This window comes from Eleutherodactylus coqui, chromosome 8 (assembly GCF_035609145.1).
Source record: "Eleutherodactylus coqui strain aEleCoq1 chromosome 8, aEleCoq1.hap1, whole genome shotgun sequence".
Classification (NCBI taxonomy): Eukaryota; Metazoa; Chordata; class Amphibia; order Anura; family Eleutherodactylidae; genus Eleutherodactylus; species Eleutherodactylus coqui.
The window spans coordinates 174,068,597-174,140,685 of record NC_089844.1 but is presented as its reverse complement, the minus strand read 5'-3'; the positions used below and the strand labels follow the sequence as shown (position 1 = coordinate 174,140,685).

Genomic DNA, 72,089 nt, shown 5'->3' with positions numbered 1-72,089 from the left:
GATCACGTGACCAGCAGGTGCCTCCTGTCCCATTAGAGCTGCAGGGTCCTAGTAGACCCTGATCAGCTCTGCCAGTGACTATTGTCACTACAGGGAGATGTTTCTCCCTGTAACTGGAGCTCCTACGGATACCCCAGCTACAGGGGAAAGTGTGAAATAGAAAAAAAAAAAGAAAAGACCATGTGAATGACCTTCAGAGGTCTTATATGATGTCATGGGAGATATAAATGTTGAAAAAAATAGTTACAAAGATAAGTGGAAAAAAAAACTTACAGAATAAAATAAAAAAATACATATATAAAAAAAAGAAAACGATCCACCACTGACGCCAATCAAAACCATCGCTGTATGCGCCCTGTAATCCAAAACTGTTGAAGTTATACATCAAAACGTCTGAAACAAAATGAGGAATCCATTCCCACACTTTATTTTAGCGTAAATATACTAATTTTAAAAATAAACTATAAATTTTAAAAATCTATTTTTTTAGCTTTTCACCCCCAATAAAACTAAAAACGGGAAAAAAAAAGATAGTGAAGAAAGATATAAAAAAAAGCCATGTGTATTACGGAAAAAGCAATGTTGGTAGCTCAAGAAAAAAAATAGGGCAGTAAAACCACCACATGGTAAAATCCCTAAAAAGAGTCTGGTCCTTAAGGGGTTAATATAATTTATATATTTAGTAGTGATATAAAATAGCAATAACATTATAAACGTTAATAGCGGCGCACAATAGTACTACACAATGCTCAATGTGCCGCTCAGTAATAACTGCGCCAATTAATATGGCCATATAGGGCGGATCTACAGTACCACCCTATGGTGCCTAAATAAGGTGCACTTATTAGAACATGAAGTTTATTATCTATGCAGACATCAGTCACATGGTTGCTGAGTAAATATACATACACTCACTACATATATGTACAAGATTACAGTTACTACACTAACTTGTTAAACACAAGTTTCTCTTGCGGTTCTGCGGGTCGCCGGAGCGGATGAGCGGCGCAGAATTTGCTGTGTTTTTTGCTTGCGGAATTTGTATATGTAATTGTGTTTTTCTATGCAGATTTTCTGCTGCGGAATGTGTTCCGTTTTTGGGATATGGTGGTGGTAGCTCCAACTACTCAGATCACAAGAGTAGCCCATCGAGCGCATCTGGTTCAAAAAAGACAGGGAGCAAATTCCCCAGCATTTCTGGATCCAAAAAAAACAGTCAAAATCTGTACCATTGGTGCGAATTTTGACTCAAAATTAGCCACGTACCCACAGCTGATGTCATACTATGCGGCGCTCCCCCTCACTCCTCTGTAGGCCTTCCGCTGTCAGCGCTCCCTGGCTTCTGCTTCCCATTGGCCTGTAGTGGCCCCACAACTGACCAGGCTGCTGGGAAGTGGAAGCCGGGGAGCACTGACACCAGAAGGCCTACAGAGGAGTGAGGGGGAGCGCCGCATAGTATGACATCAGCTGCGGGTACACGACTGTTTCTTTTGGATGCAGAAATGCTGCGGAAATTTCTGCTGTGGACATTCTGCAGTATTTCTGCTATGTTTAAACATACTGTAAGTCAGTTTGATTTATGCTGCCACGTGCAGAGTGTCACCCACAGTGGTCTCAATAGTAATAGTGACCCCCACAGTGGCCTCCGTAGTAATAGTGTCCTCCATAGTGGCCCTCGATAGTAAATGTGACCCCCAGAGTGCACTCAACAGTAATAGTGACCCCCACAGTAGCCCCAGTAGTAATAATGTCCTCCACAGTGACCCTCAGTAGTAATAGCGACACCCACAGTGGCTCTCAGTAGTAATAGTGACCCCCCCCAGTGACCCTCAGTGGTAACAGTGTCCTCCACAGTTGCCCTAGTAGTAATAGTGATGCCCACAGTAACCCTCAGTAGTTATGTCCTCCACAGTAACCCTCAGTAGTAACAGTGACCCCCACAGTGGCACTCAGTAGTAATGGTGACCCTCAGTAGTAATAATGTCCTCCACAGTGACAATCAGTAGTAATAGTGACCTCACAGTGACCCTTAGTAGTAATAGTGTCCCCCACAGTGGTCCTCAGTAGTAATAGTGACCCCCCCCCCCCACTGTAGCCCCACTAGTAATAGGGACCCCCATAGTGACCGTCAGTAGTAATAGTGACCCCCCCCCCCCCCCCCCCCCAGCAATGAAACTTACCCTCTTCCTGGTCTGCAGAGTGCCATTCCTCCTCTTCTCTGCGCTGCTGCGGGAGGAAGTGTGTGTGCACCTGCAGCAGCGCCTCCTCCCTTCTCCCCTCCTCTTGCCGAACTAAAGAGATATGTCAGTGGAGGGGGGGGGGGGGGAGGGAGGAAGATTCCAGATGCACACACTGAGCGTGTGACGTCAATATGTGCAGGCGCCACAAAGTGATTACCGGCTGGGGAGCTGTGGCACCCCAGCTTGTAATCACTATGCTAACCAGACGTCCCGAAAGCGGATCAAATGGCTGTTCCGCCAGAGTCCCGATGGAAGGTGGGACTGCCCCACCTAAATTGGGAAGTCTGGTCACCTTATGTTAAATGTACAGTAGCGGCAAACTTTAACTTGAGTTGTCAATAACATTTAATGTGTAAAGTGTAAGTTAATGTTTGATATGTATAATATGCTCTCTACATACATTCACACAGACACTCACTGTATGTTATAATGCTCACTATGTACATTCATACTTACATGGACAACCTCAATATATGTATTTACACACAGACAAGGGATGATCACTACATACATTCATAATATATGTATGCTCACTACATACATTTCAGTCACCTTTATTTTGCAGCACTTTACATCAGTTTCTGCCCTCATTCAGTCTCACTATATATATATCCACCTATAGAGAAAACCCAAACTAACATGGGGAGAACATACAAACTCCATGCAGATGTTGTCCTTGGTGGGATTTGAACCCAGGACCTGCAAGGCAATAGTGCTAACCCCTGAGCTGCCATGCTTATATGGTCACACTTTTGTGTATATTCTCTACATCCATGGATACACTTACTATATATGTATACTACAGGCATGGCACATTTGGTATATCTATTGACACACATATGGATGCTTATTAAATACATTGACGCACTCACTATATATGTACGGTGCACTCACTACTACATTCACATACATTTGCAGACTCCAGTGATCATCTTGACTCCAAGTAATAAGTTTGTGCCCCCTTACTCATACATCATGTAGGGCCCGTATTGTGCTTTATATAAAATCATTGACACGCTCTATCCTCAGCTCCACAGCCCAATCCTGAGGTGGAATGGTTTCCTGTAGACTGCCAGGCTGTCTGGGACAGAAGTCAACCCGCAAGTGGGGTATATATCATCTATCCACATGGAGCGCAGCGCCCCCTACCAGTGTACTGTGACATGACGACAGAAGGGATGGTCTGGACGGTGAGTAGGATGGTGGCATTTTGGGTAAGTTTATATCATTATGGCCTAACTGGCTGTTCTCTCTGATAGGTGTTCCAGAGGCGACTGAACGGCTCCGTGCAATTCAACCAGTCCTGGCAGAATTATGTGAATGGCTTTGGGAATGCGGATGGAGAGTACTGGCTGGGTAAAGAATTAAGATTTCTCCTCATTGTCCACAGTGGGACCTCTGAACCTAGTCCTAGCTGGTGCAAAGAGTTGTATACCATAGATTGAATGTTTCCCTAGAGACAGGAAGCTGAGATATGGCCTGCTGTATGCAGTGAACCTTGTATCTGTAGAAGTTATGTGAAGGGAAACAGATAGCCACCAATGACTGGTCCAGCAAAGAGAAGGGCTCTGTCAAAAATTCTGGTTTTCATTCTTTAAAGGGCTTGGGTCTAGTTTGTCAGGTTGTGTCTGGATATCCTACCAAGCACCCTTGTGGAGAGGGGGACAGATACTGCTCAGCTTCATTCTATTTTTATTGGGGTACATCTATATAGGGCCATAGATATAGGGATGCAGAGGTAGAAGTCACTACCGGGCCCCAGAGCCTTAAGGGGCCAAAGGCCTCCTTTTTTCATCTAAGAAAACACAGTATTATGAATGGCATATGGATTGTTGGGGTGGGGTGGGGTCATGTTACAAATTCTGCATTGGGACCCCCTACATTTAGCCTCAGCCTAATCTTAAGATTCTAGCAATGCCCCACCTGCTAGTGTTGCATCAATGGGCTTCTTAAGAGACCCTCCAATGCAGGAGGAGAGATGTGGGAAGGCCCCACATTGAACTTTTTGCATCCAAGCCCATGAGCCTTTAGCTACGCCTCTGCATTTATATATCTTTGTCTCTCCCCTTGGTACCAGGGCTGCAGAACATTTACCGCCTGACAATGTGCAATGAATACGAGCTGAGAGTGGAGCTAGAAGATCTGGAGGGAAGCAGAGCCTCGGCCCAGTACATGAACTTCAGTCTATCCCGTCATGCCCTGAACCCCGACAGTGATGGTTACCGGCTAAATATTGGGTCATTTACCGACGGAGGGGCAGGTAGGGCAGAGATTTCCTGGCGATATGTGAGGGGTGAATTGATTGCAGAACTAGGCCAATGGAGTAATGTACATTTTTTGGTGGAGGAGGATGTAGGGGGGGGGGGGGGGATTAAAAGGAACCTCTACCACTTAGTTTTTGGGGAGGTGACCAATTTAAAGGGACACTTCCATCCTTTTTTTCCAAGTATTAAACAAACTATATATTTCTATATGTAATTTTTGTAATGGATAGTGGGTTTTCTGGCTACCAAGTACATCCTCACCATGTTTTACTGATGCATGAAAGTTAAGACATCTGCCATTTCTCCCATTATGTGTCTTTTGTTCGTTGTGCAGGGGACGCCTTGAGCCTCCATGCAGGACACATGTTTTCCACATATGATAATGATCAGGATGGATATGTTCAAAACTGTGCCGAATATTGGGGGGGAGGGTTCTGGTACCACTCCGAGTTCTGCGCCGGGGCCGGCCTTAATGCTCGCTACAACACAACAAGCCCCCCGAAACCTGCATTCTCTTGGACCACTTGGGTCGACTTTCCACTGACGCTTCGGGGAAGTCAGATGAAGATGAGAAGGATCCCGGTATGATTCACCCACAATGCCTTTCACTGTAAGCTGAACTGTATATGTGCAATAAAACTCATTTCTTGGCAAATAAATGTGTAAGATTCCTCCAACTGGGTCCAAAAAGGAGAAGCCACCCTGGCCCAGTACACCAAGTCAACTAGTTGGTGTTTAAAAGGCACATAACCTTATATTTTCCTTGGCTAATACCACAATTCCCTATTGGTAAGCACACCACTATCTAGGAAGGACCTATAGCTCTACTCATCCTACAGTAAACTGAAGCTACAGTAAAGACTGACACAGGCAATGCAATGAGAGGAAGCAGAGCATGGAGAGTATAACTCTATACTTGTTAGTTGGATCGCAGCCCCTTAATACCATCAGTTACCCATGAATGAGACTTCATCAATGCAAATTGCTTTCTTACTTAATCCGGTTACGTTTATTGAGATGTGTAAGGTAATTACATAGATTCCTTTCATCTGCACTTTAACTATAACTGGACATGGAATAAAGAGTACAGCCCGGCACTCGGGTGCCAACATCTTCCCGATGCCATCTAAGACATGGAACAATAGTGGTCTAACGGCTGACAATGCTGCCGTCTCTTCACGGTACGTGGTGAAGGACCTTGAGTGGCCCCCCGTTCTTCCCTGAGTCATTGAGGCAGGGGCAGAAGTAGGGGTAAATGGTCTCAGAGAAGGAAGTGACAAAGGTGTAGATGTGGGACATGTCGTCAGCATTGTAGAAGGAGAGCTGGCCGCCCTCGTAGTCGAGATAAATCCCCACCCTTTGCGGTTTGCTTCTCAGGGTGAGTGTCCGGTACGGGACATCCAGGGCTTTGAACTCATGGCCATTTCTCAGCCATAGTATCCAGAAGCCATTCTCCGGGGACAGGGTGATCCCGCCCCTCCGGTTTACAGACTCTTTGGCCACACCCAGATTCCACTTGGTCTTGTTGCCAACGTCAATTACCCAGTAATGGCGGCTGGAGGTGAAGCCCTCAGTGCCCAGGACGCAACAGCAGTAGTCGAAGCGTCGCGGGTTTTCGGGTAAAGACTGTTTGGTGTCACTGTATCGGACGCTGGTCAGGTCTTCGGAGAGAACTAGGTTGAGGTGGGCTGTGCTGGGGTCCATGATAATGTTCGGCAAGGCTGGAAAACATGAGAAGGATTAAAGCTGGTGCTAAAGGGAATATAGTGGCTTAGAGGGAAACAAATCACTAAATTGCAAGGAAAATGGTGGCCAAGACTCAACAGTGCCCAAATAGTTTGCTTGTTTTTTGGTGTTTTTTTTTGTTGCTAATATTGCAGTAGCTTAAAGGGGCCACACATGATAGACAAAGTTCTCAGCTAGTAGCGAGTGCACCCTGGTCCCCCTTATATACATTAGTGTGCATGTTCCCCCATTATATATATATAAAAAACATTTCCATTTAGGGTTCACACATAGTGGGAATGCTGCAGATTTTATCCAGCAGGGGGGGGGAGTCATTTCTGCATCAAAAACCATCAAATTGCGCATCGTTGGTGATCAAAGATCAGCTGCAGATCCGCGGCTTCTTCCAGCCTGCAGCTCCTCTCACCTCACAATCTGCAGCCCCTCACTGCAGCGCACAGAGCAGTCCTCACCCGCAGGTCAGGTGTTACACCCACTATTACATCATCTGACTGGTGGCTGCAGCGATCCGTAGCGGTTACCGGGTGAGGGCTGCTCCGTGCGCTGGAGCGAGGTACTGCCAATTGTGAGGTGAGAGGAGCAGTGGATCTGCAGCTAACTTCCAGTAAAAAAATGATAGTAACAGTGTTTAAAGCCAAAAAAACCCCTATGTCCATCCAGTTCAGCCTATTAATCCCCTAATGTTGATCCAGAGGAAGGGGAAAAAAAAAACAATGAGGAAGAAGTCAATTTTTCCCTTCCCGACTCCAATCTGGCAATCAGAATAATCCCCGGATCACCGACTCTGAGTAATCAGTGATCCAATATGTAATATTATTACACTCCAGGCCCCTGTTGTATTGTATTAGTGAGTTCCCCATCATCACATCCTCAGACAGAGAGTTCCATAGTCTCACTGCTCTTACAGTAAAGAACCCTCTTCTATGTTGTGTAGAAACGTTCCTTCCTCTAGATGTAGAGAGCGCCCCCTTGTTACTGATGTTATTTGATGTGGAAATGCTGCGATTTCCATTACATGTGAACATAACTTCAATCTCAGGATGACATACTAACGGGAGTTTTTCCCTAACAGTGGGGAATAGGCCTCTACTGACCAGTGTAGTGACCCAGTACATCATCCTGGTCCCCTCTATAAAGGTCATACATGTATATCCTATGTTGATACACTGTGCAAATCGGTCTTGTTATTTCCAGTATGTGTATTGCACAGCTGCAGCGCTTGAGAGGTTAACGTCTGTAAAATCCAAAGCCTGCATCTAAATGTATCAAGTCTGTCTTGTCATGTGGTATTAGAGAGGTTATAAAAGTGAGTGATTGAGAGCGGGAAAAGGGTCCATGTCTTCAGGAGTGTTGCTGTTCAGGAGGTCCGGGTACATGGGGACACCTTTAATCTTCATCTACTGAGCATGGAGATTTCCCGCGCCAAGTATGTTTGGATGTAAATGGAGTGAGCCCCCCAAGAGAGAGTGAGAGCATTTGTAAGCAACTACTTTTTCTCAAGGCCAGTGCAGAGGTACTATCTAAACGTCTTATTCCTACGTGGCCGTCCAGAGCCAGGATCACTACGTAGAGGTACACCCTTTAATTGTCACACCCACGCGTCCCCAATGCTGGGTGGAGGTGCTACAAGATAATAATCACTGTTCACATATGTGCATCTTTGAGCTTATGAGAGCCGTGTGGAGGTACCAAGTTCTGAAGTCAAGCCTTTTACCTGCACTGTGAAGTCTACAACTGAACTGCTTTGCAATATTTGTTGCCAAGTTTCAAGTAAAGTTTGAACCATTCCAAGAGACCCGTGGTACTAAGAAACTGTCTGAGACGGAGTTTATTATCTGCCGAGGGTCATAACAGTGTGTGAAGGAATGGTGGTGTCACCTGTGACAATTAACTCCGTGTTCCTGTTTAATGGGTATTTCCTATTCTAGGGGTGTCCCAGGTGGCCTGCAGGCATATTTGCACTAACTGCTTAGGTTAAGCAGCGCTGCTGATTAGAGCCACCTGATTGGCTCTTCGGCACCACGTGACTACACAGCGTGCACGCGCATTGCCTTCAGCAGCCGTGCACTACACACTACACTTAAGCAGCACGGGGTTAGTGTTTAGGGTTAGTGTTTAGGGTTAGTGTTTAGGGTTAGGTTTAGCTAACCCTAACCCTAAACCTAACCCCTTGTTGCTTAAGTGTAGTGTGTAGTGCACGTCTGCTTAACTGTAGTGTGTAGTGCACGGCTGCTGAAGGCAATGCGCGTGCACGCTGTGTAGTCACGTGGTGCCGAAGAGCCAATCAGGTGGCTCTAATCAGCAGCGCTGCCTAACCTAAGCAGTTAGTGCTAATATGCGGCCTGCAGTGTTACTCTGGCCTTGTCTGCGGGTGTCCCTCCAGGAAGGAGCCTGATAAGTGCCACCGTGACACGTCAGCACTTTACCCTTCCAGGCGTTCAATTATGGTGGCACATACATACATCTTATTTTATATATATAGATCAGTAAGTCATGAGCTACATCAGCACAACGTTAAATGTCATGCAATTAAGGAATCACCAGGATTAAAACATAATAACTTTCTTTTCCATTTCTTGGTTGATGTCCGTAGCGATCATATATCAGTGGACACATAGAAGCCTTTCATTAAAGCGGTTATTTTACATGTTAGGGATATCATTAGTAGGAATAATGTACCTGGGATTCTTCAGGTTACAGACAGAGATGACGTTCTGGGCAACATACGGCAGTGCTGGTAAAGTAAACGCTTCTGTGTTTTACCCCTCGTGTCTCAGCCACCTCGCAGGGACACTCCTGTGACAGGCCGCAACTCGCCTCTGGATCCAACAAGTCTTCTGGTAGCTTCGGCAGCTCTCTGTCTGCAATGCTGATAGGGATCTTTCTTCTCCCGGTAATGCTAACTCACTCTCTATACACACTAACACTATCTCTCTTTCTCTCCCTGGCCACCTGCAGACGGCCAGGTCGGATCCCGCTGTGAGAATTCTTGCAGCGGGATGCGGTGCCCCTGCAGAGGCCTGCGGCTTACCCGCTTCTGGTGTCTTCTCTCTGTACTGTGTGTCGGCTGCTAGCCAGCAGGCGCATGCGCAGAGAGGGGTCGGCCTGTCACCACTGACATCTCTGTGCGGGCCTCTGTGAGACCCGCACAAAAATAGAGCATGCCGCGGTTTGTTTTCCGTGTGTGTTTTTTTACGCGGACAATTCACATCCATCTGTCTAGGATTGCGTTATCTAATGCAATCCTATGCAGGCGGTCAAAGGCGGAAATTCCACCACGGAATTTCCACCCATGTGCAGGGGGCCTCTCTGATGGACACCCGAAGATTTTTGCTATCTAACTCTCTCACTTGTCTGACTAACTCCTATCAACAACACACACGATCACACTGACTAACTATACGGTTCACTTGTTTGACAGCCGACTTACTAACAAACTGCGCACTTTACTGTTCTGATCTGACTGAAATCTCACTGACTATCTTGTCACTATTAATACGACATGACTCCTCTCCTACCTCTTGCTCTCCTCTTCACTCTGCACAATCAACTGACTCCCAACTGTCCCTCCACTGGCTTGCAGCCAATCAGCATTCAATCTGCCGGCAACTGATCAAAATTAACTGTCCACCTGGCTGATTATTAATAGCGCTATCTTAGGGCAAATTAAGTATTAGTTAACCCCTGCTAGTTATACATGAACTGAGCACCGCCATTTAAAGGCAAGGCACTTTTGTAGGACCACTACATATAGATGATGTACTTCATTGTATAATATGAAGAGTTGCTGATGGAGAGATTGGTATATAGATGATGTACGTCATTGTATAATGTGAGGAGCTGCTGATAAAGGGATTGATATATAGATGATGTACTTCATTGTATAGTGTGAGGAGCTGCTGATGGAGGAATTGGTATATAGATGATGTACTTTATTGTATAGTGTGTGGAGCTGCTGATATAGGGATTGGTATATAGATGATGTACTTCACTGTATAGTGTGATAAGCTGCTGATAGAGGGATTGGTATATAGATGATGTACTTCATTGTATAGTGTGATAAGCTGCTGATAGAGGGATTGGTATATAGAGGATGTACTTCACTGCATAGTGTGATAAGCTGCTGATGGAGGCATTGGTATATAGAGGATGTACTTCATTGTATAGTGTGAGGAGCTGCTGATGGCAGGATTGGTATCTATGCATGAGGCGGCTGCTTAGATGCTCTGAAGCGTCTCCGCGTCGTCTGTGACAGAGCCACAATGGCCTCTCTGTGGCCCAGGTTATGAGGGTATTCTGTAGCTCTGGGGTCTGCAAATATAACTCTGCTCTGTATTTGGGGCCCTCTCCTCGTGCTAAAATAAATACTTCTGTGTTTTACCTTTTGTGTCTCAGTCACCTCGCAGGGACTTGTGACAGGCCGTAACTCGCCTCTGGATCCAACAACTCCTTCGGCAACTTCCGGCAGCTCCCTGACCACAATGCTGACTGGGATCTTTCTTCTCCCGGTAATGCTTACTCACTCTCTATACACACTAACACTATCTCTCTCTCTCTCTCTCTGATGGACACCCGAAGATTTTTACTATCTAACTCTCTCATTTGTCTAACTTCTCTCAACAACACACACGATCACACTGACTAACTATACAGTTCACTTGTTTAACAGCTGACTTACTGACAAACTCTCTGTGCACTTTACTGTTCTGATCTGACTGAAATCTCACTGACTATCTTGTCACTATTAGTACGACATGACTCCTCTCCTACCTCTCGCTCTCCTCTTCACTCCCCAGATCTGCATGATCGACTGACTCCCAACTGTCACCCTACTGGCTTGCAGCCAATCAGCGTTCAATCTGCAGGCAACCAATCAAAATTAACTGTCCACTTGGCAGATTAATAGCGCTGTCTAAGGGCAAATTAAGTATTGGTTAGCCCCTGCTAGTTATACATGAATTGACTGCTACTATTTAAAGGCAAGGCGCTTTTGAAGGACCCATTTGGGCCCCTACATATAGATGATGTACTTCACTGTATAGCGTGAGGAGCCACTGATGTAGGGATTGGTATATAGATGATGTACTTTATTGTATAGTGTGAGGAGCTGCTGATGGAGGAATTGGTATATAGAGGATGTACGTCATTGTATAGTGTGATAAGCTGCTGATAGAGGCATTGGTATACAGATGATGTACTTCATTGTATAGTGTGATAAGCCGCTGATGTAGGGATTGGTATATAGATGATGTACTTCACTGCATAGTGTGATAAGCTGCTGATGGAGGCATTGGTATATAGAGGATGTACTTCATTGTATAGTGTGAGGAGCTGCTGATGGCAGGATTGGTAGCTATTAGAGATGAGCGAGCACCAAAATGCTCGGGTGCTCGTTACTCGGGAGGAAATTTTCGCGATGCTCGAGGGTTCGTTTCGAGTAATGAACCCCATTGAAGTCAATGGGCGACCCGAGCATTTTTGTATATCGCCGATGCTCGCTAAGGTTTCCATTTGTGAAAATCGGGGCAATTCAAGAAAGTGATGGGAACGACACAGCAACGGATAGGGCAGGCGAGGGGCTACATGTTGGGCTGCATCTCAAGTTCCCAGGTCTCACTATTAAGCCACAATAGCGGCAAGAGTGCCCCCCCCCAACAACTTTTACTTCTGAAAAGCCCTCATTAGCAATGCATACCTTAGCTAAGCACCACACTACCTCCAACAAAGCACAATCACTGCCTGCATGACACTCCACTGCTACTTCTCCTGGGTTACATGCTGCCCAACCCCCCCTCCCCCGCACGACCCAGTGTCCACAGCACACACCAAAGTGTCCCTGCACAGCCTTCAGCTGCACTCATGCCACACCACCCTCATGTCTATTTATAAGTGCGTCTGCCAGAGGAACAGCAGGCACACACTGCAGAGGGTTGGCACGGCTAGGCAGCGACCCTCTTTAAAAGGGGCAGGGCGATAGCCCACAATGCTGTACAGAAGCAATGAGAAATATAATCTTGTGCCACCGCCATCAGGAGCTGCACACGTGGGCATAGCAATGGGGAACCTATGTGCCACACACTATTCATTCTGTCAAGGTGTCTGCATGCCCCAGTCAGACCGCGGTTTTTTATAAATAGTCACAGGCAGGTACAACTCCGCAATGGGAATTCCGTGTGCACCCACAGCATGGGTGGCTCCCTGGAACCCACCGGCTGTACATAAATGTATCCCATTGCAGTGCCCATCACAGCTGAGGTAATGTCCAATTAAAAACAGGTAGGCTTCGGCCCACACTGCATGCCCCAGTCAGACTGGGGTTCTTTAGAAGTGGACACATGGAGTTACAACTCCGTGTGGACCGACAGCATGGGTGGGTGCCAGGAAGCCACCGGCGGTACATAAATATATCCCATTGCATTGTCCATCACAGCTGATGTAACGTCAGCTTTAATGCTGGTGGGCAAAAAATTAATTGGATTACACTGTAGGCGAGGGCCCAAAAAAATTGGTGTACCAACAGTACTAATGTACCTCAGAAAAATTGCCCATGCCCAACCGAGAGGGCAGGTGAAACCCATTAATCGCTTTGGTTAATGTGGCTTAATTGGTAACTAGGCCTGGAGGCAGCCCAGTTAAAATAAAAATTGGTTGAGGTGAAAGTTTCAACGCTTTAATGAGCATTGAAATGTATAAAAATTGTTTACAAAAATTATATGACTGAGCCTTGTGGGCCTAAGAAAAATTGCCCGTTCGGCGTGATTATGTGAGGTTTCAGGAGGAGGAGCAGGAGGAGGAGGATGAATAGAATACACAGATTGATGAAGCAAAAATGTCCCCGTTTTTGATGGTGATAGAGAACAATGCTTCCATCCGCGGGTGCAGCCTACGTATTGCTTAGGTATTAGAGATGAGCAAACGTACTCGTCCGAGCTTGATATTCGTGCGAATATTAGGGTGCTCGGGATGCTCGTTACTCGTAACGAGCACCACGCGGTGTTCCGGTTACTTTCAGTTTCCTCTCTGAGACGTTAGCGCGCTTTTCTGGCCAATTGAAAGACAGGGAAGGCATTACAACTTCCCCCTGTGACATTCAAGCCCTATACCACCCCCCTGCTGTGAGTGGCTGGGGAGATCTGATGTCACCCGAGTATAGAAATCGGCCCCTCCCGCGGCTCGCCACACATGCCTTGTGAGTTAGCTGAGGGACAGTGGTATCGTGCTGGAGCTGCTGTAGGGAGAGCGTTAGGAGTTAGTGTAGGCTTCAAGAACCCCAACGGTCCTTCTCAGGGCCACATCTAATAGTGTGCAGTACTGTGTTAGCACTGTATTTTATTTTTTTTTTTCAAAATTGGATCTGCAGAGCATTGCGCCCTGCAATAGGGACAGAAGTGGTGGTTAGGCAGGGAGAGTGTTAACAGTGAGTGTAGGCTTCAAGAACCCCAAGGGTCCTTTCTAGGGCCACATCTATCTGTGTGCAGTACTGTCCAGGCTGCTGTTAGCAGTGTTGCATTTTTTTTTTTCCTCAAAACCGGCTGTGCAGACCATGGCACCCGGCATTAATACTACAGGGATAGAATTGTGTAGGCAGGGCCAGAAGACATACATTATTCATTGAATAGACGCAGTGTGGCTTGTCCTTTGAAAAACAAGGGAAAAAATTCTATTTCGCCTGCCTCTGACAGTCCTCAGGGCTCTGGGTACGTGTGTGCTGCGTGCAGAACGTTAAAAAAAATCAGACGCAGCCAGCTACGTTTTACTGCAGGCTTGCGCCAATTTTTTTCCTGCATGGGAAATCCCTGATCTGCTGTAGCGAATAACTTTGCATCACTGCAGTTCTCTGACACATTTGCAGGGCCACAACACAGTTATTAAACTTAGTAGTATTCATTGAATACACGCAGTGTGGCTTGTCCTTTGAAAAACAAGGGAAAAAATTCTATTTCGCCTGCCTCTGACAGTCCTCAGGGCTCTGGGTACGTGTGTGCTGCGTGCAGAACGTTAAAAAAAATCAGACGCAGCCAGCTACGTTTTACTGCAGGCTTGCGCCAATTTTTTTCCTGCATGGGAAATCCCTGATCTGCTGTAGCGAATAACTTTGCATCTCTGCAGTTCTCTGACACATTTGCAGGGCCACAACACAGTTATTAAACTTAGTAGTATTCATTGAATACACGCAGTGTGGCTTGTCCTTTGAAAAACAAGGGAAAAAATTCTATTTTGGCTGCAGGCTTGCGCCAATTTTTTTCCTGCATGGGAAATCCCTGATCTGCTGTAGCGAATAACTTTGCATCACTGCAGTTCTCTGACACATTTGCAGGGCCACAACACAGTTATTAAACTTAGTAGTATTCATTGAATACACGCAGTGTGGCTTGTCCTTTGAAAAACAAGGGAAAAAATTCTATTTTGGCTGCAGGCTTGCGCCAATTTCTTTCCTGGCTTGGAAATCACTGGTAATACAGCATGCTGAGGGGTAGGGGTAGGCCTAGAGGATGTGGACACGGCCGAGGACGCGTAGGCCCAAGTGAGGGTGTGGGCACAGGCCGAGCTCCTGATCCAGGTGTGTCGCAGCCGACTGCTGCGCGATTAGGAGAGAGGCACGTTTCTGGCGTCCCCACATTCATCGCCCAATTAATGGGTCCACGCGGGAGACCTTTATTAGAAAATGAGCAGTGTGAGCAGGTCCTGTCGTGGATGGCAGAAAGTGCTTCGAGCAAGCTATCATCCACCCACAGTTCTGCGCCGTCCAGTGCTGCAAATCCGAATCCTCTGTCTGCTGCTCCTCCTTCCTCCCAGCCTCCTCACTCCACTACAATGACACATGCTCAGGAGCGGGAAGACTCCCAGGAACTGTTCTCGGGCCCCTGCTCAGATTGGGCAGCAGTGGTTCCTCTCCCACCAGAGGAGTTTATCGTCACTGATGCACAACCATTGGAAAGTTCCCGGGGTCCGGGGGATGAGGCTGGGGACTTCCGGCAACTGTCTCAAGACCTTTCAGTGGGTGAGGAGGACGATGACGATGAGACACAGTTGTCTTGCAGTGAGGTAGTAGTAAGGGCAGTAAGTCCGAGGGAGGAGCGCACAGAGGATTCGGAGGAAGAGCAGCAGGACGATGAGGTGACTGACCCCACCTGGTGTGCAACGCCTACTCAGGACAGGTCTTCAGAGGGGCAGGCAAGGGCAGCAGCAGGGCAGGTTGCAAGAGGCAGTGCGGTGGCCAGGGGTGGAGGAAGGGCCAGACCGAATAATCCACCAACTGTTTCCCAAAGCGCCCCCTCGCGCCATGCCACCCTGCAGAGGCCGAGGTGCTCTAAGGTCTGGCAGTTTTTCACAGAGACGCCTGACGACCGACGAACAGTGGTGTGCAACCTTTGTCGCGCCAAGATCAGCCGGGGAGCCACCACCAACAGCCTCACCACCACCAGCATGCGCAGACATATGATGGCCAAGCACCCCACAAGGTGGGACGAAGGCCGTTCACCGCCTCCGGTTTGCACCGCTGCCTCTCCCCCTGTGCCCCAACCTGCCACTGAGATCCAACCCCCCTCTCAGGACACAGGCACTACCGTCTCCTGGCCTGCACCCACACCCTCACCTCCACTGTCCTCGGCCCCATCCACCAATGTCTCGCACCGCACAGTCCAGCCGTCGCTAGCGCAAGTGTTGGAGCGCAAGCACAAGTACGCCGCCACGCACCCGCACGCTCAATCGTTAACCGTCCACATAGCCAAATTTATCAGCCTTGAGATGCTGCCGTATAGGGTTGTGGAAACGGAGGCTTTCAAAGCTATGATGGCGGCGGCGGCCCCGCACTACTCAGTTCCCAGTCGCCACTACTTTTCCCAATGTGCCGTCCCAGCCCTGCACGACCACGTCTCCCGCAACATTGTACGCGCCCTCACCAATGCGGTTAGTGGCAAGGTCCACTTAACTACGGACACGTGGACAAGCACAGGTGGGCAGGGCCACTATATCTCCCTGACGGCACATTGGGTGAATTTAGTGGAGGCTGGGACAGAGTCAGAGCCTGGGACCGCTCACGTCCTACCCACCCCCAGAATTGCGGGCCCCAGCTCGGTGGTGGTATGTTCGGCGGTGTATGCTTCCTCCACTAAAGCACCCTCCTCCTCCTCCTCCTCAACCTCTGTCTCGCAATCTAGATGTGTCAGCAGCAGCAGGACGTCGCCAGCAGTCGGTGTCGCGCGGCGTGGCAGCACAGCGGTGGGAAAGCGTCAGCAGGCCGTGCTGAAACTACTCAGCTTAGGAGATAGGAGGCACACGGCCCACGAACTGCTGCAGGGTCTGACAGAGCAGACCGACCGTTGGCTTGCGCCGCTGAGCCTCCAACCGGGCATGGTCGTGTGTGACAACGGCCGTAACCTGGTGGCGGCTCTGCAGCTCGGCAGCCTCACGCACGTGCCATGCCTGGCCCATGTCTTTAATTTGGTGGTTCAGCGCTTTCTGAAAAGCTACCCACGCTTGTCAGACCTGCTCGTTAAGGTGCGCCGGCTCTGCGCACATTTCCGCAAGTCCCACACGGACGCTGCCACCCTGCAACATCGGTTTAATCTGCCAGTGCACCGACTGCTGTGCGACGTGCCCACACGGTGGAACTCTACGCTCCACATGTTGGCTAGGCTCTATGAGCAGCGTAGAGCTATAGTGGAATACCAACTCCAACATGGGCGGCGCAGTGGGAGTCAGCCTCCTCAATTCTTTTCAGAAGAGTGGGCCTGGTTGGCAGACATCTGCCAGGTCCTTCGAAACTTTGAGCAGTCTACCCAGGTGGTGAGCGGCGATGCTGCAATCATTAGTGTCACCATTCCTCTGCTATGCATCTTGAGAAGTTCCCTGCAAACCATAAAGGCAGCCGCTTTGCGCTCGGAAACAGAGCCGGGGGAAGACAGTATGTCGCTGGATAGTCAGAGCACCCTCCTGTCTATATCTCAGCGCGTTCAGGAGGAGGGGGAGGAGCATGAGGAGGATGAGGAGGAGGGGGAAGAGACAGCTTGGCCCACTGCTGACGGTACCCATGCTGCTTGCCTGTCATCATTTCAGCGTGTATGGCCTGAGGAGGAGGAGGAGGAGGAGGAGGAGGATCCTGAAAGTGATCTTCCTAGTGCAGACAGCCATGTGTTGCGTACAGGTACCCTGGCACACATGGCTGACTTCATGTTAGGATGCCTTTCTCGTGACCCTCGCGTTACACGCATTCTGGCCACTACGGATTACTGGGTGTACACACTGCTCGACCCACGCTATAAGGAGAACCTTCCCACTCTCATTCCCGAAGAGGAAAGGGGTTCGAGAGTGTTGCTATACCACAGGACCCTGGCGGACAAGCTGATGGTAAAATTCCCATCCGACAGCGCTAGTGGCAGAAGGCGCAGTTCCGAGGGCCAGGTAGCAGGGGAGGTGCGGAGATCGAGCAGCATGTACAGCCCAGGCAGTGCAACAGTCTTTAAGGGCCTGGACAGCTTTATGGCTCCCCACCAAGACTGTGTCACCGCTCCCCAGTCAAGGCTGAGTCGGCGGGAGCACTGTAAAAGGATGGTGAGGGAGTACGTAGCCGATCGCACGACCGTCCTCCGTGACGCCTCTGCCACCTACAACTACTGGGTGTCGAAGCTGGACACGTGGCCTGAACTAGCGCTGTATGCCCTGGAGGTGCTTGCTTGTCCTGCGGCTAGCGTCTTGTCGGAAAGGGTGTTTAGTGCGGCTGGGGCAATCATCACAGATAAGCGTACCCGCCTGTCAACCGACAGTGCCGACAGGCTAACACTCATCAAGATGAACAAAGCCTGGATTTCCCCAGACTTCTCTTCTCCACCAGCGGACAGCAGCGATACGTAAGCAATACGTAGGCTGCACCCGCGGATGGAAGCTACGTTCTCTCTCACCATCCAAAACGGGGACATTTCTGCTTCATCAATCTGTGTCTAATATTCCTCCTCCTCCTCCTGCTCCTCCTCCTGAAACCTCACGTAATCACGCTGAACGGGCAATTTTTCTTAGGGCCACAAGGCTCACTCAAATAATTTTTCTGAACAATTTTTATAAGTTTCAATGCGCTTAAAAGCGTTGGAACTTTAACTTGAACCAATTTTTCGTTACACTGGGCTACCTCCAGGCCTAGTTACCACTTAAGCCACATTAACCAAAGCGATTCACCTGCCATCTTGGTTGGGCATGGCCAATTTTTACTGAGGTACATTAGTACTGTTGGTACAGCAATTTTTTGGGGCCCTCACCTACAGTGTAATCATAGCAATTTGTATGTTCTTCGCCTGCACTCATGGTACAGAAAGGTGTGTGGGGTTGGCCTACACTTTAGCTACATAAATGTAACTTGGGCCTTGGCTATACTAAGGCTACTGAAATGGAACTAAGACTGCGCTCCCACTATACTGCTGCTTCAGAATTGTTACTGGGGCCTGTCTTGAGTGCTACTATTGCTGACATAGAACGAAGACTGCGCTCCCGCTATACTGCTGCTTCGGAATTGTTACTGGGGCCTGTCTTGAGTGCTACTATTGCTGACATGGAACGAAGACTGCGCTCCCGCTATACTGCTGCTTCGGAATTGTTACTGGGGCCTGTCTTGAGTGCTACTATTGCTGACATGGAACGAAGACTGCGCTCCCGCTATACTGCTGCTTCGGAATTGTTACTGGGGCCTGTCTTGAGTGCTACTATTGCTGACATGGAACGAAGACTGCGCTCCCGCTATACTGCTGCTTCGGAATTGTTACTGGGGCCTGTCTTGAGTGCTACTATTGCTGACATGGAACGAAGACTGCGCTCCTCCTATAATGCTGCTAGTGATATGTTAGTGGGGCCTGTGCTAATGCTACGGCTGAAATGTTACGAATTCTGGGCTCTGCCTATACCGCTGCTAATGGTATGTCTCTGGGGTGTGGAAACAGAGGCTTCCCAAAGACATGATGGCGGCGAGGCCATTTCCCACCAACGCGGTTACTGTTAAGGTGCATATAACCACGGACACGTGGAGAGGACACGTAGTGCCTCAAAAACATCCCCCTCCTCCTCCAACAGGGAAAACATTCTTGGCAAATGCCTTTGCATTGGTTCGTCTGGTGGCAGTCCAAGAATTTCACCTTTACCGACACAACAAGAGAGCCCCCACACCATCCCCCCGCCACGGCCCACTTAATCCTGGCCGCATTCCGAAAACCAACAAAATACAACCGTGCTACTAGGTCCGCAGTCACCACCACATTACCACCAACGCGGTTACTGTTAAGGTGCATATAACCACGGACACGTGGAGAGGACACGTAGTGCCTCAAAAACATCCCCCTCCTCCTCCAACAGGGAAAACATTCTTGGCAAATGCCTTTGCATTGGTTCGTCTGGTGGCAGTCCAAGAATTTCACCTTTACCGACACAACAAGAGAGCCCCCACACCATCCCCCCGCCACGGCCCACTTAATCCTGGCCGCATTCCGAAAACCAACAAAATACAACCGTGCTACTAGGTCCGCAGTCACCACCACATTACCACCAACGCGGTTACTGTTAAGGTGCATATAACCACGGACACGTGGAGAGGACACGTAGTGCCTCAAAAACATCCCCCTCCTCCTCCAACAGGGAAAACATTCTTGGCAAATGCCTTTGCATTGGTTCGTCTGGTGGCAGTCCAAGAATTTCACCTTTACCGACACAACAAGAGAGCCTCCACACCATCCCCCCGCCACGGCCCACTTAATCCTGGCCGCATTCCGAAAACCAACAAAATACAACCGTGCTACTAGGTCCGCAGTCACCACCACATTACCACCAACGCGGTTACTGTTAAGGTACATATTACCAGTCTGACTGGGGCATGCAGACACCTTGACAGAATGAATAGTGTGTGGCACATAGGTTCCCCATTGCTATGCCCACGTGTGCAGCTCCTGATGGCGGTGGCACAGGATTATATTTCTCATTGCTTCTGTACAGCATTGTGGGCTATCGCCCCGCCCCTTTTAAAGAGGGTCGCTGCCTAGCCGTGCCAACCCTCTGCAGTGTGTGCCTGCGGTTCCTCCTCATGGCAGACGCACTTCTAAATAGACATGAGGGTGGTGTGGCATGAGGGCAGCTGAAGGCTGCGCAGGGACACTTTGGTGTGCGCTGTGGGGGGGAGGGGGGGGCGGTTGGTCAGCATGTAACCCAGGAGAAGTGGCAGCGGAGTGTCATCCAGGCAGTGATTGTGCTTTGTTGTAGCTAGTGTGGTGCTTAGCAAAGGTATGCCATGCTAATGATGGCTTTTCAGAAGTAAAAATTGTTGGGAGGGGGGTGCCCACTCTTGCTGGTATTGTGGCTTAATAGTGGGACCTGTGAACTTGAGATGCAGCCCAACATGTAGCCCCTCGCCTGCCCTATCCGTTTCTGTGTCATTCCCATCACTTTCTTGAATTGCCCAGATTTTCACACATGAAAACCTTAGCGAGCATCGGCGAAATACAAAAATGCTCTGGTCGCCCATTGACTTCAATGGGGTTCGTTATTCGAAACGAACCCTCGAGCATCACGGGAAGTTCGTTTCGAATAACGAGCACCTGAACATTTTGGTGTTCGCTCATCTCTATTAAAGACCTTTCAGCAATAGAAAACATTTGGCGCATAATGAAATGAAAAGTCCAGCACAGAGGACCGAGGACTGCGGAGCAGCGAGAATCCGACATCAGGCAAGAATGGGACAACATTCCTCTCCCAAAACTCCAGCAATCGTCTCCTCGCTTCCCAGATGTTTACAGACTGCTGTAAAAGGAATCAAAATGAAAAACGCTCTTGCCATAAGCAATAACTAGGAGTTGGATCCCTTTACAACGTAACTTATTGAATTACACTAGATTGCACACAGAGACGAAAATATGTAAAATCCCAGCATATGCTGCAGACATATATATATATATGATTGTGCTTTATTACTAGCCACATTGTCAATGTTATCCCATATTCGGATGGCTGTCAGTCTGTGGCTAGAGTTATATTCACATGTGTTATTCAGCAGGTCAGTACTGGAGGGGATGATAAAATGGCCAAAAAAATAAACGATCACATGTTCCCCATAGAGACCATTAACAACAAATAAATTCTCCTAGCTGGAGGTCCAAGGAAGCCTCCAGAGAATGTCTATAGCATCTGACAACATGATCTGATCGTCAGAACCTGCCAAACAGTCCTCCTGTATTTAACATGGAGGGAAGCTGCATGACTATCCAGCTATATTCTGAGTAATAACAATGCCCCAAAGGGTTAATAGTGTGGGATAGCAATGCCTGCGGTCTAATACTGATATTAAAAGATGAAACAGAGCTCTTCCAACATGTTGCACCATGGAGGGGTGGAGCTCTGAAGATTGATAGCTAGAGATGAGCGAGTATACTCACTAAGGCACATTACTCGAGCGAGTAGTGCCTTAGCCGAGTATCTCCCCGCTCGTCTCTAAAGAGCGGCAGGGGAGATCTCTCTCTCCTGCCGGAGGAACGGAGGGGAGATCTCTTCCCCCCCCCCCCCCCCCCGCTCCCTGCCACAACTCACCTGTCACCCGCGCCGGCCCTCGAATCTTTAGAGACGAGCTCGAGTAATGTGCCTTAGCGAGTATACGCGCTCATCTCTATTGATAGCCCTAATAGCCTATGGTAGGGAGGCTATAGCGACTGTGTGTAATCAAACACACTCTCAGGAAGAGAAAGTCTGATAAGGGCAGGCATAGAGGTTCTAGTACCCTATTGTACTGCCTCTAGCTTGGATACAAGATGTCATATGGGCGGGCATGGAGGTTCTAGTACCCTGTTGTACCGCCTCTAGTTTGGATACAAGATGTGATATGGGCGGGCATGGAGGCTCTAGTACCCTGTTGTACCACCTCTAAGTTGGATACAAGATGTGATACGGGCGGGCATGGAGGTTGTAGTACCCTGTTGTACCGCCTCTAGTTTGGATACAAGATGTGATATGCGTTGCATGGAGGCTCGAGTAACTTGTTGTACTGCACTTTTGGCTTGGATACAAGATGTGATACGAGTGGGCATGGAGGCTCTAGTACCCTGTTGTACCGCCCCTAGCTTGGATACAACATCTGATACAGGGAGCATGAAGACTCTAGTACCCTGTTGTTCTGCCTCTAGCTTCGATACAAGATGTGATATGGGGGAGCATGGAGGCTCTAGTACTCCATTGTACTGCACTTATAGCTTGGATACAAGATCTGATGCAGGTGGGCATGGAGGCTCTAGTACCCTGTTGTACCGCCTCTAGCTTGGAAACAAGATGTGATATGGAAGAGCATGGAGGCATGTATGGTATCTTGCGGCATATCACACCACATTTTCTGTAACTGAGCCTCTAGACCATGCAAACTAGTAAGCTGTCGCAGTTGGCGTCCCAGATGGTCTCATACATGTTCTACTGGCAATAGATGTGGCGATCGGGCAGCCATGGAAGTGTGACAATGTTGTGGGGGCTTCCTGTGACCCCCTTGTGTGTGCAGCTGAGCATTATCCTGCTGGAAGCCGCCATGAGAGGAACACATGTGGCTGCAGGATGTCCTGAACATATTGCTAAGCTGTCATTGTCCCTCGTACCACTACTAGGGGTGACCGGCTGTTGTATGTGATGGCGCCCACAGACGATCACACCAGCAGCGAGCAGTGTGCCACTCCATAGCAAAGGCAGGATTGAGGCACTCACCCCGAGGTCTCCAGACATGAACATGGCCATCATTTACGACACCTCTGCAAATGGAGCTGACAGTGAGTGCCAAAGGCAGTACATGTATTCTTATGACCAACCCCAAAAAAGCTCTCCTGGAAATCCTCAAGATCTTCTATCTTTTTGGCAAACTCTCCAACTTTAAAGTCAACTTTGACAAATCAGAGGCTTTAAACATAACAGTACCAGTCAATAGCAAATCAAACTTACGGAAAAAATATGCCTTAAAATGGCCTCCTTGAAGTATTAAATACTTAGGCATCCAACCCACCCTTCTATACAGTGCGAGCTATACACCCCTTCTTAAAAAACTCATAAGCCAACTCCAACATATAAACATATTATTCCTGTCATGGATGGGTAGGAAAAATTTGCTTACTACCTATATGCTTCCATATATTACATATATCTTGTAAACAGTACCGATAGATGCCACTGGCTTCTTTTTATCCCAGATACATCAGCAATTTAGGAAGTTTGTATGGAATAAACACAAGTCACACTTAGCCTTCTCATATATATACCAAAAAAGACCACAAGGAGGCTTTGGCCTCCCAAATTTACTTCTATACTATAAAGAAATACACATTTCCAGATGGATCTCCCTGGTGGACTCTGAACCAGATGCACCCACAATCAATTTAGAGAAATTCTTAGTTAATCCAAATAACCAATTCCTCTTATGGTCCAACGACCCCTTCTCGAACATACCTCAAGCACTTAGCCCAATTACGAAAAGCACAATTAAGGTCTTAAGATCCCTATGCTTAGAAACATCTGATTGCTCCAAACTTCCACCAATGATTCCCTTCATATTAGCTGAGAGACCACTAAGAACAGTTGGTTCATGGTCAAATCTGAACTCACTAACAATATACGGCATCATCAAGGGCACCAGAATAACTAATTTACAACAAATTACCTTACTTATGCCAGATAGCCCACTAAATGTTATAGAAGCCATGGACATTTATAACTCACTAAGGAAGTTCCAGAAGATTGTCATGATAAGTTGAGAGACCAACTCTGGTTCGAGACCGATCTTTTCCTCCCCGTACGTCCAGAGAAACTCACGACACATTTATTCAAGGGTTTACTTCTAAAATCCTCCCCTGACAAGCCGTGGTTCCTCAGGGGTGGGCGAGAGACTTGGGAGTTACCTTTAATAAAGACTAAGCTAAAAATGTTTTAAATAACTCACATGGATTCTAAAACAAAATACTCACAAGGTGGTATAAAACTCCATTCTCATTATTAAGCCAATGTAACTTAACCCCTTTTTACATCCTAGCTAAGTGGGCTTTAATCCTAGAGGACTTAAAACATGCATCCTCTTTGGATTAAAGCCCTCTTGGCTGAAGATGTGACAGCTCCATGCTGTCGGTGCCAGCAGGTAGCCGACAGCATGGTGCTGTCATCCCGGGCTGCGGTTAACTCCCCCCCCCCCCCCCCGGCAATTCGATCGGCGCTATCCAATGGATAGTGCCGATTGCAATAAAGTTTTTAAAAAAGTTTAAAAAAGTTAAACCGCCTTGTCCGTGGTGTGCTGCAGTGAAGGGGTCCTCCGGGACCCATCGCCGTTGTTCTGCGCATGCACGCCAGACGAATGACGTCACACCCATGCGCAGAAGGCCGGGGGCCCCGGTAAATTTAAAATCCCCTGGCTCCTGAAGGTAGCCGTGAACCAGGAGATATCACAGGAAACTGCGGTGAGCAGTCCCGGGGCGCGTGATCGACACTATCCAATGGATAGCAGCGATCACAAAAAAGTTGAAAAAAAGTTAGTTTCACCTCCCCTCATGGATCGGATCCATGAGGGGAGGTGAAAATACTCACTCCGGATCCTCCGCGATGTCCTGGTCTTCCGGGACCTGAAGTCCCCTTCTGCGCATGCCCGCCCGATGGATAACAGTGATCATTTAAAGTAAAAAAAAAGTTGTAAAAAAGTTTTTTTTAAAAAGTTTCAAAAAGTAAAAAAAATTTTTAAAAGCTTACGTTTCATCTCCCCTTACAGATCATATCAGTGAGGGAGGATGAAATTACGTCCCTAAGGCCTCCGGATTTATCTGCGGACCCTACCCCAGCTTCTGCGCACGCGACCTTCGCCAAAACGGCAGACGCATGTGCAAAAGCTATGGATTGCCAGGGTAATTTAAAATCTCCGTGCTCCTGGCTACAAAACTTAGCCGAGAGCCTGGAGATTTCACAGGCGGTCACGTTGAACGGTTCCTGATCACGTGTTCGCCGTTATACAATGGATAATTGTGATCACGTAAAAGTAAAAAAAAAGTTGAAGTTTCATTTCCCCTCACCGATGCGATCGGTGAGAGGAGATGAAACTTTTTACCGGAGGCCTTCGTATTTGAACCCCGATGCGTTCCTCCTCCGTGGATTTTCCCGAAATTCTAAAAGGTAGCGATCTACCTTAGGCCGGTCTCACATGACCGGATAGGAATTACGGATTCCGCATTCGTCTGATACGCGGTAATACACAAATCGATTGCATTGGATTACAGAATTCCGCTCACATTAGTGGGTTAGAATTACGTAATCCATTCACAGAAAACAGAACGCAGCATATTCTATTTTACCGCGGATATCCACAGCATAGAGCCCATTGTGCTCCATGGTCATGGATATACCCGCAGCCCATACACAAGTAAATTGTATACGGGCTGTGGGTACCTGTGTCATCACTAAGTGACCACGCGGGAAATACAAACAAAAAAAGGTGTACTGCGCATGACTGCCTGCGTGAGTAGACAGTTATGCGCAGTACATTACGCGTTCGTATGCAGCGCCACGGCCGGGCTCACAGCTGGGATCCACTGAGGCCCTACGCATGCGAATTCCACATAAGGTGTGAGCCCGGTGTTATTCAGAGCGCTACCAGTAATACGTAATTTACAAAAAGCCCCGGGAACGCTCGCCTTCCTGCAGTTCCAGGAGAAGCTTGTTGAGCGCCTTCTGTGTGACACCGCCGCACCTCAGCAAGCTTACGGAGACTCACAGAGTGACACTTTTTATACCACATATCTGCTGCTGAGGTCAAGAAATAATCCCCAAAAAGCATGAGAGGAGGGGGGATACCAGATTTTATTGTCCCATGTACCCATCCCAACCAGCCTCCGTAATTACCCCTGTCTTCGAAAAAACCACACAGTTTTCATTACTACTTTTATCTAAGATTTGGGGAACGCCGAAAAGGGGGGAGTTATTTTTAGGGAGTCGATTTTTATTCCGTACAAGTGAGCAATGGGGCCTGGGATTTATTCAGTTGTACCCTGCAATCCTACGGGTGTTCCCTCCATTACAGGCCTAGCCATATGTTCTGTAAATAGATTCAGTCCACAATAGGTATGTTTCTAAATACGGCGCAAACAGGAGTATCCATTTTGGGGTAAAAGTTTAAATTGAAACAATTGCCAAAAAAATGAAAATCGTAATTTTTTCCTACTGCTTTGCTTAGATTTATTCAAAAACTGTAGGGTAAAAATTCTCAGTAGACCCCCAGATGAATTCGATAAGGAGTTTAGTTTTCAAAATGGGGTCATTTGTGGGGGTTCTCCATCGTTTTGGCCGCTCAGGGGCTCTACAAGTGGGCAATGGGGCATAAAAGGCTTTCAAGCAAAATTTCTGTTCTGAAAACCACCAACTATTCCTTTCATTCTGGGCCCCGTTGTGCATCCAGACATAAGATTAGGGCCACAATGGGTATATTTATGAAAACAGGACACACAGGGGTATCCATTGTGAGGTGCAAGTCTTCATTCATATGTGTGCTGTTAAAAAAAACCCTGTTTTTAAATTGTCAGGATTGTCAAAAAACTGAAAAATCACAATTTTTTCTTTCTGCTTTGCTTGAATTCATTCAAAAACTGTGGGGTCAAGATGGACAGTACAGCCCTAGATAATTTCGTTAAGGAGTTTAGTTTTCAAAATGGTCTCATTTGTGGGGGTTCTCTATGGTTTTGGCCACTCAAGAGCTCTACAAGTGGGCAATGGGGCCTAAAAGGCCTTCAAGCAGAATTTCTGTTCTGAAAAACACCGTCTTCTCCTTTCATTTTGGGCCCCGTTGTGCATTGAGACATAAGATTAGGGCCACAATGGGTATATTTCTGAACACAGAACAAACGGGGAATCCATTTTGGGGTGTCAATCCTCATTTTCATATGCACTATAGAAAACAAAAATATGTGTTTAAAATGGCGTATTTGCAAAAATATGACATTTTATTTTTTCTCCTCTAAATTACATTAATTCCTGAAAAACAACTGTGGGGTGAAAATACTCCTGACCCTCCTCAGTGAATACATTATGGGTTGCAGTTTTTAAGATAGGATCATTTGTGGGGTATCTATCATTCTGACACCTATGACCCTTTACAATCTTGGCTTGGTGCAGGAAAATAAAGTGTTCCTCAAAATGCTGAAAAGTAATGTTAAATTTGTACGTCTCCTAAATGGTTAAAAAAAACAAGAAAGTTTTTCAAATGTGCATCCAGTATAAAGTGAACAGGTGGAAATATGTATCTTAGCAAAGATTTGTACAGTATGTTTGTACATATTTGAGATATTACAGTTGAAAATGTGAAAAAATGCCAATTTTTTCAACATTTTCCCAATATTGGCACTTTTAATAAATATACACAAATTCTATCGGACTATTTTTACCACCTAAATGAAGTACAATATGTGGCGAAAAAACAATGTGAGAATCACTTGGATATGCAAAACCTTTACGGAGTTATAATATGTTAAGTGACACATTTGGCTCCGTCACTAAGGTGCAAACAGGCTTTGTTACTAAGGGGTTAATAAAGATGTAAAGGGGACAATAAACAGTAAAAAGAAGGTGCTTAAACTACTAAAACAAGGAGGCAGCGAAGAGGCACTAAAAAACCTATAAGGAAAAAAATAATGTAAAAATCAGATAAAAGCAGCAAAGATGGAGATAGAGAGACTTACTGCTAAAGAGAGTAAAACTAACCCTAATCTGTTCTACAACTTTATAAGTAGTAAAAAGGGTAAAACTGGAAGTGTTGGCCCTTTAATAAATATTGACATTGTAAAGATCAATAAGGAGAAAACAAATCTATTGATGAGATGCAGAGTGATAATATAAACTCTCCACTAAATGTCACTAGTCTAAAGCTGGCTTTGCATGGGACGAATGTCGGGCTAATGATGCCCGACACTCGTCCCTGTGTTTCCTCGTTCCCGTGCATGGGAGCTAGTAGCGCTGGCTCGCTCACAGAGCGGCCAGCGGGGGGACAGGGCGGCTGAAGGAGATTTCTCTCCTCTTTTCCCCCGCCCCTCTCCATGACATAACACGGTGGCTGTTCACTACTGAACGACTGCTATTTACACGATCTGCTCATCATCCATCGTTTATGCAGCAAGAGAGAGCTAATCATACTAGCTCCCATGCAGCAGCACAAGAGATAGTATGTGCGGGGCACGAGAGTCAGGCAGCATTTGCCCGACACTCATCCTGTCTAAATGGACCTTAACCTAGGAAGAAGTGCAGAGCCATCTTATAAGAATAAAAAATAGACAAATCACCGGGTCCCAATGTCATACACCCCCGGGTTCTAAGGGGATTAAGTAATTAGATAGACAGACCCTTGGTTTTTATATTTAAGGACTGTATAGTGATGTGGTCTGTTCCACTGGATTGGCATATAGCCATGTGGTGTCAATATTCAAAAGGAGTCAAAAAGTGAGCCTGGAGACTACAGGCCGGTAAGTCTGACTTCTATTGTGAGTAAAATATATGAAGGGTTTCTAAGAGATGCTATACTGGAGGACCTCAAGGAAGATAGCTGTATAACTCCGCATCAGCAAGGGTTTATGAGAGACGGCTCCTGTCAAACCAACCTGATCAGCTTTTAGGGCCTCAGGTGGCAAGACTGTCCATCTAGTCACCACAACTCTCATCTACATATCTGCCTGAGATGGAACTGTATGCCGAGTTTTGTAGCAAAAGGATAACTTCTTCTAGGGGCAGAGTGTTTTTGACCATGAGTGTGAGGCTGGGCTCACACAACTGAGCCGAATTGTGCATGCAGGAGGCCTGCAATGGATTCTGGCTGTGAGTCCAACCAGTGACCCTGTGTACGTCGCATAATTGCATTGTGTATGACCCCGGAGGCAAGCAGGTGGTGATGGGCAGTACAGGTTTTTTTGCCTGTATTTCCCACACTGACGCTTAGCGATGATGGGGATACTTGCAGCCCATATGCAATGTTGATTGCATATAGGCTGGCGGTCACTCTCATCCATTGACATCAATGGAGGCCGTCTGTGCGGAATCCGCAGTGAAATAGAGCATGCTGCAATTTTTCTTCCACTCACAACATACGCAATTTGTACCCATGGGAGTGAAGGATAATTTGAAACTAAATGCCTTTCAATGCCCGCGCTTTACTGTGGATTGTCCACGCGGACGGCAATTGCGGAATCCGCCATTCAAATCCGGTCATGTGAGCCGTCCTAATAATAAGAGGAAGGGATCTGCTGAAAAAGAGACACATTGTTATCATTTAGCAGTTCATCATAGTGTTAGAAGAAAACAGTCCAGCAAAGCCCATAACTCACAAGAAGTGTCCTGTAGATGTTGATGGCACTTGGAGAATATGGTCTGTATGTTGTGGATAGAAATTGGTGGAACTTGGAGCCCGGATTCATTAGATAAAGTCCAGACAAGTTAGCCAATGGCTCCTTCCTGTGGTCGCTGAGTAGAAGTGAGATATCAAGCTATTAATTTCAGTGGAGTTAAATCTCCACACAGTCTATTGCTGGATAATTACCAAGTAGATACACTTCTAGGCATGTTGGTATAAAGATGAGGTCCAACTTGTATTCACAATAGTTGAGACAGGAGTGATACAGTATCTCCCTTCGGAGCTGTGAGTTACGCTCAGAATTAGATCAGTTATAAGAGATACTTATCTGAATTGCGTAGTCCCATATGATTATAGCAGGCGGGGAGAGATGGTATGTCCTGGCCTCCAGGATGGCACTTTGCCCACACCATTTACCGTCTGCAGCAGCCTGAATAATGTGTGAGCTAATTTCTCCACTTCAGCTGGGTCAGAGAGGCAAGGGAGCCTTTTTAGCTGGCGCTTTTGTGCGATGCGATCCAACAGAGACGAAGGCTCATAGGGAGACATAGGCTACAAAACCTCACAGGTCACATGCATATCGCGAAACCTGCGAGGTTTTGGACTTGAAATGTTGTAAGCTAAAAAATATCGCAAATGTGAAGCTACCCATAGGAAAGCATGGGCTTCACATACATGTGATTAGTCACATTGTCACAACACAAGAGAATTGCACAACTTTGTCGCCCGTGTGAATGAGGGCTAATGCAAATATTCGTTTACACTTATTGTCAATAAGCCTTATTACACTATATATTATATATTCATACACACACTCTGTCAAAAAGCAATCCAGCACCTAGAAGAAGTTGTCATTTTGCTGCAAACCTCGTCCTGCAGTTCTATCTCAGGCAGATATGTAAATCATGAGAGTTGTGGTGATTAGATGGACGGTCTTGTCACCAGAGGCCCTAAAAGTGGTTCTCCCCTTGGCCTATAAGAGGCTCTCGGAGGCTCCTTGTGTGTAGTGACCTCTTCTTCTGCTTGTGTGGAGCTTGTTGACCACTAGACGCCTCTACGACACAGAGAAGAGATTTTACTCCGTTACTAGAGTCTGAAAGGGGCGCATTATTGGGATGTGAGAAGCTGGATGGTCGTATCGATGAATTGTCCCCCACTGGCCATTCTGACCAGACTGTTAGGAGGTGTTGGGACCAGTGGATGTGTGATGATACACAAGATGACCGGGCTCAGGACGCCCCCTATACACCACCAGTAGAAAGGAGCATCTGTCCAGACTGTTAAGAGGTGTTGGTACCAGTGGATACAAGAGGGGACACAAGGCGGTCAAGCTCAGGACAGCCTTGACAGACCACCAGTACAGAGGATTGTTCAACAAGCACAAGCAGTTCCAACTGCTTTGTTATCCACCATCAAGAGACAGGTGGTGCCATTGTTACACCCCTGTATCTGTTTGAAGCATTTCCAAGCACTCGATTGAAGCACAATTAGTCTCACTGTCCCCATTACTTGTACTGCCTTTGACACCCACCATTGCCTCCATTAGCAGTGGCGCCATGAATGATGAAACTGGATGCTACAGAGTGGAACCGGGTTGTCTTCAGCGATGAATCCAGGTTAAGTTTGGGCACTGATGACAACTGTGTTCATGTCTGGATACCTCGGGGAGAGTACCTCAATACAAACTTTGCTTTGGAGCGGCACACTGACCCCTGCTGGTGTGATGTTCTGGGGGGCCATCACATATGACAGTTGGTCACTCCTAGTAGTGGTACAAGGGACAATGACAGCTCAGCGACATGTTCAGGACATCCTGCAACCACATCCGTTCCTCTCAAGGTGGCTTCCAGAAGGATAATGCTTGGCCGCACACACAAGGGGGTCACAGGAAGCCCCCACAGCATTGTCACACTTTCGTGGCTGCCCGGTTGTCATATCTATCGCAAATAGAACATGTATGAGACCATCTGGGGGGCCAACTTCGACAGCCTACGAGTTTGCATGATTTAGAGGCTCAGTTACAGCAAATGTGGAGCAATATACTGCAGGATACTGTTAGCAAAATATTCACTAGTTAGAATGTTTTCAGGTGGCCAAATAAGAGTTAATGTTTGAGCATGAGGAAGCTTATAAATCACACACAACATTAAAGTCATCTCAGTTATTACTCAATCCGCAGAGATATTTATACAAAGACATTTGAAATGAGGCTAGAACACGCCTCACTTGTAATAATTATAATTCATTATCATTGGTTATTAAAAACTCAACAAGTGCCCCACATTAGGGTAATGTCTATCTAGAAGCAGGACTTCTCTCAGGCCGATTGAAGTTGTTTCTCATGAGACCCCAGTAAATGGCCTTGCATTCCTGTGATATAAATAATATGTTCTAAAGAAGAGACAAAGAAATACCAAGGAATAGCAGGTTACCAGACAAAATGGAGAATAAAAAATCTTATAGCTTCTCCCCCAATACCACACGGAACCTGTATGCCTCCAACATATAGGGGACTAGAGCCTTCATGTTACCCATATCACACCTTGCGCCCAACAGGGTACTAGAGCTTCCATGCCCACCCATATCACATCTTGTATCCAAGCTAGAGGCGGTACAACAGGCTACTAGAGCCTCCATGCCCGCCCTAATCACATCTTGTATCCAAGATAGAGGTTGCCCAACAGGGTACTAAAGCCTCCATGCCCGCTCATATCGTATCTTGCATCCAAGCTACAGGCAGTACAACAGGATACTACAGCCTCTGTGCCCATCCGTATCACATCTTGTAACCAAGCTAGAGGAGGTACAACAGGGTACTAGAGCCTCCATGCCTGCCCTTATCAAATCTTGTCTCCAAGGTAGTGGTGGCCCAACAGGGGACCAGATCCTCTATGCCCACCCGTATCACATATTTTATGCAAGTTAGAGGTGGTACAGCAGGGTTCTAGAGTCCCCATGCCTGCTTGTATCACATCTTGTATCCACAATAGGGGTGGTACAACAGGGTACTAGAGCCTCCATGCCCACCCATATCATATCTCGTATCTAACCTGGGGGTGCAGGTGGTAAGGAGGGCTTTATACATTATGTACTGCTGCTTATACGCATAGATTCAATGCTTTGTATGCTTGATGTGTAATTTTATATGATTAAATGTTTGTTAATATATAATTTTGCATACATGCATTTATTGAGCATATAATTCTATGAACTTGATATGCTGTATGCCTTCCTTCTGCCTGTCTGCTGCACATTGGAGACTCATCGTGTTGCTGCTGGTTGTGAGATGCAATCGTGATTTATTATATGACATATCAAATCTTCTATCCAAGCTAGAGGTGGTACAACAGGGTACTAGAGCCTCCATGCCCTCCCGTATCACATCTTTTAGCCAAGCTAGAGGCAGTGCAACAGGGTACTGCAGCCTCTATACCTCTATGCCTGCCTGTATCACATCTTGTATCCAAGCTACAGGTGGTACAACAGGGTACTGGAGTCTCCATGCTCTCCCGTATTACATCTACTATCATAGCTAGAGACGGTACAACGGGGTACTAGAGCCTCCATGCCCACACGTATCACATCTTGTATTTAAGCTAGAGGCGGTACAACAGGGTTCTAGAGCATCCATACACACCTGTATCACATCTTCTATCCAAGCTAGTGGCGGTACAACAGGGTACTAGAGGCTGCATGCCCGCCTGTATTACATTTTGTTATCAAGCTAGTGGCGGTACCATAGAGTACTAGAGCCTCTATGCCTATTCGTATAACATCTGGTATCTTAACTAGAGGCAGTACAACAGGGTACTGGAGTCTCCATGCCCTCCCATATCACATATTGTATCCAAGCTAGAGGCGGTACAACAGGGTACCAGAGCCTCCATACCCAGCTGTATCACATCTTCTATCCAAGCTAGTGGGGGTACAACAGGGTACTAGTGGCTGCATGCCCGCCTGTATGGCATTTTGTTATCAAGATCAGGAATCTATATGATCTGTGTGTTATGAGCAGCGTGCGTGAGGTGGCACATTTTGTGGGGTGACATTTTCACATACAGTCTGAGATAAATCTCTCTCCTATCTGCCTATACACTGAGAGGAATCTATCTGATCTGTGTGTTATGAGCAGAGTGTGGGAGGTGGACATTCTGTGGGGTGACATTTTCACATACACTCTGAGATAAATCTCTCTCCTATCTGCCTATACACTGAGAGGAATCTATCTGAACTGTGTGTTATGAACAGCATGCGTGAGGTGGACATTCTGTGTAGTGGCATTTTCACATACAGTCTGAGATAAAGCTCTCTTCTATCTGCCTATACACTGAAAGGAATCTATCTGATCTGTGTGTTATGAGCAGCGTGCTTGAGGTGGCACATTTTGTGGGGTGACATTATCACATACAGTCTGAGGTAAATCTCTCTCCTATCTGCCTATACACTGAGAGGAATCTATCTGATCTGTTTGTTACTACCTTTTTAGTTTTAACGAGGAATTATTATTCCCTTTTAAAATTCAATTGTTTTCTTATTTGTTTTTCACAAATCTTTTTAGTTTAACTTTTTTATTTTATATACGTCGCATGGTTGCCTCCACGTGGTGTTTCCTGGGTAACACAAAGAACTATGCAAAATGGTGAACATATGTTTTTCCTCGGTATCTCTAAAGTAACCACGACTTCATAAGATTTTCCGTGTGAACACCAGATAAACATCAGTACCAAATTAACTCGGGCGAAGCCGGGTATATCAGCTAGTGACAGATATGATTTAGCGAACATCTAATTTAATGTCAGACAATAGCTGCTGTGCTTCCTGTGGAACGTCTAAGACTCCTGCTGACTTACAATTTCAGCAATGTTGCAATCATTTCCAAATATTCCTCTTGCTTCATCAATCCTGCGGATTAAAAGTGTACAACTTGTTTCTCTGCTTAACCCCTTTGTGATCAGTCTGTTTTGTATCTTAAGGACCAAGTGAGTCTCAGTGCCACAACTCTTACATAGCTGTGTGAGGGCTTGTTTTTTTTTGGGGGGGGGAAGTATTTTTTTATGGCAGCACTCTGGGGTATATAATGTGTTGTAGAGCTTTTATTACACCTTTAGGGTGGTAGATAGAAAACATGTCCAGAAATTCTGCATTGTTTTGGGTCTTTACAGCCTCCACCATTTGCCAATAAAACCACGATAGCTTTCTTATTGATTACTACAATATAAAATTCATATCGAATTTTTTTTACTACTTTTGCACAATTAAAATATGTTTTTAAAGAAAAACAATTGAATCCACATCATCCCTTTCTAAGACCCATAGCAGTTTTTATTTGGTGGTGCAGCTTTTTAAAAATGTTTGTGGTATTTTATCCATTTCAAAAACTGTCTTGATAAGCCTCAGTAACCTCTACATTACTCTCACACCCGGCCAGTGACATTGAGCTGCTCTATATGCACTGACTCCTCCCACTGGCTCCTGCTGCTCTGTGTGTAGTGTGCCCAGAGCTGAAGGGAGGGGTCATTCTGCTTATAGAACGCCGTGACGTCAGTGACCGGACTGTGCTTGTAATGTAGCGGTTACTGAAACTAATAATTTATAGAGTTTCTGCAGCAGGTTCCATAGTGGTGGTGGTGGTGGGGGGGGGGACAGGTCACTATTAAGTCGGGCCACAGAGTCGTGTTTCCTCTCCTGACTGCTGTAGGATGACTTTCTGTGTTAGGGGTTTGTTATGTTTAATCTCTTTTTTACAGATTGGCCTGGACATCTAGTCGTAAAGAGACTCTGTCACCATCTTTTTGCATCCCTCTCGGTGGGCAGCCCAACGTAGTGACAGCCACACTGATCACACTGATATGCCTGCTGTGACATGTAGATATGTCTATGTGTGCAGTAGTTTTATCAGTGTCAGTACATGTGTAGAGGACTACTTGAAGTAGTCCTGGATATTTTTGAGCTGCAGGCTAAATACACCAACCCTGCTCTCCAGCCAATGATTGACTGTTGTCTGTCTATTGCTGTGAGAGATAGCTGCCAATCATTGGCTAGAGGGCAGGGTGAGTATGGCTAGGCGGCAGCTCATAAATATGTAGAACTAGTTCTGTGTCTGTCTGCTTTCACTAAAATGCACATTTCTCCAAAACTACTGCAGAGATGTCACGATAAAAATTTTGTGAACTCGAAAACTGCAAATGGGACTCATCAGCAGACATAACACAAAGAGTGACAAACACCCAAAACACTCACCTAACATACCTGCATGCATAAACAGATGGCATTCCTACAGTACCAGGTATTGGTTTGTATTTTGGCCAATGTACTTAAGCCCATGAGCCCGCTATAAGGGTCCTCATTGTCTCCCCTACTTTCACAAGACAACTTACCCCATGAGTCGCCCCGATAGGGACGGCCCCACGCTGGATCCTAAAGACCTGGCTCATTTTAGATGGAAAGCAATCCAAGCAGAACAGGGCACAGTTCACAACAACACACAAGGAAATGCATTCCACACAGAACAGGACTGTTCACACGTAATGTCTTGCCACCTGCACAGATCCATTCCACTCCAAACAGCCTGCTTGTGGTTTGCAGTCTTCATTGTTTGCGCAGGTGAGTAATCAGGGGCGGGCTTACACAACCAGGGTCTTATAAATTGCACCTGTTGAGCTATCTGTGTCCATTCCAAACAGAGGAGGAACAGAAGCAAGACAGGTAAGAGTTTATCTACCCAAGCCTAAGTGATCGTGCGACCTGAGTGTGCGCGGCTGACATAACTGTACTGTGTTGTAAGTAAATTGTGTCACAAGTGTGATTTAGGATTGGGGACTTTGGGAAAAATTTGTGTTTAATTACAGTTTATCAATTAGAATTTTTGCATATATTACTTTCATCTACTCTATCTGTAGGGTCCCTATTTAGAATGGGCTCCATGATTGACAATGCCCTCCATTGTACAACTTGTGCCAGTTGTGCAGTACTTGAGCAGCCGTTCGAGGGTACATACTGCTGTGCAAGTAGTAAGTGTGTTGCACATTTGGAAGCCTTGCAGACCCTTACATTTCTGGTCATTTAGGGAGGTGTTCCAGTTTTCAGAGAATTTTTTTTCGTCTTGATTTTTGAAATCAGTATACTCGATTACATAAAACCTGAAATGTGCCTTCCATTCAGACAAAAAAAAGGTCTTCGACACTACAGGCTGCTATACAGGTCCTGGTAGTGGCAGACTCAATTATTAGGGGGACAGACAAAGCAATCTACCATAAAGACCGGGATTGTCAAACGGTGTGTTTTCCTGGCCCTCAAGTTTGACACATTGAACTTTATGTCAATTACTAAAGATAATTGCCTTACCCAACTTGTAGAGGACCGAACTAGGTGGACGGCCATTTTGGACTTAATATTAACCAATAGACCTGACAGAATAACAGGGGTGCAGGTTGGGGGCAGCTGGGAAATAGTGACCAAAATATAATACATATCAACTTTTCCTTTAAGAGAGAATTTTATAGGGGAGCTACAAAAATACTAAACTTAGGAAGTCCAAGTTCGATCAGCTTAGTGATGCTCTTTACCTTAATGACTAGGATAATGTACTCAAAAATAAGAGTACAAATAATAAATGGGAAACGTTTAAAAACATCCTAATTACTTACTGTGAGCGGTTCATACCTTACAGGAATAAAATCCTTAGTAATAGGAGAAAAACCATATGGCTTAATAAAGATGTAAAGGGGGCAATAAACAGTAAACAGAAAGCATTTGAACTACTAAAACAAGAAGGCAGCGAAGAAGCTCTAAAAACCTATAAGGAAAAAAATAAATTATGTATAAATCAGATAAAAGCAGCAAAGATGAAAACAGAGAAACTTATTGCTAAAGACAGTAAAACTAATCCTGAACTCCTCTTCAATTATATAAATAGTAAAAAGATTAATACTGAAAGTGTTGGCCCTTTAATAAATAATGTAGGAGAAGTTGTAGAGGCTGATGAGGAGAAAACAAATCTATTACATACCTTTTTCTACAAAGTTTTCACACAGGAAAATGAAATGTCCCATGAGATGCAGAGTCATAATGTAAGCTCTCCACTAAATGTCTGCAGTCTAACCCAGAAAGAAGTGCAGCTCCGTCTTAAAAACATTAACCCTTTCCAATCCACTGCCTGACATCTAAAGACATTCTGATTGAAGGCTGTACAGCCCCGATGTCGGAAGACGTCCGGCAGGGTATTCTTACTGTAGATTACTGGCCACTCTGTTGTCAGGGGCCTCTCCAGCATGTCACATACCACAGTACTGGCTCTAGCCAGCAGATGGCACCATTTTATAATAGCAGAAAGAGAAAGCCTCCTAGGTAACACTGAATCCAAAATTGGATTGCAAAGGGTTAAAATGGACAACTCTCCAGGTCCCGATGGCATACACCTCTGGATTTTAACAGAATTAAATAATGTGATACACAGACCCTTGTTATTTAAGGACTTTATAGTGACGGGTCTGTTCCACTGGATTGGCACGTAGACAATGTGGTGCCAATATTCAAAAAGGGGCAAAAAAAGCAGATCTGGAAACTACAGGCCGGTAAGTCTTACTTCTATTGTGGGTAAAATGTTTGAAGGGTTTCTAAGAGATGCTATCCTGGAGGACCTCAAGAAAGATAGCTGTATAACTCCGTATCAGCGTGGGTTTATGAGGGGCCACTCCTGTCAAACCAATCTGATAAGCTTCTATAAGGAAGTAAGTTCTAGACTGGACCGGGGAGTCACTGGATGTTGTGTATCTGACTTTTCCAAAGCGTTTGATCCTGTGTAATATAAAAGGTTGGTAAATAAAATGAGAATGCTTGGTCTGGGTGAGAAAGTGTGTAAGTGGGTAAGTAACTGGTCAGTGATAGAAAGCAGAGGGGGTTATAAATGGTACATACTCTGATTGGGTCACAGTTACTAGTAGGGTACCACGGGGAGCAGTTTTGGGCCTTATTCTTTTAAATATATTTATTAATAACCTGGTAGAAGGACTGCACAGTAAAATATCAATATTTGTAAATGACACAAAACTATGTTAAGAAATTAACACAAAAGAGGACGCAAGGCAGTTCGAAGATGATCTGGATAAATTAGGGTTTGGGCAGAAATATGGCAAACGAGGTGTAACACTGATAAATGTGCGGTTCTGCACATGGGCAGGAAATACATGTCACCATTACACACTAAATGGGAAACCACTGGGGAACACTGACATGGAGATGGACTTGGGGATTTTAGTTAACTGTATACTTATCTGGAGCAACCAGTGTCAGGCAGCTGCTGCCAGGGCAAATAGGATCATGGGTGCATCAAAAGAACTCTAGGGGCGCACAATGAGGACATTGTTCTTCCTCTTTACAAGTCAGTAGTCAGACCACACATGGAATATTGTGTGCAGTTTTGGGTACCGGTACTCAAGAAGGACATATCAGAGCTTGAGCGGGAACAAAGGTGGGCAACTAAAGTAATACATGGAATGGGCTGACTACAATACCCAGAGAGGTTATCAAAATTGGGGTTATTTAGTAAAAAAGGCAGCTGAAGGACGACCTAATAACTATGTATAAATATATCAGAGGACAATACAGAGATCTCTCCGATGATCACTTTGTACCCAAGACTGTAACAAGGGGGTGCTCTAATAACTATGTATAAATATATCAGGGGTCAGTACAGAGATCTCTCCCATCATCTATTTATATCCAGGACCGTAACAAGGGGGCGCTCTAATAACTATGTATAAATATATCAGGGGTCAGTACAGAGATCTCTCCCATCATCTATTTATACCCAGGACTGTAACAAGGGGGCGCTCAAATAACTATGCATAAATATATCAGGGGACAGTACAGAGATCTCTCCCATCATCTATTTATATCCAGAACTGTAGCAAGGGGGCGCTCTAATAACTATATATAGATATATCAGGGGTCAGTAGAGAGATCTCTCCTATCATCTATTTATACCCAGGAGTGTAACAAGGGGTTGCTCTAATAACTATGTATAGATATATCAGGGGTCAGTAGAGAGATCTCTCCCATCATCTATTTATACCCAGGAGTGTAACAAGGGGGTGCTCTAATAACTATGTATAGATATATCAGGAGACAGTACAGAGATCTCTCCCATCATCTATTTATACCCAGGAGTGTAACAAGGGGGTGCTCTAATAACTATGTATACATATATCAGGGGACAATACAGAGATCTTTCCCATCATCTATTTACACCCAGGACTGTGACTGTAACAAGGGGGCACCCTCTACATCTAGAGGAAAGAAGGTTTCTACACAACATAGAAGGGAGTTCTTTACTGTAAGAGCAGTGAGACTATGGAACTCTCTGCCTGAGTACTTGGTGTACAAGAGGGACCTGGATGCCGTTCCTGAGCAATACAATATTACATGTTATAGTCACTGATTACTTCAAAAGGGTTGGTGATCCGGGGATTCTTCTGATTGCCAGATTGGAGTCAGGAAGGAATTATTTTCCCTTAAGGGTGCATTCACACGAACGTATATCGGCTTGGTTTTTACGCCGAGCCGATATACGTCGTCCTCGTGTGCAGGGGGGGGGAGGATGGAAGAGCCAGGAGCAGTAACTGAGCTCCCACCCCCTCTCTGCCTCCTCTCCGCCCCTCTGCACTATTTGCAATGAGAGGAGGCAGGATGGGGGCGGGGCTAAGGTCTGAGAATTAGACCCCGCCCCGTCCCGCCTCTTTCCATTGCAAATAGTGCAGAGGGGCGGAGAGGAGGCAGAGAGGGGGCGGGAGCTCAGTTCCTGCTCCTAGCTCTTCCATCCTCCCCCCCTGCACACGAGGACGACGTATATTGGCTCGGCGTGAAAACCGAGCCGATATACGTTTGTGTGAATTCACCCTAAATGTGGAGGCTTGGCTTCTACCTCATTAGGGTTTTTTGCCTTCCTCCGGATCAACATGGGGGGTAATAGGCTGAACTGGCTGGAGATATATCATTTTTTAACCTTTCATACTATGATACGTCGCTGTTTACACCAATAGAAAAACATACATGGATGCAAACACAAGGGTACTGGGAAGGAAATGAGGAAACCAACACCCTCTAGCTAGAGGTGCTGGCATTTATGTGCAGGAGACCAGTGGTGATTGGCTGGATGGAGAACTCCACACCCAGCCGGCTCAAACATCCCACACCTGTGACAGTGTGCTCTTAGAAAACCAAGGAACTACAGGTCCCAGAAGCACAACCTGACAACAGACCAACACAGTAAGCATACCACTGCAATTAGTGCGACAGGAACTACTGTATGGTGCTGCAAAAACATGGTGATAGATGTGGTATGGCTACGGTTGAAAAAAAACCAAAAATACTTGCCAGTGTAAAAGGGGCATGGTTTGGGGGCTTTGGTTGGGGGTATAGCTTATCACTATGTATGTTTTTAACTACATTATTCTAGTGGCCCCAGCTACTAATTGTGTTCCTCTCAGTGACCCTTGGACCCAGTAGTGGTTCCAATAGTAAGCGTTCCCCAGTAGTAATAGTGACACCCACAGTGACCTCAGTAGTAATAGCGACCCCCACAGTGGTCCCAGTAGAAAGTGACCCCATAGTAGCCCCAATAATAACAATGACCCTCAAAATATAAGCCCCAGCCAAGCAGCAAGTGGACCAGCCAGCACATCCACTTAACTGAGGTTCCGTCCTGGACACTAGCCACTGTAAACTCACACAGGACTCTGGACTCTTCCACCTGGTGTCTTCATTCTTACACGTACTGTATGCGGTGCAGAAGCTGGGGCCTAGGGTTCTCTGTGAGTTTACAGTGAATGGCGTCTGGGACAAAACCTCAGTTCAGTAAATGTGCTGGTGGGTCTGGTTGCTGCCCGGTCGGCGTTGCTCAATGCAGGTAAGTGTTTTTTTACTGGCCTCTAGTAGGGCTGGTAAAATATAAATATTGGCACAAGCCTCCTGGGCAGATTACCGTCTGGACCTGTGGTTATCTTGCCGGGTGGCAACCCTAGTTATGACCTCTATTATAAATGTCACAGCCTCTAAAGCAGTGTTTCTCAACTCCAGTCCTCAGGACCCCCAACAGGTCATGTTTTCAAGATGGCCTATAGTAAGAACACTGGTAGCAATGTCTGAGGCACTGACAATAATTACATCATCTGTGCAATACTAAGGAAATCCTGAAGACATGGCCTGTTTTGGGGTCCTGAGGACTGGAGTTGAGAAACACTGCTCTAAAGTGTACTGGCTCTGATAGAATGGTAAGCCAGAGCGTGCCACCCATTATTGCTGCCTGGCCGGGTGCCGAGGATCTGACAGTATTCTTGCTTCCCAATGACACAGCCCTTCACCTGACTACTGGGATAGTTTTATTTCTGTGATTCAAATAAATCTGTGTCCACTTTGACTCCCAAGTGAAGTGTTTTTGCGTTTACTCCAGAGTTCAGGGTTTACTCTAGATTGGGTTGTTTACGATGACGTGAAGGTCCAACCCAAGTTCAAAAGTCAAGCACTTTATAAGACATCAGAATCAGAGGATGGGGAGAACGCTTGGCAGCAGCTACGGACCTGGACCCTCCACAGCGATGGTGTATAGTCCATTATATAGAAACTATGGAGTGCGGCTGGACCACTTCACATCAGGGTATAATTTAGCAGGAGACACTGAAACGTATCATTTCTGACGTGTCCTGAACCAAATTCCTTACGACTGAGGGCAACAACCCTAAACAGGAAGTCCCATCAGTTCTTAGAGGATGGAAAGAGGAAGACATATATGTGTAAGTCAGCGAGTTCTGTGCCCATGTGACATATAGCGACTCACAGTATATAGAGGGGTCAGCAGTGATCCCATTCTACAGATCTGGAAGGAGCATACGCCTCGTATTGATAAAAGTCTCCGGTAAGTTGTCTCGGTCAAGGAAGGCTGGAAATAGTAATCCTAGTCCTGCAACCTATAGCTGAGGTCCACCGCTAATCATCAGTATGTCGGTAATGTATCCAATCGTTCCAAACATGTAGACTTCAGCTCTGATGCCTACAAGTATCTCCTGTTGGTGATTTGCATTCTGGGAAGTATCAGCTCGTGGCTTGATTCACTGCGTGTCGCACGCGAGGCAGCAAATATGCAATGGCATTGTGTACTTGCGGCATGCCAACAATCGCCATGCATTGTCTTGGCATGAAATACGCGCCAAGATAGAACATGCTGTGATCTTTCCTGCAGGCGTATTCGCACAATATGTGTGAGCAGGGCAAAGTAGGGCAAAGTAAGTGGCACCAGTGTTATAGTATTATTGGTTCAGCCATGTTGTTAGTGTCCAATAACTACCACTAGAATAGAGAGTGCAGCTCCGGAGTATAATACAGGATGGAACTCAGGATCAGTACAGGATAAATAATTTAAAGCACTGTTTACTGTGATTAATTCTATATATTGTGGTAGAGGAGCCACTGTGGTGACGTATATGAGTGACCAGGCGGCCATAGTTCAGGAAAATGGGCAGCAGGGAAAGGCCATTCCTAGCTGTAGAGCTACGTCATTATGAGTCACCTGAGAGGGCTTGTTAAAAAGAAGCTGTGCTTCTCAAAAATGGCTCCCATTACCAGTTCGGACAGAGAAACTGCCTACACAAAAGTCCTGTGTACTGACTTCAAGGCACGACAGGGTATGAGACGCACACTATGCTTGTATATGATATATGGTTTGATGATGTATGCAGTTTTGGGCCCTAAGCCTTAATATTAGAGAGCTGCCACTGTTAAATGTGTAGTAAGAGGCCAGATGGCCAAGATTTCTGTTTTTCTGCACTGTGTTGCTGCCAGGTGTTATTGAGCTGGCAGGAGTCTGACTGAAAGAAACTTCAGTGTGGAAGTTGATTTACTGTGTGTGCCGTATGAGAAAAGATGGTGTACCGAGGTGAGTGCCTAATCCTGGATGTCACAATTGTTCTGGAATATGATTTCTCCAGCAGGCTTTGGGGTATTTTGTCGCTTTCCTAATTGTGTGGAAGCAGTATGCGCACACTGACCAAGTCAAACACAAGGTATGAATCTCATGTTAAAAATGGCTCTCCGTCCAGAAACAGCCAGACAGGGCCTTTTATTGTACAGACACACAATGGGCGTGCAACAGGTTACATCAGTAACATATAGGATTCTCATTTGTCGGATCATACAGAATCCCCCACCTCTCTGCCCACCTCTCTGCCCACCCTCTCTCACGTCCGCCATAGTATGGACTTTGTATTCTTTAGCATGCAGACAACCTTATCAACATGTGCTCAGGCTGAAGCAATTCCTTTGTTGTAGAAGTTTCAGGATGGGAGTGGAAGGGGGGCTAGATAAACACTCAGTATTGGACACAGATCTACACATAAACTGGTTGAGCAACTTCTTATGTACTTAGAGCAAATACATCACCCATCCATTGGCTAGCAAATACCATGATTAGATTGTGTGTGTCCTTTAGACTCCACAGAGCTGAAAGTCATTACAACATCAATAGACATTTTATATTAAATAATTATCATGTCTCTCACAATCCCCCCTTAAAATGTCTATCCTCTAATTTTCACAGTTCTCTGCGCATGAGCCTATAACTGGAGCGCGTTGAAGGTTCGTTTTAGGGTCTTCAAGGGGGTGTAGGACTTGTCCACTCCTTCTGGGGATGCATCCAGCAAACTCATGGTGGAAGCGGCTTTTCCAGCATCAGTTTCACAGGTCTCTCTGACACAGGGGATAACACAGCAGACTAGAACAGAAAAGGTAATCATCAGTTCACATACAACAGCGACGCCCGTCTGTGCCAGGATCCTTTACCACCCGCTCATCCATGGCGAGTGCTGGTCCCAAAAGTTAGCTCTTTTTAGTTAGTACGGTCAGCTTCTTAATGACAACTGCGTTTTTACCCGCGGGTCATGTGTCGTCTAGGATGTAGGTATAACAAGTCTCCCCTATCATCTTTCAGACACTCCCCTTTTTAGCTAAAGTCATATCTAAGGCCATTCTATTTTTTTAAAAAAGTCATAGTCGAGGTAGGTCCTATTGGTCAACTAGTCCCTATAAGGCGTCTCTAGTATAATTTATAAACCGCTGCTAATTATAATAAACATAATTAATCCAGTCAACGTTTATTTACCATAATGATCAGGAAAGTGGACTCGAATCTAGTTTTAATTTGGTCTCTAATTTTTAAAACTTGTCAGGTACCCCCCTTGGCTATCCCATGACGTCAATGTACACGTGTAGATCAAAACTACCACCAGGGGTCTCTCTTCTCGCTCTAGTATAATGTTACAATACTAGTAGCGTGCACAGGTACGCACGGCGTGGGACTCCCTAATCTTCACCCACACCAATGTCCCTCCTGGAGATAGTCCTAATGGTGAACACGTCCAAGTCGCCTCACCCTTGCGTCAGGGCTTTCCCACTGCCCGTAAGTCCCTACTCCTAGGAGGGGGGGGGATCCCTACCTTACCTCAGAGGGAGGCCATGGATTCCCTGGGCTCATTTCCGGGCATCCATACCCTCTATCTGTACAAGTTAACACCCCACAGGGTGTGCCCTCGCCGGAACCTAAGGTCTTCTGCACTATCCCTAGGCAAATGGGAATTCCACTGACAATCCATCTTAGGAGATCGGGGCAGGCACAGTACTAGTACATTTCTCCTTTTTCTTTGGTAGCGCATGTGGTTGGCATTATCGGAACTGGCTCTTCATCTTTTTCAAACAAGGGAAACGTTGGTGTCTGACAGGATGTGGAGGAGCATAAGGGCTTTACTAAGGCACACTCCCCTGTCCAATTACCCTCCAGGCGGGTCCTCTACCTCATGTCTCCACAAAGCCAGTAAACGTCTCCTAAGGACTGGACCTGATTCTGCATCTATTCCCCTCCTATCATACTGTAGGAGGAGCAATACCCGTTGGTGAGTTCCCCAAAAATCTCCCTCCACCCTGCCTATTTGCCTGGCAGGTGTAGTTTCCAGGGTAGTCAGTAATACTCTCTCCGGTGCAAAACACTTAAGTAGTTATAGAGTATTCCTTCTTCCATTTCTCACGGACAGTGTAATTAGCGGAAATGTTCGTGAAGAGACTAATAAACCACTCTTCAGCATCTACAGGGAGATTTAGGGGGACCATCCCCGAGTGTAGTCGGGCACTACCGCACACGCAACAGTTAGACTTGTTGCTCCTGTTAGCATTGTACCTCATCAACTCCAACCAGAGATTCTGGTCAGAGTAGCCAGTCGCTACTGTCAAGGTGTCCTCAAAGGTAGGGTCGGCTATGATCATCATGTTCGTCAAGGTCTTTATCTTACGGCGGAGGGGGTTAATTATGGGCACGGGACTAAGTGAAGGCTTCCATTCGGCTGCATCTACCATACCCCTTATTTTAAACTTCCCTAAGGGATCTATCCTCCCGTACCGGTATGTCCCCAGACTATAAGTCTCCCCGTCCCCCGGGCTTGGATCTCCCATGGTTAATGTAAAAACCGCATTAAAACCAAGCAACATACTAAGTTCAGCCTTCCAATACCTGCTGTCCTTATTATTCTCAAGGAGGGTTATACGACTAATTAGGGATTTCCCGCTCCTATTTTTCTTATTTAAGGCACTTCGCGGTTTATAGGACTAGTCTGTTCCTGCGTTCCATCCCACTAATCCCCAATAACGGCAGTCTTCTCCCCAGACGTTATCAGTGGCGCAAACATATTGTATTCCCCGGGTATATAAGTCATATAACCAGCTGGACTGAGCTAAATCTGGCCTGCGGTGGGATCTTGCGCCTAGACACGGGACCACAGTACAATAGTCGAAGGAATATGCAGCTACTTGAGCATTGGACGAGTTATACTAGAAGGTAACCATACCCCCATATTCTTCCGACTAAGGATTCCAGTTGCCACCCTCCTCTCTCACTAGCCCTAACCAGAGTAACGTCTTTGGCACAACTAAGACTGGTCTCCCGGATCTGAAGCTTTCTTACAGTATGAAGCGTGGATCCATGTAAGTCTTTCGGCTAGTTTCACAGCTGTGGCAGTAGTCAGAAGCACCTGGTAGGGGCCATCAAATCGGGGCTCAGGAAGGTGCTTCCTGGGGAACTTCTTGACGCACACCCAATCCCCAGGCTGCAAGATATGTGTCCCAGTGTCTGCCTCTGAGTCTGGAAGAGAACACCTGTGCATAGGCTTTGGTTAGTTCTTTAACAACGGAAATCACATACTCAGTCAACACATCAGATTGTAATTGTAACCACTGAGGATAGTAACGACCTAGCCTTGGGGCTAGCCCAAACAATCTCATAGGGAGATAATGTATAATCCCCCCTGGGTTCATATCTAACACTGTATAAGGCTATTGGATGACAGTCTTTCCAAAGTGGCGTCATTTTTAAGTATCTTACTTTTTAGCGTGCCACTACGTCTCTCCACCTTTCCACTACACTAAAGGTGGTACAGTATGTAAAAGGCCTGGGATACATCCAGAGCAGACATGACATGTTACATTTACCTGCGAAGTTTATACCTCTGTCTGACTCTGAATCACCTCTGGTACCCCATATTCACAGTTTACCTCGTTCATGAGCTTCTTTGCGGTTACCTACTTGTTTGCCTTGGTGACAGGGTCGGCCTCCAACCTGCAAAGACATCAACAACAACAAGCATGTATTCATACTTCCCAACAAGTGGGAGCTGAACGTAGTCAATTTGCAATCCCTGAAATGGGTAGAGTGGTCCCGGCAAGTGTGGTGTGGCAAATTTACTTCTGCCCTGACTTACCCATGGCATAGATCATGCTAAACCGGACAAATGATGCAGCAGCTACAGAGAACCCAGAAGTCGCCCAACCTCTTTCAAGCGTCGCCGTCATTGCTGCTTTACTAGGTGGGTCTTTGCGTCCATCAGCTGGGCCATCATGGGATACAGGAACTGTGGTGGGCAAGTGCTGTTGACTGTTCACCACACGCTGTCCTGTTTCTGCTGCTCCCATATTAGTCCATTTATTCTTTCCTTCCTTGCTGGCTGGTAACTGTAAAAGTCTTTAGCATATCAAAGTCCAAATTTTTGTCAATGTCCAAAGTTTTTTTACCACTGACTCATGCTGTCAGTACCTTTCTTCTTTCTTCCACGGCTTGAGGGCCGCTGCCTTTGCTGCGCTGTCAGCGAGGGTGTCGTCTCTCGCCTCTCCAGTGTAGGAATCGGTGCGAACTCTCAACTTTGTCAGGTAGAAGTAGGGCCTCCATGCGACTCTGTACCGTTGCACCATTCTCAATTGGTTGTCCTGCTAAGGTAAAAAACTGTCTGGCCTTCCATATTGGGCTGTAATCATGAGCTATGCCAAATGCATACCAGGAGTCAGTGTAAAGGATTGCCGGTCTTACCTCTCGCCACTCTACACGCCTCAGTGAGGGCCTTCCATTCCGCTTATTGTACTGTGACATGCGGAGGCAGAGCTTCTGCTTCTAGGACATCTTGTTGTGTGACCACTGCATATCCGATGTGGAATCATCAATCCTCACCCTGGTACCATCTGCAAAAAGCTCAACATATGCATTATCAACAGGGGTTCTGGTAACTGTTTGCATATCTGCAGTTTCTTACTGTATTAGTACTAAATAATCGTGCTGATGTTCTATTTCACATGGCTCGGAATCTTGTAGCACAAAATCATTTATTTTTTTTTTCCAAACCCAATAGCTGATCTACAACACCTAGATCATCTATGACCCAGATCACCTATGCCTCCCCCCTTTTGAACCGCAATACTCAATGGAAAAAGAGTCATTGCGTTCAAACTAGTAAACCAAGAGGCACAAAAACAAGCACTTTGTAGGTCAAGGTGACATTGTATGCAGCGAAGTCTGAGCGAAAATCTCCTTAAAAAAATTTTTTTTTTAATTTCAGGTCACAGTTAGCATTTTTTAACACAAGGGGGCGCAACACAAGTAAAATTTTACGTCACCCAGTGTAATAGTATTTCAGGGTATGGCCAGCGTTTAGCTTTTACTCTCCTGTCGGAATATAATTATAGCTTCAGTGTAGACTGACACTAGAATATACAAAAGACTTAAAGAAAAAACTAAAGAATACGGATGAATTAACATCCTACTCTGGGCAATTCAGTCCCTCTTTCTTCACATAAAAAGTAAAATTACTTCACCAAATTGCATGAAAAAGTTTGCTGGGTGACTATAGTGAAATTATTCCATCTGTAGGAGCCTTCCATAACATCATCTGTCTGAGCATCCATTGGAGAAGCGGGCAGTGGAAAACAGAGCCCCTGGGAACATGAGAGAGCGTCCCCTGTCATGTATTCCCGGCCTCTGCCCCCCATGCATCAACTCCAATCTTCCATGCACTATAAACCAGCTTAGTCATCTACTATGTCCCAAGCTGCATCTCCACAAAGGTTTGTTTCCCTGAACTTATCACACATCCAAAGTGGCCACATCTTGGAGCGTAACAAAGTCTGGTCAAACAAAACCTTTGTTCAGACAATCATGATGTTAGCACTGGATACAGTGGCATTGGGGAATATAGGCCTCCCAAGTGCAGCAAAATGGCCGCCAGAGGCAGAAAGGGGCGGGGCTACAAATCTCCCAAGTGAGGCAAAATGGCTGCCGGAGGAACGGGCGGGGCCAGGGGCAGCAGCACTCCCAGGTGAGGCAAAATGGCTGCTGAGTAGCAGCACGTCCAGGTGAGGCAAGATGGCCGCTGGAGGAGGAAGGGGCGGGGCCAGGTCCTGTCCCGGATGGGGAGGGACCGGAAGTAACATCACACACCCTGAAAGTGAGCACATGGGGGGAAGTAACTTCAGGGTGGGGGCAGGCCTCACTACATTTTCTGCAGAGTCACACTATGTTGGATTGTAAACATTGCAAGCACGGCCGCCATTACAGGGAGGGGCTGTAGTCAACACAAAGACATTACATTGTTCATAAGCAATACACATACCCCCCTACATGCTTTCTCCTCTTCAATCTCTTAACTACATTATACCTCCTCCTAGCAATCTAAAAAACACCTTTCTTTCTGCTAGGCTTCCTGCTCATCTTCTGTAAACTTTCTACAGTCTATCTTATCTGTCCATGACCTAACATTTCTTTCTGCAACTTTTCCTGGTCCTTCTCTTTGTATAACATTTCTACATGTTCAGTAAACTCTGCTGCCTTCAGCAACCAGATCACAAGCTCTATGACCTTTGTCCTTGCTCACTTTGCTCAACTCTATGCTACCTGCTTATTCTAGCCTATTCGAAGTTTCTGCACACAGTACTGTTTCTCTTGTAAAATCTGCTTTCTTCAAATCCTTCCCATATAACCTCTTTCCCACTCAGATTACAATGCACATTAATTCTACAAAACACAGGGAACGACAAAGTAAACAGAAAGGGTTAATTGGAAAAAGCTTTCAGTTCACTCTTATCAGCAGCCCTCCCCCCAACAATAAACACTGCACATTCTTTCTATAATACCAGACAGACGGGATTACTGGAGAATACCCACAACGGCTCAAGGTATATATATATCTCATCCACCTTTATATCAACCCAAGGTATATATCTCATCTACCTTTATATCAACCCAAGGTCTACTAGCAATCCCGAAGAGCACTTCCTGTACACGTCCTAGACAGGACATTTTAGCTATACACAGAGACTGACGATTATTTTCAATGACCAAAACCTCAATAATATTCTGGAGAAATCAGCCGTCACAAAGCACGACTATACTTCATACGTATATACCTTTCCACATATGAGAACATAACACGCTCAATCATAAAGTTAAGTATACGTATCATAAATCTTCCTAACCTCACACTAGTTTTACCTAGGAGCACGTGTCACTGGCGTGTTCCCTCAGACTTAAACAGCCGAGTCCGCCCTCCTGACACATTAACCCTCACAGAATTTATCTCTTGGTCTTGCATAAACAATTTTTAACCGTCTCAGACACAACAGCATACACAGCGTACAAAATACCCCTAGACAGGTAACGTGGTGGTTTTACCGAGTGGACAGAACTAGAGTTATTACCTGTCTTTCAGTGAAGGTCCAGTCTGGATCAGGAACAGGCAGAAAAGCAGTCAGAACCCAGCTTTGACACAGGTAGATAAAGCAATCTTACCGTGTTCTGTAGATTTTCGGGCCCCTGAGTTCTGCGTGCCATCTGCCGATCTCTGTACGTTCCAGGCTGTGACCTCACAGATCCACTCGCTCACCCAGGGACTCCACTGTTCTGGAATATGATTTCTCCAGCAGGCTTTGGGGTATTTTGTCGCTTTCCTAATTGTGTGGAAGCAGTATGCGCACACTGACCAAGTCAAACACAAGGTATGAATCTCATGTTAAAAATGGCTCTCCGTCCAGAAACAGCCAGACAGGGCCTTTTATTGTACAGACACACAATGGGCGTGCAACAGGTTACATCAGTAACATATAGGATTCTCATTTGTCGGATCATACAGAATCCCCCACCTCTCTGCCCACCTCTCTGCCCACCCTCTCTCACGTCCGCCATAGTATGGACTTTGTATTCTTTAGCATGCAGACAACCTTATCAACATGTGCTCAGGCTGAAGCAATTCCTTTGTTGTAGAAGTTTCAGGATGGGAGTGGAAGGGGGTCTAGATAAACACTCAGTATTGGACACAGATCTACACATAAACTGGTTGAGCAACTTCTTATGTACTTAGAGCAAATACATCACCCATCCATTGGCTAGCAAATACCATGATTAGATTGTGTGTGTCCTTTAGACTCCACAGAGCTGAAAGTCATTACAACATCAATAGACATTTTATATTAAATAATTATCATGTCTATCACACAATATATAAACTATAAGGTGCCATCTATATATATAAAAATGAATGTCTGTGTGTCTGTCTGTCCTTTATGCATTACTACACCATTCATCCAATTGCCCTGAGACTTTGGGCAGTTGTTGAGTACACTCCTGGGAAGATTACTGGCATAGTACAACTATCCTACGATAGGTGGGGTGCGTGCGAGCGTCGACAGTTATGCCCCCCAGACAAAGATCGTTCAATTTCCATCTCAAGCACGAAAGCAAAAGGCATTACGAGCAACGGGATGCGTGTTCAACTACAAAATGATGCATCCACCGAACGTATCACAAGACAATTGCTGGATATTGGATTGGGAATGCTGAGGTAAAATGAAAGCTGCGCTGTGATTTTTTGCTATTCCTTACACTGCTGAGGTAACATGAAAGCTGCGCTGTGATTTTTTGCGATTTCTTATACTGCTGAGGTAACATGAAAGCTGCGCTGTGATTGGTTGCTATTTCTTATACTGCTGAGGTAAAATAAACACTGCACTGTGATTGGTTGCTATTTCTTATAACGCTGAGGTAACATGAAAGCTGCTCTGTGATTGTTTGTAATATATTATACCGCTGAGGTAACATGAAAGCTGCGCTGTGATTGGGTCTTATATATTATAAAGCTGAGGTAACATGTAAGCTGCACTGTTATTGGTTGTTTTATATTATACCGCTGAGGTAACATGAAAGCTGCGTTGTGATTGGTTGTTATCTATATATATAAAAACAAATGTACGTCTGTGTGTCTTCGCAGCAACGCGCGACGGGTAAGCTAGTTATATTATATAACCTGTTCATTATATGGCGCATGGACTACAGCCTCCAGCTTCTAGTGACACTTACCTCCATCATGTCTCCTTTAATCTAGGCTGAACACATATTGCTCCTGTCATTAGTCTGAAGATGTGGAGTTTCCCAGCCATCGTCACGATCATCATGTTTGCAGGGAGCAGTGATCAGTCTTTGGATATCAGTCACAGAAACAAAGATAACAGTGAGTATCACCTCCCGCATCCTCTCGCTGATCACTATCTATGTACTTCCTAATAAACCGGCACCTCACTGCAGGTCTGATATTCTATAACGTACGAGACCAAACTTCTTTCCTCCACTGCAAAGAAAACGCAACGCAACTGCACTGGCCTATGCAGTTTTATGTAGGTATAGTTCAGCCCATGGTTGGCCTTTGGGGTGTGCGATCTGTGTAACCACACAGGGCGCATGACCCTCCAGAGATGAAAGGTGGCGCTGGTGCCACCCAATCGTGTACTGGAACAGACAGTGACAGCATCACACAGCGAATAGATTTAGATGAACATCAGCAGATAGTGTACATACGCAGCGCCTGCACCCCTTTTCTCTTGATGCCCTGCAGTCAGTGACAGCATCACTCGCTGCAGCTGTTGCTTGCCTGTATAGTAACACTAGCTGATATACCCAACTTCGCCCAAGTTAATTTGATACAGGTGTTTACGTTTTGTTTGCATGGAAAATTTTGTGAAGTCAAGGTTACTTTATAGGATCGAGGAATAAAATATGTATAAACATAGAGGAGCGTTAGATTCTCCTCAGGTTGCATGTACAGATGTCCCTCTGCAGAATGTGCCACCCCTTCCACTCTTCTTATTTAGGACCTAAAGAATGCTCACACCAAATTTCACGCTTGTACGGTATCGAGAAGTTATATTACATAGGGGTGCACTTACTTTTGCAAATAGTATTGAATAATTGAGTTGTGACCCCTTTACTTTTCCTATTTTGGACCTAAAGAATGCTCCTGCCAAATTTCATGTTTGTAAGACATCGGGAAGTTACATTACATTGCAATTAGCTTTGAATAATCGAGTTGTGACCCCTTTAATTTTCGTATTTAGAGTATAAATAATGCTCGGGCCAAATTTCACACTTTTATGACATCGGAAAGTTAGAGAATTAGATTTGCTACATTACACAGGGTGCCAATGCTTCTGCAATTAGCACTGAATAATCAAGTTGTGATCCCTTTACTTTTCCTATTTAGAACCTAAAGAATGCTCCTGCCTAATGTCATGTTTGTACGACACCAGGAATTTAGAGAATTAGATTTGGTACATTAACCAGGGGTCCTAATTAGGGATGAGCGAGTATACTCGCTAAAGCACTACTCGCTCAAGTAATGTGCTTTAGCCGAGTATCTCCCTGCTCGTCCCTGAAGATTCGGGAGCCACCGCAGCTGACAGGTGAGTCGCGGCGGGGAGCAGGGGAGAGCGGGCGGGAGAGAGGGAGAGGGAGATCTCCCCTCCGTTCCTCCCTGCTCTCACCCGCAGCTCCCCACCCCGTGGTGGCCCCCGAATCTTCAGGGACGAGCAGGGAGATATTCGGCTAAAGCACATTACTCGAACGAGTAGTGCTTTAGCGAGTATACTTGCTCATCCCTAGTCCTAATACTTTTGCAATTAGCATTAAATTTTGGAGTACAGCCAATATACTGATGTAGCAGCACTGAATTTATCATTTAACTCTTTTAAACTGTATTGTTGGTGTATTTTATGAACTCTATGAGTTACAAATCTCATCAAAAGCCATCACATCACAAATTAGCACTAAACATGACAAACATGTTTGTATGACATCGGGAAGTTAGAGAATTAGATTTGGTACATTACACAAGGCTGCCAATACTTTTGTACTTAGCATTGAATAATCGAGTTGTGACCCCTTTACTTTTCCTATGTAGGACCTAAAGAATGGTTGTGCAAAATTTCATGTTTGTACGGCATCGGGAAGTTAGAGATTAGTGGCCAGTCAGTCAATGAGTCAGTGAGTCAAAAAAAATAAAAATAAAATAAAATAAATAAATAAATTTAAAAAATAAATAAATATATACATATATATATATACATATATGTATATTTGCATGTCTGAATCCATCTACTCTTCTTTATGTTGGCCGTTGCCCCACTAAGGTAGGATGCCGCTTCCAAGCAACTTGTAAATTATTTTTATATAATAAACAAAACAAAAAAGGTACAAGGACGATGCAACGCATTTCGGAGTTATAGTTCTCCTTTCTCAAGCACAAGTTCATTACATGTGAAGCATCTGGCCGGCACTATATAGTATCATATCATCTATTTGGTGGTAATGTGGGGCAGGGTGATCATAATTATGTTCGTTAGTGTGGAAGTGTACGAACGATCATGTTGCTCCAGCGAGAAAGCCCCAAATGTGAGCCTGCGTTCCAACTATCAGAAATACTACTCCACCATTAGTATTGCACATCCCCCGGTGTGCGTTTCAGAGTTATGCCACGTGCTGAAAGTAGAATGTTACAGGCTAGTATATTACAATTCATCTTAAAATTAATAAACGTGGTTAAAAATCTGGGATCACGATGGGTTGTAAAAAATATTAATCAATGTATCCTGAAGTAAATAATATTTCTTGTATATACCCTTTTTTATTCATAACCTTCTTTTATTAACAAAAAAAAAACATAATAAACCCAAATAATATAAAGCAAAATTACTATAAAATGTACAACATACAGAAACAAAAACTTAGGGGATTAATTTATTGGGACCCACGTGGTCAAACCAAAAACATTTGGTAAAATATAACAAAGGATTGGTGATGATACTCAAGATTACTGATTTTGTAAAATCATCAATGGAAATGTGGACCGACCAGGAGTAATCAAGGAGGATGTATAAGACCATAAAATATCTGTGTTTCTAGGTAATCATATATAAAAAATTATGTAAAAAAATAAAATATTCGTATATGGGGAAAATGATAAAAGGACCGAGAGGAGTGTGAGACTACAAAATAACATCATGCTCTATACAGACATAATTTGCCATTTTTTTTCTAGCCCATGTCTCCCTATAAAGCCTTCCTATGTGTTGCATCGCATCCGTGTTTTCATGCGGTGCAATACAACTTTTACAGTAGGAAATCCTACGGTCAAAGCCCTAATCTAAACTCGAACTGCAGTAAAAACCAAAAAAATAATAATACATCACCTAAGAGGCGCTGTCTCTTCAAGTCTGGCACTCATCTTCAGTCTTCTGCCAGCCTTTCCTGGATTGGAGGATCAAAATCACCGCCTCCAGGAATGGCTGGCTGTGATTGGTTCACGAGCACCATGGCTCAGCCAATCAGAGCCAGCGTTCGATGAACCAATCACAGTCATTCAATGATTCAATGAATGGCTGTGATTTGTTCCTCGAATGCTGGTACTGATTGGCTGAGCCATGGCTCTCATGAACCAGTCAGAGGCAGAGCTTCCTGGAGGCATTGATTTCCGAAGACCCGGCCAGGAAGCTCTGCAGGAGATTTTAAGCAACTGCCAGGGGGCTTAATGGGAAAACGCAGAGAGGAGAGGTAATGTATTCTTTTTTTTTTTTTTCTGCAGCTATGGATTATTTTGGGCATAAGGCTTATATTTCAAGTCCCCTCCCTCTGAAAATTCTCGCATGTGGTGCCACAAAGTCACTTTATTGCCGCTGATCACCGAAGCGATATTGCTGCGATTTTGTCATGTCAAATTTGCGTCGCCCGTGTGGATGAGCCCTTAAGATACTATAAGTTACAATAACAATTAGAAATTGGACTAAAAAGTGGACTCGAAAATGGGGATTTGTACAAACAGAAAGTGAGAGAAACAATGACTAAACAATGAAAATATAAACTATATGTTAGATTTTCTCTAATACGTCATTTAAACCATTCGGCACGAGTCTGTTAAGCTGAAGTATCCAGTACATTTCTTTAGATTTGAGTTTTATAAAGTGACCTTGTGTGACCTTCCCCAGCGGTGTAATAAACATTAGACCGGAGCCTCTATTATGATCACTGGAGAAATGTCATGATACACTGTTTTTGGAAATCCATTCTGGATATTAAAACAGTGCTTGTCTATTTAGGGTCCTGAGGGCGTTCATAGTCCTCCAAATATACCTGTGGCTACATGGATATTCTAACTGGTAGATTGTACAACTCGAGCCAAGTGAGGAATTGTTTCAGATGAAAAGATCTATTTTCTCTCTTTACAAATATCCTTGGATATTAACCCTTTCCAGTCCAATTTGTATCCTGGTTTTCGTAGGGGGCTTACTCTTTTTCTGCCGTTAGACGACAGTGCTATCTGCTGGCTAAAGCCAGTACTGCATGAGGTGACACGTTGGATAGGCTGCAACAGCAGAGAGGCTGGCAATATACAGTAAGAGAACCCCGACGGACGTCTACCAACATCAGAGCTGTACAGCCTTAAATCATAATGTCTTCACAGGTCAGACAGTGGATTGGAAAGGGTTAAAACAACATTTTCAGTTCTGAACCCCACCTTTAAAAGTGCAGATGTAACACTCCTCACTAGGAAAAGTGGATTATCTGATTATGTGGGGAAGACGGGGCTACAATATAAACCACAGTTCTGTTTATTCAAAAAATAACAGTTGGTTGTTCTGAAATCTCATTAGTGAGAAAGGGCTCACCCCTCAAGGTTTCCAGTTGTCTTGAAATGATGTTTTCCACATGAGCGAGTTGGAGTTTTTTGCCTTCCTCTGGATCAACATTGGGTGGTAGTAGGTTGAACTGGATGGGCATGTGTCTTTTTTTTTTTAGCCTAAAATACTATGTTACTATGTAAATGTAAACAGTCTCTGCCAAAACTGATTGTGACACTAAGTATATATATTGTGGCAAGTGGGGTCACTCGACTGCGGATCAATGACTTCTTGGTCCAGAAATGGGCACAACACGTGTACAAATGCCTCAAAGGCTCAGAAGACTTGCATTCTTTTTAAATCTGGCACCTGCCAGCATTTATTCCACAGCAAAATGTATGCACAGCATGCAAATACAGTCCATATGTAATGTCCAGGGTTTAAAACCCACAGGGCCCCATCACTAACCCCACCAGGGCGTCTGGAAGGTATCCTACTCCGTCAGACAGGTGACAGGCCCAACTGGTTTACACTGGACCTCAGGGTCCAAATTCCTGATGTGGCTCCTTCACCGCCTGTCTGGCTAGTAGCCAGCTTTCTATCTGCTCTACTGAGCTACAACTGCCCCTGAGTGTGGCAGGATCTGCTCCTTTTATGTTAGTACCTGCCACACCCATAGGTGTTAACTCTTTCTCTGGTTCAGGTTAACCAAACAAACAGTAATCTGTACTCCGAGGCCCTCTACAGGCAACTCTTGCTACTGCATTACCACAATATGTATATAAATGAATGAATATATAATTTTATCTGTATATCGTAAGTAAGTACATATCTTATTTCCTTAATGTACCCTCACATAAATGCAAGCTTTTTTTTTAGTACACTTTGGTGGTGGTGAAACTAGTTGGGGCAAAAGGACATTTTTTACAGGGTGCCATCTGTCCAAAGGTTGACCCTGGTTCAGTTCACTTAAAAGCAGTTGGTTTCCCTCTCTTCATGCCAAAGAAAGAAAGCCGACTTCAGTAATGCAGCTAATCATACTAAAGGAAAAGGAACTAGAATAGTGTAATACACAAGGGGTGAAGCAAATATTGTCCGACTTAATCAAACTTACAAGAGAACATAGTTAGAAGGTAAAAAAATCCGTAGAGCACGCAACAGCAAACGCCCGACTCTGGGTTTTGCTCAGTTCCTTCTTTCGGGGCATGTTGGCGTACGCGTCATCTGGGTTTGAGTAGTGGCAGGTCAAATCGGATTAAATTAATGAGATTACACAAAATTATGTTAAACATTCTCATAAATTTCATAAGCAAACATAAAATATATAGTTTTTTTTAAAGACAGCGCTACAGTCCCTAAATACTGTATAGAACTAGACAAACTGATGACATCAGCAGACACAACTCATACACACAAATGCCCACATGATTGAGCAGCCAACCAGTGACCACAACTCACAATTTTCCACAATTTCCTTACTTTGTGGGGAGAATTAGTCAGAGAGGGGGTGGCTGAATTCCGTGGGGTCTCAGCTATGCATTTGAGCTAAAATGTTTCAGAAGTGCAATGTGGCAGCTGTGGACCTGTAACTCTGACCCCCTGCTGTGTCCTCTCCTCCTAGTTGTTGGCTGCATAGATTCCTGCCGCCCTTATGACTGCTCTGATGTGTCGGCCCAGGGTCTGACAGCGGACGGCGTGTACCTGATATATCCAGGTGGGGCGAGCTCTTCACCCGTCTCTGTGTATTGTGACATGACCAGTGCTGGTGGACCCTGGACGGTGAGTACCGGCCCCCATACTGTCATATAGAGTCAGTCTTGTTAATATCTAAACATATGCTTCTGTCTAAGCAGCCATAGATCAGCAATTCCAAATCTACACCAAGATCTAAATGATCCTATAAAGGGGCCAAATCTTGGTGCATACAATACTGGGCAAAAAGTACTGCAAATTAAGAATATTTGAAAAAATGGAAATGTTAATAATTTATTTTTGTCAATTAACAAAATGCAAAGTGACTGAATAAAAGAGAAATACAAATCGCATCAATATTTGGTGTGACCGCCGTTTACCTTCACAACAGCATCAGTTCTTCTAGATATACTTGCACACAGTTTATGAAGGAACTTGGCAAGTAGGTTGCTGCAGACTTAATGAAGAACTAAGCACAGATCTTTTGTGGATGTCGGCTCGCTCCAATACTTCTGTCTCAAGACAGAGTGGATGATGATAAGATCAGACCTCTGCGGTGCCAAATCAGCACTTCCAGGACTCCCTGTTCTTTACACTGAAGATAGTTCTTATTGCCATTGGCTACATATTTGAGGTCGTTGTCCTTTTGCAGAATATATTTGGAGTCAATCAGACGCTTCCCTGATGGTACTGAATGGTGGGTAATAGTGATGAGCGAGCATACTCGCTAAGGGCGATTGCTCGAGCGAGCATTGCCCGTAGCGAGTACCTGCCCGCTCGAGAGAAAAGGTTCGGGTGCCAGGGACGGGCAGGGAGCTGTGGGGGAGAGCGGGGAGGAACGGAGGGGAGATCTCTCCCTCTCTCCTCCCGCTCCCCCCTGCTGACTGCCGCAACTCACTGCTCCCCCGCGCCGGCACCCGAACCTTGTCTCTCGAGCGGGCAGGTACTCGCTAAGGGCAATGCTCGATCGAGCAATTGCCCTTAGCGAGTTTGCTCGCTTATCTCTAGTGGGTAAGTATCTGCTTTACTATTGAATGATAGGTAAATATTCATAGTGTCCTCAGCTTTAAGGACATTAATCCTTAAAAAAATCCCCAACTCCATTTGCTGAAATGCAGACCCAAAACTGCAAGGAACTTCCATAGTGAATCATTGTTGCCTGCAGACACTCATTATTATTATTATTATTATTTGGCTCTCTACCATTCTTTACTGTTGCCTGCAGACACTCATTATTATTTGGCTCTCTACCATTCTTTACTGTTGCCTGCAGACACTCATTATTGTACCGCTCTTCAGCCCTTCGGTGAACAAACTGCCTTCTGGTTCAGAGAAATATTTCAAATTTTGACTGCTCAGTAAAGAGTACCTGCTGCCATCAATACATCCCAGTTTCTACAGTCACTTGGCCTTGTTTCTTTTGGCTTTTTGGATTTTCCATCAAGATCAGTTCTGGCCAGACTCCTCTGAACAGTAGATGGGTGTACCTGGGTCCCACTGGTTTCTACCAGTTCTGAGCTGATGGCATGGCTGAACATCTTCTGATTTTGAAGGGGAGTAAACATGATGTGTGTTTATCTGCTGCACTAAGTCTCCTTGGCCATCCACTGTGTCTACGGTCCTTAAAGTTTCTCACTTATTGTGCTTCTTCAAAAGAGCTTGAACAGCAGATCTTGAAACGCCAGTCTGTTTTGAAATATTTGCCTGGGAAAACCTTACTAATGCATTATAAATGCCTTGTGTCTTGTTGTTGTGCTCAGTCTTCCCATGGTGTATGACCTGTGACAAGAAACTGTCTTCCACAACCTCACCTTTGTTGCAGAGTTTAGTTGTTTCTCACCTAGTTTTAAGCCTCCTACACAGCTGTTTCTGTTTCAGTTAATGACTGTAATTCAACCTACATATAAAAATGGTGATCATTATCACCTGTTTGTTATGATTGGTTAATCATAAACCTGATTGTAATCTTACAAAATTTCTGACTTTGTGTAATTGTACTTTGAAGAATTGATGCTGCTGTGAAGGCAAAGGACAGTCATACAAAATATTGATGTGATTTACATTTCTCTCTTAATTCTTTACCATATTGGCAATTGACAAAAATAAACCATTAACACTTCTATTTTTAAGGTATTTTTTTTCTTTGCAGTATTTTTTCCACACCTGTCCAAAACTTTTCCACAGTAATGTACATCCCTTGTCCATAGCCACTGTATGGAAATCCACTAAGAGAGTCCCTTTAAGACTTCATCAGCCAATGATCTACTCCAAATTACTCCCAACTAGTCATTGTCGCCCTGTAAATGCACCATCCGCTGATCTCTTATCGAAAAATGTTACCAGCATCTCAAACATTCTCACTGGGAAACAAATGTACACAAGAAGCATAATCCAATTGGAACTGGTGTAGGAAATATTGATACCTTCCATCAGTTCAGTTGGGTCCAGAAGCCTTCATAAATGGATCCTAGCAGTCTCCATCATGCATCCATTCATCCATCATCCTAGATTGTGCAATGTATAACTGTGCAGGGTTACCTCCAGACTCTACCTCTTCTTGCAGGTCTTTCAGAAGAGGTTCGATGGCAGTGTGGACTTCTACCGGGGTTGGGAGGAGTATAAACTGGGATTTGGACGAGTGTCTGGAGAATATTGGCTGGGTAACTGCTTGTTTCTCACTCTTGGGCTTTAGATTTTTACATCAGCTGCACATTTGGGGTTACACATCACTGTACATTCATCTCCTCAGGTTTACAGAACATTTTCCTCCTAACCCAGAGGAAGACGTATAGCCTGCGCATCGACATGGAGGACTTTGATAACGAGACTCGACATGTGACTTATGACTCCTTCTCCCTCTCACCTCTGGCTGTCAACCCTGATGAGGATGGATATGAACTGTTTATTGATGGATTCAAGGAGGGAGATCCAAAGAAACGTACCGGTAGGTGAAGAAGGAAGTGGTTGCCATTAGATTATCCTTGTCTTGATAAGCTTGTATGGAAAGTGGCTTCCGCCTGCTCCTCCGTTTGGCCGTCCACTTCCAGACCAATACTGCAAGGAAGAAGGGTAAACTCAGAACCGCCACTCCAGTGGATAAGAATAAAACTTTATAGCACATTGCACATTTGGAAGCCCAGATCCTGGATCTAAATGAGCAGCTTGCAAAACTGAGATCCATTGGCACCATGGAAAGTAGTTTGCTGCTCACTGAGCACTCACTGGGGCAGATGTGGGGGTGGATGTTAGTTTGGGAGAGCAGGATGAGCAACACCACCTATCGGAAGGCAGCATTCCTATAAGACAATGTCAGACTTTTTGACAGGTCTTGTAATAATGACTGGGAATATAAGCCAAAGCCGGAATCCTCTCCGGAAAGAAAGGACAAACCATACACATACGGCTGTTTGGGGATATTTGCCTCTTATTAGTGTGCAGTAGGTTTGCTGGCTTTGCTAGGTGAGAGGCCTTTGATGTATAGGTCTGGAAGGATATGGTTTCTTCATAGAGAGAGCCCCCAGCCAAGCTAGCAAACCTAATGCACACTGATGAGGAGCAAATACCCCAAACAGCAGTATGTGGATGGCTAATCCTTTCCTTATGGAGAAGACTGGCTATGGCTCATATTCGCAGTCATTGTTGCAAGACTTGCTAAGCGGTCTGACATTGACTTGCAGGAATGCTGCCATCCAATAGTTGGCGCTACCGAGGTATTGTTCCATCTTCCCATTTACATAAATTTCCCAGAGGGGCACAGATGGCCTTATAAGTCTCCTCACTAGGTGCTCCCCCCAAAGGAGAAAAAATACCCTTCTCATCCAACACCAAAATAATTCTGAAATGAAAGTTTTATTGTGGAACACGACTGAGATTAAAAAATAGTCAAGAATCAAAAAGTGTCAAGATGTCACCAAGGAACTGAACGATTAGAGAAGAGGGAGTTTATTCCAATGATTGTATTCCTGAGGTTCTTTGTGGTGAAATGAAGAGGCTGTGTTCTATGGGAGAGATCTGTAGATGTATCCACTTGACCTGTTGGATGTTCACGTTTGATAAGTGGTTAAGAGAATAATCAGGAAGGGGATTTACCATTGTGTCATCTGAGCTATCTACTTGGATCATCTCTATTGATGATTTTGCGTTTCCATTCACAGGAAATTCTCTACAGGGGCATAACCAGTTTAAATTTTCAACCCACGACCACGATAGAGATATACATGTCGATAACTGTGCAGTGATCTATCATGGAGCTTTCTGGTACACCAAATGTCACGGCGCCAATTTAAATGGGAAATATCAGCATGGAATCACCACGGAGTACGCCACTGGCCTTGTGTGGGTCACATGGAAAGGAGCCTACTATTCATTAAAAAGGACTGAGATGAAGATTGCACCAACATCTGGTGATAGCAGCAAATCATAATACCGCCAAGAACCCATCTTCATAACAGATGACACGACCGACGAGTCTTTATTCTTGACGATGTTAGGCTTCGTTACCAATGGAACACGTTGGGGATTCATCACTTAATAAAGCAGCTTATTCTTCTGTCTGATTCACTTATCGCACTTATAAATGTAATAAACAATTCATAATTCTGTGTTCTTCTATCCCTCCAAAACAAAACATAATGTGTAGATGTGGATGACACTAAACAGATTCAGCCAGATAACACTTGAGATATTGACGTCTCTCGTGACAACGTCTTGCATCAGGTTATCGCTTGTGTATCTTGGCTAAGGTCTAGTAGGAAATAACTGCACCCTGAAGATGAATCAGTCATTGTCTGTGTAATTAATACACAAAGACCTATTATTCTTTCCTGATAGACATTGGATTTCACATGCATGCCCCTATCACAAGGTCAGTGGGGAGGATTCTCATCTTCCCCCAGTGAAGGTTAGGTGCAGGACGAGTGGGTTTATCCTTGTCCTAGTTGGATATCTTTATTTTAAAATCAATAAAAAATTTCTCAGGAAAATAAAAGAACAGAAAAAAAGAAGTGTATATATATATATATATATATATATATATATATATATATATAGACAAAAGCACTGACTGACGCACTGACGCACTGACTCCCAATTCTCCAACATCCCGATGTCGTAGAAACATGAAATTTGGCACAAGCATAGATTATGTCTAGAGATGAGCGAACACCAAAATGTTCGGGTGTTCGTTATTCGTAACGAACTTCCCGTGATGCTCGAGGGTTCGTTTCGAACAACGAACCCCATTGAAGTCAATGGGCGACCAGAACATTTTTGTATTTCGCCGATGCTCGCTAAGGTTTTCATGTGTGAAAATCTGGGCAATTCAGGAAAGTGATGGGAATGACACAGTGACGGATAGGGCAGGCGAGGGGCTACATGTTGGGCTGCATCTCAAGTTCCCAGGTCCCACTATTAAGCCACAATACCGGCAAGAGTGGGCCCCCCCCCCTCCCAACAACTTTTACTTCTGAAAAGCCCTCATTAGCATGGCATACCTTTGCTAAGCACCACACTACCTCCAACAAAGCACAATCACTGCCTGCATGACACTCCACTGACACTTCTCCTGGGTTACATGCTGCCCAACCGCCCCCCCTCCCCCCCACAGCGCACACCAAAGTGTCCCTGCGCAGCCTTCAGCTGCCCTCATGCCACACCACGCTCATGTCTATTTAGAATTGCGTCTGCCATGACGAGGGACCGCAGGCACACACTGCAGAGGTTGGCACGGCTAGGCAGCGACCCTCTTTAAAAGTGGCGGAGCGATAGCCCACAATGCTGTACAGAAGCAATGAGAAATAGAATCCTGTGCCACCGCCATCAGGAGCTGCACACGTGGGCATAGCAATGGGGAACCTATGTGCCACACACTATTCATTCTGTCAAGGTGTCTGCATGCCCCAGTCAGACCGGGCTTTTTAATTCATAGACACAGGCAGGTACAACTCCCTATTGTGAAGTCCCTGTCGACCCACAGCATGGGTGGCTCCCTGGAACCCACTGGCGGTACACAGAAATATCCCATTGCATTGCCCAACACAGCTGAGGTAGTAATGTCGTGCTTAATGCAGGTGGGCTTCGGCCCACACTGCATGCCCCAGTCAGACTGGGGTTCTTTATAAGTGTACAGATGTAGTAAAAACTCCGTGTGCACCTACAGCATGGGTGGGTGCCAGGAAGCCACCGGCGGTACATAGAAATATCCCATTGCATTGCCCAACACAGCTGAGGTAGTAATGTTGTGCTTAACCCTTTCCAATCCAATTTGTATATGGTTTTCCTAGGGGGCTTACTCTTTTTCTGCTGTTATACAACGGCGCTATATGCTGGCTAAAGCCAGTACTGCATGAGCTGACACGTAGGATAGGCTCCGACAGCAGAGAGGCTGGCAATATACAGTAAGAGAACCCCGACGGACGTCTACCAACAACGGAGCTGTACAGCCTTAAACCCTAATGTCTTCACAGGTCACACAGTGGACTGGAAAGGGTTAATGCAGGTGGGCTTCGGCCCACACTGCATGCCCCAGTCAGACTGGGGTTCTTTACAAGTGGACACATGTAGGTTTAACTCCCTGTGGACCCACTGCCTGGGTGGGTGCCAGGAAGCCACCGGCGGTACATAGAAATATCCCATTGCATTGCCCAACACAGCTGAGGTAGTAATGTCGTGCGTAATACAGGTGGGCTTCGGCCCACACTGCATGCCCCAGTCAGACGGGTTCTTTAGAAGTGTACAGAAGTATTAAAAACTCAGTGTGCACCTACAGCATGGGTGGCTCCCTGGAACCCACCGGCGGTACACAAAAATATCCCATTGCATTGCCCAACACAGCTGAGGTAGTAATGTCGTGCGTAATGCAGGTGGGCTTCGGCCCACACTGCATGCCCCAGTCAGACTGGGGTTCTTTACAAGTGGACACATGTAGGTTTAACTCCCTGTGGACCCACTGCCTGGGTGGGTGCCAGGAAGCCACCGGCGGTACATAGAAATATCCCATTGCATTGCCCAACACAGCTGAGGTAGTAATGTTGTGCGTAATACAGGTGGGCTTCGGCCCACACTGCATGCCCCAGTCAGACGGGTTCTTTAGAAGTGTACAGAAGTATTAAAAACTCCGTGTGCACCTACAGCATGGGTGGCTCCCTGGAACCCACCGGCGGTACACAAAAATATCCCATTGCATTGCCCAACACAGCTGAGGTAACGTCAGCTGTAATGCAGGTGGGCTAAAAATTAATTTGATTACACTGTAGGCGAGGGCCCACAAAAATTGCTGTATCAACAGTACTAATGTACATCCCAAAAATTGGCCATGGCCAGCCAAGAGGGCAGGTGAAACCCATTAATCGCTTTGGTTAATGTGGCTTAAGTGGTAACTAGGCCTGGAGGCAGCCCAGTGTAACGAAAAATTGGTTCAAGTTAAAGTTCCAATGCTTTTAAGCGCATTGAAACTTATAAAAATTGTTCTGAAAAATTATTTGAGTGAGCCTTGTGGCCCTAAGAAAAATTGCCCGTTCAGCGTGATTACGTGAGGTTTCAGGAGGAGGAGCAGGAGGAGGAGGAGGAGGAATATTAGACACAGATTGATGAAGCAGAAATGTCCCCGTTTTGGATGGTGAGAGAGAACGTAGCTTCCATCCGCGGGTGCAGCCTACGTATTGCTTACGTATCGCTGCTGTCCGCTGGTGGAGAACAGAAGTCTGGCGAAATCCAGCCTTTGTTCATCTTGATGAGTGTTAGCCTGTCGGCACTGTCGGTTGACAAGCGGCTACGCTTATCTGTGATGATTCCCCCAGCCGCACTAAACACCCTCTCCGACAACACGCTAGCCGCAGGACAAGCAAGCACCTCAAGGGCATACAGGGCTAGTTCAGGCCACGTGTCCAGCTTCGACACCCAGTAGTTGTAGGGGGCAGAGGCGTCACCAAGGATGGTCGTGCGATCCGCTACGTACTCCCTCACCATCCTTTTGCAGTGCTCCCGCCGACTCAGCCGTGACTGGGGAGCGGTGACACAGTCTTGGTGGGGAGCCATAAAGCTGGCCAGGCCCTTAAAGACTGTTGCACTGCCTGGGATGTACATGCTGCTCGATCTACGCACATCCCCTGCAACATGGCCCTCGGAACTGCGCCTTCTGCCACTAGCGCTGTCGGCTGGGAATTTTACCATCAGCTTGTCCGCAAGGGTCCTGTGGTATAGCAACACTCTCGAACCCCTTTCCTCTTCGGGAATCAGAGTGGGCAGGTTCTCCTTATACCGTGGATCGAGCAGTGTGTACACCCAGTAATCCGTAGTGGCCAGAATGCGTGCAACGCGAGGGTCACGAGAAAGGCATCCTAACATGAAGTCAGCCATGTGTGCCAGGGTACCTGTACGCAACACATGGCTGTCTTCACTAGGAAGATCACTTTCAGGATCCTCCTCCTCCTCCTCCTCCTCAGGCCATACACGCTGAAAGGATGACAGGCAATCAGCCGGTGTACCGTCAGCAGCGGGCCAAGCTGTCTCTTCCCCCTCCTCCTCATCCTCCTCATGCTCCTCCTCCTCCTCCTGTACGCGCTGAGAAATAGACAGGAGGGTGCCCTGACTATCCAGCGGCATACTGTCTTCCCCCGCCCCCGTTTCCGAGCGCAAAGCAGCTGCCTTTATGGTTTGCAGGGAATTTCTCAAGATGCATAGCAGAGGAATGGTGACGCTAATGATTGTAGCATCGCCGCTCACCACCTGGGTAGACTCCTCAAAATTACCAAGGACATGGCAGATGTCTGCCAACCAGGCCCACTCTTCTGAAAGGAATTGAGGAGGCTGACTCCCACTGCGCCGCCCATGTTGGAGTTGGTATTCGACTATAGCTCTACGCTGTTCATAGAGCCTGGCCAACATGTGGAGCGTAGAGTTCCACCGTGTGGGCACGTCGCACAGCAGTCGGTGCACTGGCAGCTTAAAGTGATGTTGCAGGGTGCGCAGGGTGGCAGCGTCCGTGTGGGACTTGCGGAAATGTGCGCAGAGCCGGCGCGCCTTTACGAGCAGGTCTGACAAGCGTGGGTAGCTTTTCAGAAAGCGCTGAACCACCAAATTAAAGACGTGGGCCAGGCATGGCACGTGCGTGAGGCTGCCGAGCTGCAGAGCCGCCACCAGGTTACGGCCGTTGTCACACACGACCATGCCCGGTTGGAGGCTCAGCGGCGCAAGCCAGCGGTCGGTCTGCTGTGTCAGACCTTGCAGCAGTTCGTGGGCCGTGTGCCTCTTATCGCCTAAGCTGAGTAGTTTCAGCACGGCCTGCTGACGCTTGCCCACCGCTGTGCTGCCACACCGCGCGACACCGACTGCTGGCGACATGCTGCTGCTAACACATCTTGATTGTGAGACAGAGGAGGAGGAGGAGGAGGAGGGTGCTTTAGTGGAGGAAGCATACACCTCCGCAGATACCACCACCGAGCTGGGGCCCGCAATTCTGGGGGTGGGTAGGACGTGAGCGGTCCCAGGCTCTGACTCTGTCCCAGCCTCCACTAAATTCACCCAATGTGCCGTCAGGGAGATGTAGTGGCCCTGCCCGCCTGTGCTTGTCCACGTGTCCGTAGTTAAGTGGACCGTGGCAGTAACCGCGTTGGTGAGGGCGCGCACAATGTTGCGGGAGACGTGGTCGTGCAGGGCTGGGACGGCACATCGGGAAAAGTAGTGGCGACTGGGAACTGAGTAGCGCGGGGCCGCCGCCTCCATGATACTTTTGAAGGACTCCGTTTCCACAACCCTATACGGCAGCATCTCAAGGCTGATGAATTTTGCGATGCGGACGGTTAACGTTTGAGCGTGCGGGTGCGTGGCGGCGTACTTGCGCTTGCGCTCGAACACTTGCGCAAGCGACGGCTGAACGGTGCGCTGAACTACACTGCTGGATGGGGCCGAGGACAGCGGAGATGAGGGTGTGGGTGCAGGCCATGAGGCGGTAGTGCCTGTGTCCTGAGAGGGGGGTTGCATCTCAGTGGCAGGTTGGGGCACAGGGGGAGAGGCAGGGGTGCAAACCGGAGGCGGTGAACGGCCTTTGTCCCACCTTGCGGGGTGCTTGGCCATCATATGTCTGCGCATGGTGGTGGTGGTGAGGCTGTTGGTGTTGGCTCCCCGGCTGAGCTTTGCGCGACAAAGGTTGCACACCACTGTTCGTCGGTCGTCAGGCGTCTCTGTGAAAAACTGCCAGACCTTAGAGCACCTCGGCCTCCGCAGGGTGGCATGGCGCGAGGGGGCGCTTTGGGAAACACTTGGTGGATTATTCGGTCTGGCCCTGCCTCTACCCCTGGCCACTGCACTGCCTCTTGCAACCTGCCCTGCTGATGCCCTTGACTCCCCCTCTGAAGACCTGTCCTCCTGAGTAAGCGTTGCACACCAGGTGGGGTCAGTCACCTCATCGTCCTGCTGCTCTTCCTCCGAATCCTCTGTGCGCTCCTCCCTCGGACTTACTGCCCTTACTACTACCTCACTGCAAGACAACTGTGTCTGATCGTCATCGTCCTCCTCACCCACAGAAAGTTGTTGAGACAGTTGGCGGAAGTCCCCAGCCTCTTCCCCCGGACCCCGGGAACTTTCGAATGGTTGGGCATCAGTGACGATAAACTCCTCTGGTGGGAGAGGAACCGCTGCTGCCCAATCTAAGCAGGGGCCCGAGAACAGTTCCTGGGAGTGTTCCCGCTCCTGAGCAGGTGTCATTGTAGTGGAGTGAGGAGGCTGGGAGGAAGGAGGAGCAGCAGACAGAGGATTCGGATTGGCAGCAGTGGACGGCGCAGAACTGCGGGTAGACGATAGGTTGCTCGAAGCACTTTCTGCCATCCAGGACAGGACCTGCTCACACTGCTCATTTTCTAATAACCGTCTCCCGCGTGGACCCATTAATTGGGCGATGAATGTGGGGACGCCAGAAACGTGCCTCTCTCCTAATCGCGCAGCAGTCGGCTGCGACACACCTGGATCAGGAGCTTGGCCTGTGCCCACACCCTGACTTGGCCCTCCGCGTCCTCGGCCGCGTCCACGTCCTCTAGGCCTACCCCTACCCCTCAGCATGCTGTATTACCAGTGATTTGATTTCACAGGCAGGAAATAAATTGGCGCAAGACTGCAGGCCAAATATAATTTTTGCCCTTTTTGGAAAACGAAAGGCCCCACTGCCTCTAGTGAATGAATTATCTAAGTTTAATAACTGTGCTGTGTCCCTGCTTATGTGTCACAGAACGTGAGGGTAGCAGAGTTATTAACTGTGGCAGAGCAGGTATTTTTTTTCCCAATTAAGGAAAGCAAATGGCGAACCCAGCAGTAAAGCGTAGCTGGGTGCGTATGATTTAGCAATGTTTTTCACGCAGCTCACACGTCTCCACAGGCGTAAGGACGGACAGAGGCTGGACAAATAGATTTGTTTTCAGTTTTTTCCCACCAACAGGCAGCACTGCGTATATTCAATGAACCTGAGAAGTTTAATAACTGTGCTGTGTCCCTGCTTATGTGTCACAGAACGTGAGGGTAGCAGAGTTATTAACTGTGGCAGAGCAGGTATTTTTTTTCCCAATTAAGGAAAGCAAATGGCGAACCCAGCAGTAAAGCGTAGCTGGGTGCGTATGATTTAGCACTGTTCTTCACGCAGCTCACACGTCTCCACCGCCCGTAAGGACGGACACAGGCTGGACAAATAGATTTGTTTTCAGTTTTTTCCCACCAACAGGCAGCACTGCGTATATTCAATGAACCTGAGAAGTTTAATAACTGTGCTGTGTCCCTGCTTATGTGTCACAGAACGTGAGGGTAGCAGAGTTATTATAACTCTTGGAGAGCAGGTATTTTTTTTCCCAATTAAGGAAAGCAAATGGCGAAGCCAGCAGTAAAGCGTAGCTGGGTGCGTATGATTTAGCACTGTTCTTCACGCAGCTCACACGTCTCCACCGCCCGTAAGGACGGACAGAGGCTGGACAAATAGATTTGTTTTCACTTGTTTTTCCACCAAAAGGCAGCACTGCGTATATTCTATGAATAATAACTGTGTTGTGGCCCTGCCTATACAATTCTTTCCCTGCAGTATCAATGGAGGGTGGAATGCTCTGCAGAGGCGATTTTGAGAAGCCCAAAAAAAATGCAGCACAGCTAACAGCAGCCTGGACAGTACTGCACACGGATAAATATGGCCCTAGAAAGGACCGTTGAGGTTCTTGAAGGCTACACTCACTCCTAACACTCTCCCTGCCTATGCAGCACTTCTGTCCCTAATGCCAGGTGCAACGCTCTGCAGAGCCGATTTTGAGAAGAAAAAAAAATCCCACTGCTAACAGCAGCCAACACACAGCTATCAGTGGCCCTAATAAGGACCTTTGGGGGTCTTGAAGCCTACACTAACTACCAATTCTTTCCCTACAGCAGCTCCGGTACAAACAGCACTGTCCCTCATCTAACTCACACCGCATCTGAGGCGAGCCGCGGGAGGGGCCGACTTTTATATTAGGCGAACACCTGATCTCGCCAGCCACTCACAGCAGGGGGGTGGTATAGGGCTTAAACGTTGCAGGGGGAAGTTGTAATGCCTTCCCTGTCTTTCAATTGGCCAGAAAAGCGCGCTAACGTCTCAGGGAAGGAAGTGAAAGTAACCAGAACACCGCATGGTGTTCGTCACGAATAACGAACATCCCGAACACCCTAATATTCGCACGAATATCAAGCTCGGACGAACGCGTTCGCTCATCTCTAATTATGTCCAAAATAGGAAAAGTAAATAGGTCCCAACTCCATTATTCAATTCTAGCGCAAAAGAATTAGCGTCCAAATTTTACGTACGGAATCTAATTCTCTCACTTCTTGGCGTCGTAGAAACATGAAATTTGGCACAAGCATTGATTATGTCATAAATAGGAAAAATTAATGGGTCCCAACTCGATTATTCAATTCTATGCGCAAAAGGATTAGCATCCAAATTTTACGTATGGAATCTAATTCTCTTACTTCCCGGTGTCATTTTATATAAAGGAAATGATCCATGGTTACCTCACCGTGGTGTTTCCTGGGTAACGCAGAGAACTATGCAAAATGCTGAACATATTTTTTCCCGGTATCTCTAAAGTAACCACGACTTCATAAGATTTTCCGTGTGAACACCAGATAAACACCAGTACCAAATTAACTCGGGCGAAGCCGGGTATATCAGCTAGTAAAGAATAAATGACGTTATGAGAGTGCGGGTTCAGTGGGGTAGTCTACAGTTGTCGAACACAAGATACATTGTTCAATCTGGTTGAGTTAATGTATATATTGAAATTTGACAAAGATGAAGAAGTAGTTGTTGAAGGACAACCAGGTATGTCATGTGTATATAAATGGTAACTAGAACCAATAACTTGTGTGTACTACACATGAGATAATTATATCAAGGCTTGGGGGTCTCAGAAGGATGACATATTTAAAGATATTTAAGGCATGCGAGGCGATCAAGATAAGGAGATATTTGAAGTAGAGGAGGAAGTCATAGGCTAGATAGGTGAAGGA

At 46.1% G+C, this 72,089-nt stretch overlaps 3 protein-coding genes across 4 annotated transcripts in view; 2 read left to right on the top strand and 1 right to left on the bottom strand.

Annotated features, from left to right (window-relative positions):
• Positions 1-5,116, top strand: part of LOC136577690 (microfibril-associated glycoprotein 4-like) — a 6,952-nt gene extending 1,836 nt beyond the window's left edge. The window contains exons 3-6 of the mRNA XM_066577607.1: positions 3,270-3,430; positions 3,500-3,596; positions 4,318-4,500; positions 4,839-5,116. Of these exons, the coding sequence (XP_066433704.1) occupies positions 3,270-3,430; positions 3,500-3,596; positions 4,318-4,500; positions 4,839-5,092 (695 nt within the window). The 3' untranslated portion in view covers positions 5,093-5,116. The remainder of the gene's footprint in view (positions 1-3,269; positions 3,431-3,499; positions 3,597-4,317; positions 4,501-4,838) is intronic.
• Positions 5,117-5,486: 370 nt separating this feature from the next.
• Positions 5,487-6,264, bottom strand: LOC136577689 (zinc-binding protein A33-like). The gene has a single exon (XM_066577605.1). The coding sequence runs from the start codon at positions 6,206-6,208 to the stop codon at positions 5,681-5,683; it is 528 nt and encodes a 175-aa protein (XP_066433702.1). The 5' UTR covers positions 6,209-6,264; the 3' UTR covers positions 5,487-5,680.
• A 30,021-nt stretch (positions 6,265-36,285) lies between these two features.
• LOC136577687 (microfibril-associated glycoprotein 4-like) lies at positions 36,286-63,130 on the top strand. 2 transcript variants are annotated; one of them, XM_066577603.1, is made up of 6 exons: positions 36,286-36,305; positions 52,328-52,453; positions 58,510-58,667; positions 61,144-61,240; positions 61,330-61,524; positions 62,735-63,130. In XM_066577603.1, exons 2-6 carry the CDS (start codon positions 52,363-52,365, stop codon positions 63,001-63,003), a joined length of 810 nt encoding a protein of 269 aa, XP_066433700.1. In that variant the 5' UTR covers positions 36,286-36,305; positions 52,328-52,362; the 3' UTR covers positions 63,004-63,130. The 2 variants fall into 2 exon arrangements, with proteins under 2 accessions (XP_066433700.1, XP_066433699.1); XM_066577602.1 differs by lacking the exon at positions 36,286-36,305 and adding an exon at positions 42,439-42,510.
• The last annotated feature ends 8,959 nt before the right edge of the window (positions 63,131-72,089 follow it).

Bases quoted from the DNA above. Each gene is read 5' to 3' on its own strand.
- LOC136577689 (XM_066577605.1), bottom strand. From the start codon at position 6,208: ATGGACCCCAGCACAGCCCACCTCAACCTAGTTCTCTCCGAAGACCTG.
- LOC136577687 (XM_066577603.1), top strand. From the start codon at position 52,363: ATGTGGAGTTTCCCAGCCATCGTCACGATCATCATGTTTGCAGGGAGC. The intron at 58,668-61,143 runs GTGAGTACCGGC...CTCTTCTTGCAG, and splicing joins GTGCTGGTGGACCCTGGACG to GTCTTTCAGAAGAGGTTCGA. The intron at 61,525-62,734 runs GTAGGTGAAGAA...TTCCATTCACAG, and splicing joins AGATCCAAAGAAACGTACCG to GAAATTCTCTACAGGGGCAT.